General features: G+C 33.3%; 9 protein-coding genes and 1 non-coding gene across 13 annotated transcripts in view; 6 read left to right on the top strand and 4 right to left on the bottom strand.

Annotated features, from left to right (window-relative positions):
- Nucleotides 1-1,171: 1,171 nt before the first annotated feature.
- Nucleotides 1,172-3,500, top strand: LOC103500213 (dof zinc finger protein DOF3.6). The gene is made up of 3 exons (XM_008463443.3): nt 1,172-1,415; nt 1,644-2,560; nt 3,065-3,500. The coding sequence occupies exons 1-3, from the start codon at nt 1,365-1,367 to the stop codon at nt 3,072-3,074; spliced, it is 978 nt and encodes a 325-aa protein (XP_008461665.2). The 5' UTR covers nt 1,172-1,364; the 3' UTR covers nt 3,075-3,500.
- A 4,783-nt stretch (nt 3,501-8,283) lies between these two features.
- On the top strand, nt 8,284-11,288 carry LOC103500212 (actin-97-like). Of its 2 annotated transcripts, none has more exons than XM_008463441.3 (5): nt 8,284-8,366; nt 9,330-9,398; nt 9,509-9,902; nt 10,124-10,737; nt 10,835-11,288. In XM_008463441.3, the coding sequence occupies exons 2-5, from the start codon at nt 9,339-9,341 to the stop codon at nt 10,898-10,900; spliced, it is 1,134 nt and encodes a 377-aa protein (XP_008461663.1). In that variant the 5' UTR covers nt 8,284-8,366; nt 9,330-9,338; the 3' UTR covers nt 10,901-11,288. The 2 variants fall into 2 exon arrangements, with proteins under 2 accessions (XP_008461663.1, XP_008461664.1); XM_008463442.3 differs by having other exon boundaries at nt 8,314-8,453.
- Nucleotides 11,289-11,578: 290 nt separating this feature from the next.
- LOC103500210 (epsin-2-like) lies at nt 11,579-14,569 on the bottom strand. Its single transcript, XM_008463440.3, has 4 exons — nt 13,535-14,569; nt 13,278-13,400; nt 12,973-13,140; nt 11,579-12,260 (listed from the first exon to the last, which is right to left on the bottom strand). Exons 1-4 carry the CDS (start codon nt 13,639-13,641, stop codon nt 11,867-11,869), a joined length of 792 nt encoding a protein of 263 aa, XP_008461662.2. The 5' UTR covers nt 13,642-14,569; the 3' UTR covers nt 11,579-11,866.
- Nucleotides 14,570-14,885: 316 nt separating this feature from the next.
- LOC103500209 (uncharacterized) lies at nt 14,886-19,776 on the bottom strand. The gene is made up of 10 exons (XM_008463439.3): nt 19,608-19,776; nt 19,446-19,494; nt 19,161-19,267; nt 18,630-18,675; nt 17,055-17,189; nt 16,862-16,951; nt 16,637-16,747; nt 16,230-16,313; nt 16,045-16,109; nt 14,886-15,270 (listed from the first exon to the last, which is right to left on the bottom strand). The coding sequence occupies exons 1-10, from the start codon at nt 19,718-19,720 to the stop codon at nt 15,084-15,086; spliced, it is 987 nt and encodes a 328-aa protein (XP_008461661.2). The 5' UTR covers nt 19,721-19,776; the 3' UTR covers nt 14,886-15,083.
- A 78-nt stretch (nt 19,777-19,854) lies between these two features.
- On the top strand, nt 19,855-19,927 carry TRNAK-CUU (transfer RNA lysine (anticodon CUU)). Its single transcript has one exon. It is a non-coding gene; the product is annotated as a tRNA-Lys (tRNA).
- A 2,449-nt stretch (nt 19,928-22,376) lies between these two features.
- Nucleotides 22,377-22,867, top strand: LOC127151311 (CHD3-type chromatin-remodeling factor PICKLE-like). The gene is made up of 2 exons (XM_051090795.1): nt 22,377-22,646; nt 22,770-22,867. Exons 1-2 carry the CDS (start codon nt 22,392-22,394, stop codon nt 22,821-22,823), a joined length of 309 nt encoding a protein of 102 aa, XP_050946752.1. The 5' UTR covers nt 22,377-22,391; the 3' UTR covers nt 22,824-22,867.
- A 5,874-nt stretch (nt 22,868-28,741) lies between these two features.
- On the bottom strand, nt 28,742-29,791 carry LOC103500208 (uncharacterized). Its single transcript, XM_008463438.3, has one exon. The coding sequence runs from the start codon at nt 29,673-29,675 to the stop codon at nt 28,959-28,961; it is 717 nt and encodes a 238-aa protein (XP_008461660.1). The 5' UTR covers nt 29,676-29,791; the 3' UTR covers nt 28,742-28,958.
- A 10,096-nt stretch (nt 29,792-39,887) lies between these two features.
- On the bottom strand, nt 39,888-42,042 carry LOC103500207 (glucan endo-1,3-beta-glucosidase). Its single transcript, XM_008463437.2, has 3 exons — nt 41,487-42,042; nt 40,277-41,141; nt 39,888-40,177 (listed from the first exon to the last, which is right to left on the bottom strand). The coding sequence occupies exons 1-3, from the start codon at nt 41,940-41,942 to the stop codon at nt 40,149-40,151; spliced, it is 1,350 nt and encodes a 449-aa protein (XP_008461659.1). The 5' UTR covers nt 41,943-42,042; the 3' UTR covers nt 39,888-40,148.
- Nucleotides 42,043-49,859: 7,817 nt separating this feature from the next.
- On the top strand, nt 49,860-65,081 carry LOC103500206 (uncharacterized). Its single transcript, XM_008463436.3, has 10 exons — nt 49,860-50,164; nt 50,274-50,349; nt 50,429-50,526; nt 50,661-50,768; nt 50,989-51,075; nt 51,226-51,342; nt 63,484-63,587; nt 63,877-64,016; nt 64,145-64,281; nt 64,370-65,081. The coding sequence occupies exons 1-10, from the start codon at nt 49,958-49,960 to the stop codon at nt 64,544-64,546; spliced, it is 1,251 nt and encodes a 416-aa protein (XP_008461658.2). The 5' UTR covers nt 49,860-49,957; the 3' UTR covers nt 64,547-65,081.
- Nucleotides 65,082-67,497: 2,416 nt separating this feature from the next.
- The window catches only part of LOC103500205 (serine/arginine-rich SC35-like splicing factor SCL30), a 5,320-nt gene continuing 3,024 nt past the window's right edge, over nt 67,498-69,793 (top strand). Inside the window, exons 1-4 of one of the 3 annotated variants that reach the window (XM_051091407.1) lie at nt 67,699-67,845; nt 67,957-68,079; nt 68,160-68,343; nt 68,493-68,570. In XM_051091407.1, the coding sequence (XP_050947364.1) occupies nt 68,168-68,343; nt 68,493-68,570 (254 nt within the window). In that variant the 5' untranslated portion in view covers nt 67,699-67,845; nt 67,957-68,079; nt 68,160-68,167. The other 2 variants (XM_008463433.3, XM_008463435.3) reach the window with 2 other exon arrangements.

Below are 69,793 nucleotides of genomic sequence, written 5' to 3'. Positions count from 1 at the left end.
TCTTTAGCAGATCCACTTTGGATCTTTGATAGTATGAACAGTCTTGGTCTATATAGGGAGAGAGGACTTTTTTCATTCCAAGCTCCTTTCTAAAAGGAAAGGTTTTCACCATTGTTTACTTTTCAATCCATTTGTGCAAGAAACTAGTCTAGGTCTTTTATGATGGATCTCCATGGGGTTTTCAAGCGGCTGTATTTCTCATAAGTGGGAATTTTTTGAATGTAGGATTGGTTGTATTTAGCTAAATTTAAGAGAATTTTGTTTAGAGTAGAATCCTCTCCAAAGACATTTACAAATGAGATAAACTTTTATCGGCCAAGCAACTCTACTTCAATAAATCATAAATGCAATGAGTTAAAAGTTTGATTCGTGAGTGAAAAATGAACTTACTTTTCCTAAAGCGATGGTGACCAATTTATATTAATAGGCTAATTAACTTAGCTTGTCTAAGTAAGATTTAGAATTACTTGAAATAACTCTTTATTTCACTAGATCGAAGGCATGTCTGATCTTCTTTTACATTTGGCCAAGGTCAATCGAGATCGAGTATCATCCTCTTGATTAACTAGGATCTTTGTTTTTATATTATTCGTACTATATATATATATATGGAATTATACCTTGGAACCAAAACACACACCCATGAATAACAAATATGAATGGAACATGAACATTGTTTAGTGGTTGGATATCCGTAAAATCTAGAATTTAGGTTAAAATTAATTAAGAGAAGAAGTTAAAATAATGAAGTGAATATAATAGGAGAATATAATGAAGAAGAAAACAAAACAATGGCAAATAGTGGAAACAAAGGACGCAGAAACAAAGGTACATTCGATTGTGACACTTCCACCCACAGGATTCCCCCCACCATCAAAACCCTCTTTTTTCTTCCTTTTTTTTTTCTTTTTATATATAAAAATTAATTTATTTTAATTTATCACCATTTTAATTTATTTATTTTAATATTATTCCTTCTCTCACCTCAAAGACCCTACCTAAAAGCTTCATTATCTTAGGGTTTTTTTTTTTCTTTGTCTACCTCTCTCTCTAACCCCATGCATGGCCGAACCACTATTAATTTAAACCAACAACAACCAAAAAAAAAAAAAGGAATTATGAAACTTCAAGATTAAGAAATTAGAAATAGGAGAGAGAAAGAAAAAACAAAAAAAAAAAAAAAAAGAAAAGAAAAGAAATGAAAAAGAAAAAGAAAAGAAACCCTACTTCCCTTTATCTCTTTTCCATCATCTTTCTTTCTTTCTCTCATTTCTGAGCAAGTCTCTCCCATTGATGTGATTCTCCACCATCAACGAACTTTTGCACAAAAGAGAAAGCTCTTCACAAGAATTATAACAAATACTATGGTTTTTCCTCCTCTCCCTTCTTATTTGGATCCTCCTAACTGGCAACCGGTAAGTTGCTCGATTCAAACCTACAACTTATAAAGAGAGAAGTATAAAACAAACGCTTTGTTTTTGTTAATTCTATTTACCTTCCTTCTTCTCCAAAAAAAAAAAAAAAAAAAAAAGTTCATATTTATCGGAATATTTTCCGGCTCTTTTTTGATCTCTTCCTGAATATACTCGATATTTAATCTTTCTTTGCAGTTTATTTTTTTGTTTTTGATATTTTTTTTGTAGTTGACGAATCATCAAACGGGAGGAAATGACACTGCAGAGGATTCTGGTCAAGTTTTACTACCTCCGCCACCTGGGGGTGGGGGAGGTGGTGAGAGTGCTGGTGGTGGTAGTACTGGGTCGATTAGGCCGATTTCGATGACTGATCGGGCTCGGTTGGCAAAGATTCCGCAGCCAGAGGCCGGCTTGAAATGCCCTAGATGTGAATCTACAAATACCAAATTTTGTTACTTCAATAACTATAATCTTTCTCAGCCTCGTCACTTTTGTAAGACTTGTCGTCGGTATTGGACACGCGGTGGTGCACTGAGGAATGTTCCGGTTGGTGGTGGCTGCCGTAGGAACAAGAGAACCAAATCTCGGAATCGGTCGAAGTCTCCGGCAGCCAGCGAACGACAATTATTAGTTGGATCAACTAATTCCACTGCTGCAGTTTCACTTTCAACACAACCCCATTTGCCGTTTTTGTCTTCTTTACAAAATTTCTCTACTTACGGCCTCAATTTGGGGATAATTCCGCCTCAAGCTCCTCCAACGAGCGGTGGCTCTGCTGCCGGAGGAGTGGATGTTCATGAATTTCAAGGTGACCATTGGAGATTACAACAACCACAACAATTCCCTCTCTTGGCTAACGATCAACAACCTAATTTGCTTTACACTTTCGAACCACCTGAAGGCGCCATGACTCGGTATAACCTTGGCGGATTCTCGAGATTAGGAATTGAAAACGACATTGGAATGTCAATGGAGGGTGAGGCGGTGAAGGTGGAGGAGAGTAAAGGAATGAACTTGGGGAAGAATTTTCAGTTTTGGGTTGGTGGCGGTGGCGGAAACGATGTAAATGCATGGAGTGGCGGCGGCAGCGGTGGTAGCGAACTTCATGGCTTCTCCTCATCCTCCGCCAGCCACTTATTGAGACAGTAATTTTCTCAATCCTTTTGAACTTCTCTTTTTGTTATTAAAACGTTCACTAGGAAAAGGAAAAAAAAAGTATGACTTGAAACCAATCATATAATTTTAAAGGTTTTCAATGCTGAACTGTGACTCAAAAGAGACCAAAGAAAGTGATGATGAAAATGGAAAAAAAAAAATTGATGGACCAGTCTAGGGCTTCAGGCTTTCTAAGGGTTTTTTTTTTTTTTTTTTTTTTTTTAAATTTAGAAATTTGGATGGTGTTTTGGTTGATTAATTACTATAGGGTTTCTCTTATATATGTATATCATTGGGAAGGTAGTCTTTTGTAAGTGTAGGGGGTGAAAAATATATTTACAAAGATGACCTATATATATATAAACACTATATATATCTATTATGTTTAATTAAATGTTATTATAACCATGAGTATTATGGTTTTTGTACTCGAATTGATGGTTTACTTTTCTTATATTTGAGTTTTTTGTTTTATGCTTGACATTATCCAATAGGGTGTTGTGAGCACAACTACTTGAATTTCATATCTTGGGACTCCTTGAGTTATTGGCAATATACTTTAGGTCCTCCCAATGAGTAAAATGTTCATATAATGCGACGATTTTTACTCAAAATTTTGAGTTTAAAAGCTCATATTCTTTTTTACTTTCATATACTTTTGTTAATAATATGTATTTTCCCGACTACGAGGTCAAGAGATCATATTCAAATCTTCTGTTTCAAATGTAGTGTTAGAACTAAAGAAAAGGAAGAAGAAATAATATTAATTAAGTCTTAAAAGGAGGTGTGTTATCTATTTAGATATTGTATCCTAGAGATATTATTGTATTGTAAAGATACAGATTATGGGGGGACTGTAATTTTCTTATATAAATTTTGCAAGAATGGAGAATGAATTAAAAGGTCTTGGACTGTGTGCCCATACATAGATTCCTTTGCTTTATGTTGTGAAACTTTAATTTCTTTCTCATTGTGTGTTAGAAAAACCCTAAATAGGAGAACATCATATGCATGAAAATTTGATTTTTTTTTTTTGAAGCTACTGTGCTGCCGATAAGTTTTAGTTTTTTTCGAAAAAAAGATACATTGAGTCGATAGGGCTATTAATAAGTTTAAGTGTATATTTGGAGTTCACGATGAAATGGAGAATTTGAACCTCAAACCTTTTAATTGAAGTTACTTACTCTAAGTTAATTAATATTTTTTCAAAGTCACAGAGTATACTACATGTTTGTTGAATTTTATTGTTTGTTTTATCACCATTTCCTTACTATATTAAGGAAACACCTTAAATTCTCATGCTCAAATTTAATTTTTTATATGTTTCCAACATTTGACTTAAATTATTTTTAAAACAAAAAAAAAAAACTTGTCAAATGATGCTTAAGTAGGCCTTAATTTGAGAATGTGTCTATCTAGTGGAATTGTTCGAGTATATCCATGACTCATAGTATCATTTTCCATAAATACGACTTCATTTTCAAAATTACAAAATAGTTATCCTAACCAACCCTAAATCATAAAATCCATGAAGTACATGAATATAAGTTATATAGAAATATGTGCTTTAATTTATCAAACACTATCTTTACATACACCCACACTAACTTTTTACGTAAATAGAAGTTATACACAATTTCAAGATTTAAACTTATTGATTAGAATAATCTAAATAAACATCATACACAAAGTTTACCCCCACATTATTGAAAATAGTGAATCATTGAGGAGCATCCTTTTTTAAAGATGAATTTCTTTCTTATGCAATCAATATAAGGGTATATTATGATTGATGATCTTTTAAGACTTTTTTTTTTTTACTGAAACAATGAGAAAAAAAATTTCAGTTTGAAACCCTAGAGAGGGAAAAGATCAAGAGAGAGTTCAATGATGAAAGTTAGTTACTTTGAATTATGTATGAAAAGAAGCAGAGAGGAAATGATTATGAAATTATAAGAAATTTGACCCAAAAAAAAGAAAGAAGAGAAAAATCAATGGAAGAGAGATTTTTTTTTGTATTTATGTTCTTGCTTTTAAGGTGAAGAGAGAAAAAGAAAGAAAAAAGCAACAAATTTCCACTCAAAACCATGCAAAGAGTACTGAAGTTGAAGTGGGAGTCTTTTGATTATTAGTGAAATATATATATATATATATATATTTGTAAAAATAAATCATCATCACTCAGCTCTCCACATGGTCAAAGCTGACTAAAAAAGCAAAGAAAAAAAATTCCTCGGATTCTGTCTGATCCTTTGTCTCCTTTTTTGTTACTCTCTCTATCTTTACCCTTTTAACTCTAATTTCCATTTAAAATCAACCACAATACAAGGCTTTTGACTCTGCCTTAGAGTTGTCCATAATTTTTATATCTAACCAATCATATTATTTAGGGGCTAAATCTTCTTTTGAAAAGTTATTACTAAAAAGAAAATTGATAGTTTCATCGTTTAACTATTGTTTTGTTTTATTACCATATTTTGATATGTTAGAAGTATATTTATTGTTGGATATTAATAAATGCACGACATGTATACGAAAATTATCTGTTAACAAAATCTATTTCTTACGTGTAGTTTGTATATATTTTGATAATATATGACCCCAATTTTGATTAATCAGCAAAAGGTGGTAGTGATTAGAAGGCTTGCTTAATTAGATTAAAGTCTAAAACAATTGATATTGATTTGGTATGGGAAAAAAGAAAAAATTTCACACGCAATTCATGTATAAAGATAAGACATTAACAATGAACCAAATTAAGTGACTAGTTACAAATAATACAAACAATAATGGAGAAATGAAAACAATTCTATTTTTGAGTCATTAATAATGTAGGGTGACTGAGACAACAGTAAAGACCTAACTCAAGTGGAAGTTCGTCGCAAACCATACACACATGTCAACTTTTTCCCTTAATATATTTCTAATGAATTTTTTTCTTACTTTAAGAGCAATTTCAAAAATTGCTTGTATATATATATATATATATATATATGAAGGTTTCAAATTTCAATATTACGAGCATTTCATAAATATCTTTGTTTTTAAAAAAGAATCATATTCAAACTTTTGAAAGACGAGAAAGTAATGTTTTAAAACGAATAATGAAATTAAGAGTATCTTTTAAAGTGAGACGTATTTTTCATTTTAAAATCACTAGTTCAAGAGCATATAATATCTTCAACCGATACCATACAAACTAAAAATCGGTAACTTTTACAAGTGTGTCATCAAATCATGATTTAGAAAAAACAACAATAAAAAACCTATTTTAAAAACATAACTTAGTGCTGTGTGTGATCTCCATATAATACTATTCATGGTGTAATTGGTGAAGAATTGGGAGGGAATTAAAGAGAATGAAGAAGCAAAAAAGAAATAGAGGAGTGAGAATGAGAGAGAAGTAAATTAAGGAGAGAAATTAGGTAGGGGTGTTTTTGTGAAAAGTTAAAGTAATATGGCAGCTTTCACTTTTCTTTTCTTATGTCATTTCCTTTATGCACTATTTTAATTCTCTATCACTCATCGAAGTCACCATGTTGTTAATTTCCTTTCTACTATTCTATCAAAGCCTAGTTAAATAATATATCTATATGTTGCTATTAAAATATAGCATTACTAGTCAATATATATATATATACGTACCCTAGCTAGCTAGTTTATAGCAATTTCAAACTTTTTAAAGTTGGAATTTTAGTTTAGATATTGTGTTAAACTTCCAATAGTCTATCGTATTTTAAAAAGTTTTCAATTTTGTACGTACCTTTTAAGATTTTGTCACTAAAATGCAACAAGTACTCATCAATATAAACACTATTTATACACATGACTTTAACCCACATTATTTAGCATTATGATTGTTATGAGACATAAAATTGAAGAAGTCCAATATAATTATCTAATGAAAAGTACATCTCTTAGAGACACAATTTTGAAAGTTTGAGAACTAAACTTATAATATAAACAAACAATAGCTTAAGTTGCTTAAGAGTTCCTTAGTATTTAGAGGATATAATGGTTGTGAAGAACAAAGTAAAAGTATAAACTTATGTGTGGAAGGATTCTCGTTCTAAATTAGGGATGAGCAATCAAACTCGAGCATAGTTCACTTTTGAGTGAACATAAAACTTCATTTAAATATCTGATGAAGAATTAAATGGATCTTCATTTGACCCAAACAAACCATGGGATTAGTAAGTGCTTTAATATTCATAAACAGTCACAAATTCATTGTGATAAGTTAATTTGAAAGTGCATCATATAGTTAATGAAGCACATGGCGAAAGTAGCACTCCACAAAGCGCTTTTGCTTTTTGTCTAAAGAAAAGCCCCACTACTCTGGATCATATTGAGTCATTTATTTAACTGAAAAAATAGTTAATTTCTTCCTCCCAATCGTCAAATTAAATCTTTAAAATTAAAATATGTCAAATAATTATTTGGATATGTGAAAGAAAAAATTATTTATGACCAATAGTCTATCTTATAATCATTTTAGTTGAGAATCAGTAGAGAGAAATGTTAAAAATAGTAAAATAAGTGGAGACAAATAAATAAATTATTATTATTATTAATTTAATAAAAAGTTATGGAAAAGTAACTTTAGAAAGATAAACGAAAGATTTAGAGAGAGAAGAATTAAAGGAGAATATAAAAGTTTAGAAATATATTCAAAGAGAATGAGTATGAAGAAAAGAAACCTTCAATATATATACAGGCAGAATTTTAAAAAATATAACAAATCACTAAAATATTTATGATGACATGTATAACAAAATATGTGAAATTAGCCATTATGTTTGTCCTTTCGTTCTTCTTATTCACTTCGTTGCGATTTCTTTCTATCGTCTATCGTCTTTCTTCTTTTTTCTGTTGAAATTTATTTTCATCGTTTTTCTTCTTTTCCATCGTGAAAAAAATAGTCAAATCTAAATGATCGTGTATAAAGAATAAACGATCGTGTAGACAAATCTAAATGGTCGAATATTAAGAAAATTGATAGGAAAATTTATTCATTAGAAAAATTTTAGTAAGAAAAATTAGAAATGAAAGGGTTGAACCAGAAAGAAATAAAAGTAATAGACAAATGAAAATTTTAAATAAAAAGAAATTTGGGATGGGTGCATTTACTATTTAGTCTTGAGTTTTAATTCTTTTATTACTTTACATAAGATGTATTAAATTAAAGAGGTAAGATAGAATTTTTTTTTAAAAAAAACTATCATTAGTAAATTTAACAAAAGTGACATAGCACCATTTTCGTTAAAAGAATAATTGTTTTATGTAGTAAAATTGGTAGAAATATTTTTTAAGTATAGCAAAATATCTTTGTCTTTTTATATCTTTCACTGACAGATAATAATAATTTATTAATATATCATTTATATAGTCCCATTTTCGGTAAATTTTAATATTTGAACATAAAACACTATTTAAAATAATGAAAAAAAAACTTTACAAACTTTTTTATTTTTATTATATTTGTAAATATTTCTAAAAAATTTTACATTTAAAATAATATTTTCAAGGTTAATACAGAAGAAAAAAAAACAAAAAAAGAGGAAAAGGCAATTTAAGAAGAATGACAAGAAAATCGGGAGGTGGTGTGGCTAAGAGGAAGAAGGGACCGGTTCTTCAAGATCCAACGCTCCACATTCAATCTCACTTCCTTCTTCAATTCCGTCTTCTCCGTTTCCTCCTTTATATGCTTCTCTCTTTCCCTCCCTTTCTTTCTCTCCTTCAATCAATCAATCAATCAATCAATCAATCCTCCCATTCCCATTACATTGCCAAAAGGTTCTATTCTCATTCTCTACATCCATTTCCCTTTCTTTCCTTCTTCTTCCTCTGTTTCTTCTTCGTTTCCTTGATTCATTTCTCTTTGTACGTTCCTTCCTTCCTTCTGCATTTTGATTATTTTCTTTTGTTTTACGTCCGGAATTGCAATGTGGTTTATCTTTATTTCTGTTTTTGGACGTCAAGATGCCTGTTGTTTTTAACATTTTGATTTGATTCATCGTTCATGGCGTAATCATGTCTTTTGGAATTGTTTGAAATCCAAGGATCACATTGATTTCACTATTGTTTCATTTGTTCTTTTTTGTTAATTTTGTATAATGAATCGTATAGGGGATCATTTTTCCATTGGTTCTCTTGAAAATCTTTAAGAGTTGCATTATGTATACTAAGTCTCTCTTATGGCGTCTGTTTGAGTGAGAATTGATAAAAGATCCATGGGAGGAAGAAGTTTTCTTTCATGAGGCTTGGTTTTATTCAGCTGTTTCTTCTCGTTGCAATTTGTTGAAGAAGGGACATGGGTATCTTTTACATCAAAGTATAACTAACTATATAATTCAATTTGGTTGATAAAGTAGATACATGTAGGAGTCAACCGATTTGAGTGTATAATAATGTTGTTATGTCCCTTGCAACTTAATGTAGTGCATATTTGGGAGTGATTATAAAATTGTATAAATCATTTTATGTTTAGAATCATCTTGAAACACGTTTTTTAGTATTTAAAAACTAATTTAATATTTAGTTTTGCACTTTTAAATGAAATTTTTGTTTCACTAATATTAGTTTTGATTCATTAAATGCATGCTCCATCGTAATATTAAAAGTAACTAGTGATTTTAACCATTTTATAATCACATGTCTGTGATATAGTGAAGTGTACGGCTGCCTTGTTGAGAATTGTTACCCTTTAGAAGAAACACAGGATGTATTTGATGTTTAACTTGCATTTTCTTCTGGCAGGCTTAGAAAATGGCAGACTCTGAGGACATTCAGCCACTCGTATGTGATAATGGAACGGGAATGGTTAAGGTATTGAGTTGATACATTTCTTAACACGTTATCTGCAACCATTCTTTAATAGGCTGTGAACTATGTTTTCATCTAAGAGGAAATGGTGTTTTTTTTGTGCTACTATCTAGGCTGGGTTTGCTGGAGATGATGCTCCAAGAGCTGTGTTTCCTAGTATTGTAGGTCGTCCTCGCCACACGGGTGTGATGGTTGGGATGGGTCAGAAAGATGCTTATGTTGGTGATGAGGCTCAATCTAAGCGTGGTATTTTGACTTTGAAATATCCAATTGAGCATGGCATTGTTAGCAATTGGGACGACATGGAAAAGATTTGGCATCATACTTTCTATAACGAGCTTCGTGTTGCCCCCGAGGAGCACCCGGTTCTCCTAACTGAGGCTCCTCTTAACCCAAAGGCCAATCGTGAGAAGATGACACAAATCATGTTTGAAACTTTCAATACTCCAGCCATGTATGTTGCCATTCAAGCTGTTCTGTCCTTGTATGCAAGTGGTCGTACAACTGGTAAGGAAGTATCCATTTGAGTCATTTTATTTAGCTTATGGGAGGCTAGTGCTATCATGTGACTTAATTTTTGACAGTGTGCATTTGATCTCATTTGACGTAAATTGCATTTTAGTTTATATTTTTTCCTAAACAATTTGATCCGGGAGAAAGGCAATAGTTTGAGCATCCAAGTTATATATGGTCTTGGCCTAATAGGTTCTCTGTGTTTGTTCATCAAGGTATTGTGTTGGACTCTGGTGATGGTGTCAGTCACACTGTTCCTATATACGAAGGGTATGCCCTCCCACACGCCATCCTTCGTCTCGACCTGGCAGGTCGTGATCTCACAGATAACCTGATGAAAATTCTCACTGAGCGTGGGTACTCTTTCACAACAACTGCTGAGCGTGAAATTGTGAGAGATATGAAAGAAAAGCTGGCATATATCGCTCTTGATTATGAACAAGAGATGGAAACATCCAAGACCAGCTCGTCCGTCGAAAAGAGCTATGAATTGCCTGATGGACAGGTGATTACCATTGGGGCAGAAAGATTCAGATGCCCCGAAGTTCTTTTCCAGCCCTCCATGATCGGAATGGAAGCTGCAGGCATTCATGAGACTACATATAACTCTATCATGAAGTGTGATGTGGATATCAGGAAGGATCTGTACGGTAACATTGTCCTATCTGGTGGTTCAACCATGTTCCCCGGCATTGCTGATAGAATGAGCAAGGAAATCTCAGCCCTCGCCCCTAGCAGCATGAAGATAAAGGTTGTGGCCCCACCGGAGAGAAAGTACAGTGTCTGGATTGGAGGATCCATCTTGGCATCCCTTAGCACCTTCCAACAGGTTGGCCTTTTATAACTCAATGCCAACAATTTACCAACTAAAACTTACCAATTACAAGTAGATTCGTAACTTTTTTTTTACTTTTCTTGAATTGCAGATGTGGATTGCCAAAGCGGAATACGATGAATCTGGACCGTCGATCGTGCACAGGAAATGCTTCTAAAGGAAGAAGAAATAGGAAGAAGATTCATTTGTGGTGGAAGAGATGGAGCAAAAATGGTGAATGAAATTTTGAGATGGTATGGATTTTAATTGATAAAATGGTTCCAAATTCTTTCAATAATATTATGTTATTGAAAAGTCTTTTTTTTCACAATCTGTCATTATTTTTCCGATTATTTTTTCCCTCGAGATTTATCTCTCAATGGGATTGGGCTTTAGAGGGGTTTTAGATTTTTATATGGTTTGTTTTCTTTTACTGATTCAAGAAGTCTACAGAATATTGAAGTTTATGAAGATTTAATTTTTCTGAACCAATTATGTATGTAATATAATTTTATCAAGTAGTACTTGATAAAATATTATTTATGACACTTCCTTCATTCTTTATTCTTTTAAGATCCTCCTCGTATAGAGCATTATGGAATTTGTCGGTTGTTTTGCACTTCTGCAGAGGACGATTATTTCATTCTCTCATTCTTAATAAGTAAATGAAAAAACTTCACTTTTATTTTCATCATCATCATCATCATCATCATCCTACTTCTTATGATTTTCAACAATTTTGTCACTACTTTGAAAAAAAAATATTTTAAGATTTAACAAAATTTTGTACCATGTAATAAATTGATTTTAAATTGTAAGTATTTGTATATAAATTACAAAAGACAAGAATTAAAATGTTTATAAAGGATGAATAAAAACGACACTTCAAAATACAGGTTTAAGCATTCAACATCAATTACACAATCTAAAAATAATATGTTTGCATTATTAAAATTTATATTGAATTATCAAAAACATTCTTAAAAATAAGTAACAATTACACAATCATCATCCCAAAGCATGTCATAGACAATGTGAATTATATATCATATTGAGTCGTAAATATTAATATATGGTATTAATTCTAATTTTATGTAAAAATTAAACATTTCAAAGTATTAATTCTCAACCCTAAATTGGGGTATCAGTTTTGTAGCGGAGGAGGAGAGGAGTGACCGTTATTCTGTAGAAGAGATTGTGAAAGGCGATGATGCTTAATCGGAGAAAACGGATGATCAATCTCCATATTTTCACCATTTTCCTTCAATTTCCCTTTCGCATTCTTTCTAGTTTCCTCTTCCTTCTCATCAATCGCCATTTTCCGATCGTTGGAAGCAGAGTGGAGGTGTTTGTTGTAATTGAGTCTTACGGGTCGTGAATCGGGAAAGGGAAAGGATCGGCGGTTGAGGTTTCCGAATCCATGGATTCCGCGATTAAGGTTTCGAGCTTTAATTCTTTCTTGTTGTAGAAATTCTTGATCCTCCAGAAGCTTTATTACTCTTCCGCTTAATTTCCTCACGCTCTGTCCCCAATCGAATCTGGAATTTCAATTACGCTTTATTACTTTTGTACAACAATAATCAACGATATTACAATTACAAATTTTAGTCATGCCCATTACAAGTTTCCCAAGTTTTGGTGATTCCAAACTTAGCTTTTTTGTAGATTTAGACACAACATTGGAACTAAGTTTCATTTTCTCTGTGATTTTTTGTTATTACGGAAAGCGTTGCCATTTTATTTAGTTTACAATAAATTTGTTTTCCTAATTTCCCAATTTAATTGAAAAAAAAAGTTTTATGTTAAATTTTCAGGGCTCTAATCCCTTCGTAAATGAAGTTTACGAACAAACTTTCTTTCAAGTTGAAAGTTTGATTTTTTATTTTCGCAATTGTTATATTTAAATAAATGTTGAAAAATCAAAATTCGAACTTGTAATTTAAATGAAAATGAATTATGAGTAAATTTTTAGATACCAAACGAAAAAACGCAAATTGCAAATAATGAGAATAGAATTATTTCATGATTTATGTGTCTCAATTTGTGTTTTTGAAATGATTAGATGTTAGAAGGATTTTATTCCTTTGGAATTGATCTTTTTTTTTTTCTTTTTTTTCTTTTTGTAATGAAGATTTTGGTGTACAAACCCATCAATTATTCAAAAATTAAAACTCAGTTCAATAAATTAATTAGCAATAATAATAATAATAATAATAAAAGAAAAGAATAGTTGAAGTATGTTGGACAAACCCTTTGTGATCAACAAAGTGGAAGCCATCCATCTCCATCAAAACTTGTTTGTAATTATCATCTTCAAATTCTTCAACAAAGCTTTTTGGGCCATGAGTTAGAACATGTTCTAACAATATCAATGCATTATAACTTCCTCTCCAATCTTTTCCATCAAATTTCTCCAACCTCAATTAATTCACACAAAAAATACAAACAAGCAAACTTATGTTTCTTCAATAAAACAAATCAATGGGGAAATAAATATACATAGATTCCATACTTGGAAAAAAAAAAAAAAAAAAAAAAAAAAAGAGCCATAAAACCTCTTGTGAAGAATCTCCACAATTCTGAAGAAATCATCAACTTCAAAGGTTGCCCTTGTTATCTCCCTCATGGTGGGTGAATCTGGTGGCCATGGATTCCCACTCGTAGCTTCCTCTGTCAACCTAACATGAGAATTCCAACAATTGACCTTCAATAACTTGAACAATTATGTTTAATCCTCTCAACTCCTACTATGTCTAGAACTCACCATTAAAGTCAACATAAGCACATCATGATTAAATGAAAACAAACTCACAATTGAGCAGGAGTAACATCAGTAAGAGCCAAACGAGCCATTTTGATGTTAGTTTTGAAGAAGAAATAAGCTTGCTTCTTCAATTCACGGAAATAGTTGTCCTCCATTAATTTTTTGCTCTTTTGTTGTCTTCACAAAAAAAGAAAAAAAAAAAAAAAAAAAAAAGATAATTACAATGAATGAACATTGAATAGAGAGAACCATTTAAATCATTTTAGTTGAGGCTTCACTTTAAATGACATAAGAAATTATAACTGTTCCATTACATCTCTCAACTGCTCCACAAAAGTGTGTGTATATATATATTAAACAAAAAGCCAAGTGTTTTGAAGAGATATAAACATAGAAGGTTGTGTTTTTTTTTTTTTTTTTTTGTAACATTATTAAAATTTGTTAAGACATACTCTGATGAAGCCTTCCTTGTTATTATTTTAAATAACTGTTAGAAATAGTTTTGTGTGTGTTTTTTAAGAGCAAAGAGGTAGGCTTATTGTCGGTATCTTTGTTCTCATCTTATTCCTCCAGATCTTATGCTCTTTTTGTTTCTTGAAGTGTTTTTATATGATACGGAGATTTTGCTGGAAATTCTTTCAAAAATTAATCTTTGTGCGTTCATTTTGACGTTCAGTTTAGTTTTCTCACTTTTAGTCTTTTTTTTTCTATATATATGATTAGTTCGTTTAGAGAGAGATTGCTTTAATTGTTTAGTAAAAAGAAATAAATACCGTAAAATAATAAAATTTAAAATTTTAACATTAACAGTAAATTATATATAACAACAACAACTTGTTCAAATCAACCACCCCTGCCGTTATTGTAATACATAAATATTTAACCTACAGAAAAAATTCCTTCCACTCCCTCCTTTATTCTCCATCTAAACAGGAAATGTTCTTCTCCTCTTTGGTCCATCCTCCAAAGAGAATGGGCAATTTTAATTGTGTGTTAAATCTCAGGTGGAACGATTGAGACAAAGTGTTTTATTATAGACCTAATTATAATAGTTTTTGTGTTTAAAATGTAAATTATTTTTGTTTGGATTATAATAATATGTATTTAGATGTACACTACTTTAATTTGAGATGAAAATAGTAAACATCGTAACAAAAAGTAAAAAAAAGTGATTGAACATAAAATAGTGAAGGAAAATTTTTGAATATAGCAAAAAATTGAAACTTTTTACATAATATAACAAAATCTATCAAATTTTTCGTAGTTATATTTTATAAATAATTATTTTTCTTCTTCTACTATCGATAAGGATTAAGTTTTAATTTTCTATGAATTACAACGGGACTAAATATGTAATTTAATCCCAAGAATTGAAACAACTTGGGAAATTAAAGCAATATTTGTTCAGAACTTTGACATCCGATTGATTAGCTGGTGAAGGTAAAGAATAAAAGTAGTAACATCCCAATAATTTTACATAAATGAAAATTGATCGTCACAACTTGTGTGCGTATAAAACTAAATATTTTGTGCTAGTATTTGTTTCCTAAATAAACTCTCTTTATCATCAAGATAATTGTGGTTATCGCCTCGAAGGTTATGTATGAAGTCTCCACATACCTGTCCTATATCCCATAGACATGAGAGCCAGCTCCCAAAGCATGTTGGGTATGCTCAATGGATTTACCTTTGATCCAGGGATTTCGGACCAGTTCACAGATATTTCAACCATTGGAATATGAAATCGCTTGCACAGATAAACAATCTCGACGTCGAAACACCACCTGCAGAAAGTGCACAGGTCAGTTCCCTGAACAACATCGACATATTTTGGTTTATAAAAGCTGAATGTGAAATAAAGGGCAATATATTTTTGTAGAGTGCACTATACATTAAAGCACTATATAAATTCGTGAACATAGTTGAAGTGAAAATATAAAAAATAAAATAAAAAAAAGGACTTTTAAACACAAAATGTAGCATTTAGTCTTCGAGCCTTTTGGCCTAAATAATACTCAAGTCTTTGAGCCTTATTTTATGAGCCTCACTTTTTCAAGGCGATGCGTCAGACTTGTGGCTTGAGCCCAGGCGCATGCCCAAATACTGATTAGCAGTACAGTAATGGAACAAACGGAGGGAAAAAAAGTATTAGAATTAGATGAATGTCGTAGAGAAAGACTAGAGAGAGACTAAATATTAGCATTATTTTTCTGACAATGACTCAATGTGACGGTATGTCTTTTCGCCAAAAATTGAACATCATTTATGTCTTTTCTCTCAAAGCCGAATTGTATGGTTTGATATTCTGTCATAGTTGAGGGATGAAGGACAACACTTTACTTCCTCCCTATAGTATTGAAAAGAGAAAATAACAAAATAACAAAGCACAGAAAGAAAGAGATGACAAAGCACTGAAATGATAGACGTTATCTCAAAATTACCAAGTTACCATAAACAGCCAACACAATCAGAACAATATCAGTTCTCTCAATGCTATTAGAATCTGCTTTTGAAATTGAAAAGTATGGACAAATTAAGTCGTGCAGGATTCATCTTACCTTTTCAAACGAATATTTGTGAAAAGCTTTCTAGCTGCAGATCTGGTAAACATCTTGAAACCACACTGTACAAAATGAACCAATCAATTATCAACTTTTTGTTAGTAATTTCTATTGTAATATATGGTAATCAAATCAAACCAGAATCAGTAAATGATTTATATCGGAGGGGAAGCACACATCACCTGAGTGTCACGGATTCCAGGACCGGCAGTTAAAAGAACCACAAGATGGAAACCCTTCATCAAGAAATTACGGTACACCTTTCTCTGAACAATATGTGAAATGATTCAGATTCAAGCAAAAAAGGGGGATTAATGAGACGGCTCAGCCACGGGTAACGTTATATATACGTGCAGTGTCCCCAAAAAATATGCTAGATGGTTCAAATTAAAGCAAACTGGAAAGAAGATAAGATGGCTCAGCCTGGACAATCCGAAACAAATTCAAAATAATGACATTATGTACGCCATATGTGCAAGTGAAAATGTAAGTATATTGATGAGAAACCAAAGTTTCATTAAGATGAATGAAAGAGAAACAGAACAATGAAAATAATAGTTACTTCCATTTGGCCTAAAAAATACTTAACTGTAGCCAGAGCCTTTTCCTCCAAATGAGCACGAGAACCAAAAGTAGCAACAGGGATATCAGAAACTCTAAAATTAGAGCCAATAGATTCCTTTTTGGCAAAGGCATGGATCTGGAAGGCCATAAAGTAGTTGTCAATAACTATATTTGAAGTCTTGTACGCGGAAGGCAAAACTTTAAAAAAGTTCAGTAAAATTAAACAGGTTAAAATAAGAATGAAGATAACCTGATTTTCCAGTTTTTCTAGGTCGGTAATTTTGGTTGCTCCATCAGCATCCAACATTAAAAGTAATTCACCACGTGAATGCAACATCCCCTGTTTAACAATGCTTCCGCAGAGACTAGAGATTTCAATGGATTGTCACCAGAGAATGTAACATCAGAAACTGTTAAAATTAAGATGTTTAGAATAGACTCACTTTTCTAATAGCTTCTCCCTTTCCATGATTTCTTCCAAGAAGAATAACTCTCACATTGTCAACTGAGAACTTCTTGGAAAATTCCCAACCTACTCTTTTAGTGCCATCAATGCTTCCATCATCAACAATAAGCACCTGATCAAGTGATCCTCAATGTCAAATTTTAAGAACCACAGAATAGACCAACTGTATGCTATATTCAGAAATGATTCTGTCATTTTTTTTCTCCCTATATCTAGAAGTTCCAGACCAGCTTATGCGCATCACAATTAATCTCACAAAACAACCCGCTTAACCCTATGAAACTCGTTGGAAATTAGTTTCTATGTAGGTGGCCACCATGGATTGAACCCATGACGTTTTAGTTAGTTATTGAGGCTATGTTTCCCTTTTTATACTAGGTCAACCCATGATGCTTTATTCCTAAATGATTTTATTAGGTTAGAAAGAACGTGATACATCCTCCGTGTTTGTCTATAAGAGGAGAAAGAAGTCGATAAAACCAGGTAACTGAGCTGAATGTTGGGTGGGGAAAAAAAACAAAAAATGGGGTCTACATTCAGCTATGTATTGAACAGGGTAGCAAAATAATGCTGCGGAAATGAGAGGACATTGTTGGCCAACTTGGGAATTGAGTGGAGATTATTTTTAAGAGAAGAAACATTTCATTGATTAATGAAGTAGGGGAAACCCCAAAAGCCAATAGAAAATTACAACAACAAAAAAAATCCAATTGGAGACCAAATAAGATAAACTGAGATGATTAAAAGGATCTCTTGCATGCTGAAGTTAACTGCACCAAATGATGATGTTAACTGAATGAAAAAGAGATAAGGAGTGAAGAGAGAGTGATCCCCCTTCGTTAAAGATGTTGGATAGAGAGGGTTCAGGGTCTCTTGCATACTATTTGTTACAAATTTAGCATTTTGCCTTTTGCTGGGAAATCAGAGAGTTCTGTCAGGACAATAAGAAATCTCTTTTTCTGAAAAGGTATTGTAATAAACTTATGGTATGGGGATTTGAACCTGGGACCTCTTGTCCTTCGGTGCATACAGGTCTTGGATACATACAGGTCCCAATTGAGCTAAGTTCATGTTGACAACAATAAGAAATCTCATCGATGAAATAATACATACTCTGAAATAAATCTTAATAGATAGACAAGTTAAATGTTCTCTGCCATATTAAACACAGTGACATCATGATACTGCGGAGAAAGAGCATTAACATGAGCCAGACTATCTAATTCTTCATTTTCCCCACATGTATCCTAGACAACAGTTCTAAAATACTGAAATATTTTGTCTTGGAAAACAAATTATTTCCAGTACCATGAGCTACCTAACAGAATGAAGCTCGCTCCTGATACCCAACAAGGACTCCCACCAAACTGGAAGGGGAAAGCTTATGTCTCATGGCACAGAATTAGAAAAACCTCTATGTTAATAGTTTTATAAGTTATAACAACAGTGCTAATGTTCCATAAGACTCAGATTTAACCAATAACTTCTATTCTTCAAGAGGAAACGCACACAACATTGAATCCATGCAAAAGTTTTAAAGGATGATCCGTACCTCATATGAGAATGATTTATCCTTTGTTGCACGTTCTTGAAGATAACTGCAAAACAAGCATAGCAATAGTATTGTGCGTGATGGTGCAACTTCCTCAAGCCTTTCAAAATGACTAATTTACTTCTAACCAATTGCACTTCTCTGAGAAAGTCCCTACCTTATCTACTCATAGTGGCATAATTGAGGTGTACCAAGATTCAATAAGAAGTCGACAATGTGATACAGATATATGAAGACGAATTTTATTCAGAAATGGTTCATAATATTTCTAGTTTTGAAGCACCAATATACAATTTAGCGCCAGAAATTTTGAATGTATTTATAACAAACGTAAAACAGCTTCCAAATCTATTGAAGTTTTGAAAAACTTTCATTGAACTTTCCAACTAAAAGCAAAAGAAATGCCAATAAGTCAAACATGCCTTAATAAGGAAATTAGAATTGTTCTTTCGTGACTATGATCTAAATGGCACAAGTCAGCTAATGTATGGGGTAGGGGGTGAAGTTCACACAAATATCAATTCTACTTACTCAATGGTTTCTTGCAGAGCACCGGGAAGCCTCTGCTCTTCATTATATGCAGGAATAATCAAAGAAATATACTTCTCAGCCGGATCGAAGATGGAAGGACAAGAAACCTACGTAAAACAACAGAAACATCGTACAGGAACACCTCATTCCGAATTTCAATCATACAAACATCATAACAAAGCGCATAGATTATAAAATTTCCTATAAAAGATCTCAAACAAAACATATAGAACGTTAACACATCCGATCGAATAATTACTAATCGGCATCAGAAACTGGAAATACCTGCGTGGACGTAATAGAATCCAGAAAGACCGCAGGAGCTTCAACGTGGCTATAAAATTTCAAATGGAGAAAAATGAAATCAGATAGAGAATCAAGGAATATAACAACGGAAGATCAGATAAATAGACATCAAATTGACGAGGAAGTGGAAATTGAACGTACGAGTGGTTAAGCCTTCTTCTATTAGCTTCGAAGAGGATAAGGGAGAGTAATATAAAAGCTGCAACGAGAAGGAGATAGATGAGAACCTCCATCAAAGGCCATAGAGACGCCATTGGCGATCGCGCTCTCAGAGTCCCCTCCTCGCAAGGGCGTCGTTTGGTGCCTGCCGGTACCGTGCTCCTAAAAATGAATAAAACGGAACGTAATGATGGAATAAATAAAGAAAAATTAGATTATCTAACAACAAGCCCGTCTAGCTCAGTCGGTAGAGCGCAAGGCTCTTAACCTTGTGGTCGTGGGTTCGAGCCCCACGGTGGGCGTATTTTTCTCCTCTAATAAGAAGTTTTGAGTTCAAAATTTTCTACTTCAATTTGTAAAAATCACTTAAACATCTCTAAATGTGACACTTCCTCTCAACAGAGCATAAGTTATTTGTGAAACTCTCTTTTAACATGAAAAGTAAAAATCTATCTTTTTACTTTCAAATGAAAACAATTTTACTTTGAATACTTAAGCTCCCTTGATATACTAAGATTTAGGGGTAAAAAAAACTGACCCGAACCGGTTCGGTTCTGTTTGGGTTAGATCGGTTAGTAACAACAATGTTACCGAACCGAACCAATTTGATTCGGTTCGAGTAGGGTCGGGTTTAAAATAACCGATTAGGTTAAAATTTTAATTCCTCTGCGTCTGCGACTTCATTTCCTCTCCTCTTCGACTCTTCTTCACCTCTTCGTCTGGCGTCGGCATAATCTCTTCGTCTGCATCGGCGTCGGCATCATCTCTTCGTCTTCATCACTTCACCACTCCATCGTCTTCATCACTTAGTAAGATTTAAATAATCATTCAAGATCAGCAATAGTGGACTCTTCACAATCACAAGGATTGACACCATAAAAAGCTTCACAATCACATTGAATATGAGAGTATATAGCTTTCTATATAACTCTTATGGCAAAATGCATGTTTTGGTAATTTGAGGTTCGAAGTTAATGTATATTTAATTTATAGAGTTTCCAAATGAACACTATCGTCCTTAATCAAGTTTGAAAAATATTTCTAAATAATTCCTCAACTAATTTGGTCGTTAGTTGACCAAGAGAAAAAGTGACGTAGTGGGTTGAGTTGACGCTTTTTGAGATGAACGAACAATTTTTATCAACGTCATATAATTCTTATTTGATTTGGTGAATTTTTATATTTATTTTTCTTCTCCCTTCTCTCTCCTTAAATGTGAGAAGCTAAAGTTTTCATTTTCTATCTCAAACCCCAAAAGTTCATTTTGTCGTAACTAAATTAAATACTTGTGTAATACCTACTCGTACTTAACTTATCTATTACTTTGTTTAATTTCTTCAATAGAAGATTAAAATAGATTTCATTCTTTTTTTTAGTATTTCCCTTAAATTTTAAATTTAGTCATTGTTACCATTTTTATTCCTATATTTAGATTTTGTTCATTTTTAATATATTTTCATTAAATCTTACAATTTAGTCATTGTTTTTATTTTATTTATAACAATAAAAAAATTCTCACTATCATTTATTTCATAAATTTTGAAAATATTTCATATAGTGTTTTTTATATTGCATAAAAGTTGTTGAAATTTTTTAAAGTAATTAAAATTTTTCTAGAAAAGTACCACATCACTACAACAAAAGTGACTTTCCATGACACTTCTAAAGAAAAAAAAATTGAGAGGAGAGAAGAAACAATTGTCATAATATGTGAAAATGCATTTTTTTAGCGGGAAAAAATGTTGTTTTCGGATATTGTTTTCCGTGACAGTTATTTGGTGTCATAAAAGGGTATAGGATTTATTAATATAATTTATTAAAATAAAAAAACCCCAATTTTATTAAAAATAACATAAAATCCCTAATTTTTCTTCATCTTCATTTTCGCTCTTCATCTTCTACCCGTCCCTTCCGAAATCCGAACCGTCATCCTTCCATTCTTCCGCCGATGCCCGACCATCCCAGTCTTCGTAGCTACTATTGTCAGCCAATTTTTCCTATGTATTTGCATCTCACAGGTTAGCCCTCTAAGTGATATTGAAAAAATATTGGATTGTGAAATGTGGCCTACTCTTGCCGGAGACAGTGATGCTTCAAAGCAAGTTTTCGTGAAACAATATCTTGTGAAGTGGAAGGGGTTATCTTATCTACATTGCACATGGTAATTTATTTGATATTTTCTTTCTTCTACTTTGTGTTTTTTTTTTTTTTTTGTGTGTGTATGTGTTTGTAGATATTTATATAACTTGTAGTAGTACTACTACTTACTACCTACGTTCTTCCCTAATTCGTGTCATATCTTTTATTCTGTTCCCCTCTATTTCTAATTGTCAAGGTGCCTGAAAAAGACTTTATAAAAGCTTTTAAGACACATCCTCGCTTGAAGACTAAGGTAAACAATTTTCATAAGCAAATGTCATCGAGCAACAATCCTGAGGAAGATTATGTTGCCATTCGACCCGAATGGATCGCGGGCGACAGTGGACCGGATTCTTGCTTGCAGGTTTATTATTTTCTTGGAGTTCTTTGCATAGGTTCCTTTTTTGGAATAATCTTTTGACCTTTAAGTAAAGAAAATATTTTTCTAATTCCCTGCAGGATAAACCATACAGAGTATTGCCTTTTTAGTATCCCTTTATGAAGAGAATCTAGCTCCCCACTTGGTAGTTGCTCCACTTTCAACTCTTCGAAATTGGGAACGTGAATTTGCTGCCTGGGCTCCTCATATGAATGTTATATGTATCTGTTGGTTATTAATTCCTCGTAATGTTTGTTGGGTTGCATTATGCTAATATGCACTTGCTGCAGGTTATGTACGTGGGCACTGCACAAGCCCGTACGGTTATAAGGGAATATGAATTTTACTTTCCAAAGAATCATAAGAAGGTGAAGAAAAAGAAATCTGGCCAAATTGTTAGTGAAAGTAAGCAAGATAGAATCAAGTTTGATGTTCTGCTAACATCATATGAGATGATTAACTTTGATGTAGGAACACTGAAGCCTATAAAATGGCAATCCCTGGTGAGAGTCTGCCATTAGTTTATCTTTACAATGAATTCTTGATTTATCATCGTGTACTACAAACTATGTTCAAGTTTGAGGTATCATAATTGACTTGCTTTCTCATTGCTGATTTCTCTATAGATTGTTGATGAAGGCCACTGGCTTAAGAATAAGGATTCGAAATTATTTTCTTAGTTGAAACAGTTTTCTAGTAGCCTTCGGGTACTCTTGACTGGAACTCCTCTTCAAGTTCGTTCTAGGTTATATTAATGCATTAAAGAGGTCATCTGGTTTTGGCTTTTAGTCGTATTTTATTTGGTTTGAATTTCTTGTTGCTATTGTATATAGCTTTCTTTCTTTCTTTCTTTTGTTTTTTTTTTTTATAGAAATAACAACGTTCATTGAGAAAAATATGAAAGAATGTGCTCTATGTGCTCTATGTTGTTGAAGTGTGTTGTTGATGTGTGTTGTTGATCATGAAGTGTTGTTGAAGTATGTTGTTGATAAAAAAAGTGTTGTTGAAGTGTGTTGTTGATAAAAAAGTGTTGTTGAAGTGTGTTGTTGAGCTTGAAGTGTGTATATAATTTAGCTAAGTATGTGCTCTATGTTGTTGAAGCGTGTTGTTGATGTGTGTTGTTGATCAAGAAGTGTTGTTGAAGTGTGTTGTTGATAAAAAAAAAAAATGTTGTTGAAGTGTGTTGTTGATTATGAAGTGTTGTTAATGTGTTTTGTTGATCATAAAGTGTTGTTGAAGTATGTATGTAATTTATCTTAGTTTGTGGGATGAATTTAGCTAAGCTTAGAAGTTATTGTTCGTCATGAAGTGAATGTAATGTGTTTATTTGGGTGAATGTGTTGTCTTGTTGAATCATTTTTTTTCCTTCTCTTATCTTATTAGGTTTTGCCACAATCCATTGGAGCAATGAAGCCATATTTACGCCAATTCATTGATGTATAGACTTTTTTTATAGGTTTGGTAGGAAATTTTTTTGTTTAAATGTAGTTATTTAAATAGTTTGTTCGTACCAAAACACATTTGTGCCAACAATTAAAGCAATATTACAAAGTGTGTTGGGCCTATAAAAGCGTTCACCGTTTTTCTATATGTGATTGTATTGGTCTATAATAGTATGTGTAATGGCAGGACGACAAGAAATACAGGATTCAAAAAGAAAGAGGGCTGTTGAAAACAGTGACTAAAAACAAAAATATGACGTTTAAATTGAAAAATAAAATTGTCATCGAAAAAGTTTTATTGACATTTAATTAAAGTCATGGTAAGTAAAATGATGACAATTAAAAAATGTCATAAATGATAAATAACGACATTTAATATAAGTCATAGAATCTTAACAATGGCAGTTATTCTCCATCATAAAATGTAAATTATGACAGTTATAAGATGTTATAAAAAATAAACAATGATAGTTATTAACTGTCATCGAAAATGAATAATGACAGTTACACTCTGTCATATAATGTAAACTGTGATAGTTATTAACTGTCATCGAAACTAAATAATGACAGTTATAATCTGTCATAAAATGTTTCATTCGTGATATTTATTAGATGTCATGAAAACCACATTTTGTGACAGTTTTTTACAACTGTCATAAAATACTTCCCATGACTACCGCATCAATGACTCCAAAAAACTATCACGAAAACCTTTAATGACAGCCTTTAATTGTCATTGTAGACTCTTTTTCTACTAGTGACAGCATTTAACTGTCATTGTAGACCATTTTTCTACTAGTCACGAAAACCTTTAATGACAGCATTTATGCATAACCAATTACAAATTTATGATCGTACAATTTGATGGATCGACCGAGATAAATATTATCCGCACCACACCATTGGTCTCCTTTTGTTCATTGTTTGTTCCTAGTTATTGGTAACATTCTTTTTATATAAGAGATACAAAATTAGCTTTTCAATTATCAATCCGCCAACTAAACATTTTCATATATAAAGTAATATTTAGTTGGGAATAGAAAATGAGAAAAAAAAAAAAGAAGAAGGTAAAATTATGTTAACTTCATAAACTTTTAAATAGATTTGGTATAATGGGAAGTGGATTTGTATGTTAATTATAAAAATAATAATGGTAAAGAATTAAAAATAAAAAAAGTGCATGTGAGAATATTCCAAAAGGAAGAATTAAAAATTATGAAAACCGTAAGTTGCGAAGCACGTGGACTCAATCACATATCTCCTCACATTTCAATGTTGTTTTCTTCATTTTTATTTTTTTTCTTTTAGTAACCAACGGGAGATTCCTCATCATTTAGTAAAAGTAATAAATATCCTAAATCTTTTTTATTTAATTTATCTATATTACTAGTGAGAAGTCGAATGGTTCACTTTTGACTTTAAAAAATCAAACTTTGATCAACTTTATATTCAAATTTATTTTGAATTTTAGAAAATTGAACACGCATCATACTCAATTAATGGAAAAATTCAACAAATTCAACATTTTTTTTTTGGACTATCTTACTAACTTCTGGTGGGTTATGTGGTTGCATGAGAAGTTGACACCAAACCTAAGTTCACTATGGGTTAGTACGTGTTAGACTTTAGTGAACTAATTACATGCATTTTGCGTGTAATTAGGTTATTTAAAGGGTGGATTTTCAAATGCACAAAAACTTTTGACTTTTTTGTTATTTTTATTTTTAAAGATTTTATTCTCAACTCTCTTGTAATAATCCTCCAATTTCTATCTTTCTCTCTCTCTCACATATCCTTCGCTCATCGAGTCCCACAACCTCATTCTAAGTCTGGAGAATAATAGATCATTATTGGCAGTGGCCTTTTTCAAGTTTGTGCGAATATTACGAATTGGAGCTACAAAGGTATGATCTCTAAAATCGTAGTTTCTTTTACTAAATTAGGCCCATACATGTTACTTTATAATTTGATTAGAAGCAATTAGAGTTTAATTGATTCGTTCTGTGCAGATTGTTTCCACCAAAGAGATAATTGCATTGATTTGTTAAATTTCATTTTTTTTTTATTATATTCTATTCTATATGTGAAAAATGTGATAAGGAGATAATTTTTCTATATTTTTTTCCCTTTATTTTTAGCAAATTTCTATGTTACACTTTGATAGACCTTTTTTGAGCGTATGTATCCGTCGTGACTTTCCTATTTTTTAATCACAAAATAAATTTATATGTTTAAAAATTAAAGTAAAATATGTGCAATTGATATCAATAAGATGCAATTCTTTGAAAATATGTGTTTGATGAGCATCCATTGATGAAAATGATACATAGAATAATGTGATTATTCAGAGGGTGGTGGTTACACATCAAACCCGTACTTCTTCTCATGTGGGCATGAGATGCATAAATAAACTAAATAAAATATTAGAGTATTTGATTATAGTCTTAATTTTTTTAAAAAAAACCCCTATAGATTACGCAAAAAGATACCAAACTTTTAAAAATACAAGTTTGAAGGTAAGCGAAGTAAATTTATATATATATATATATATATATATATATATATATATATATATATATATATATATATATATATATATATATATATATATATATATATATATATATATAGTATTGTGTTGGTTTTGAAAAGTTAACATATAATCTTATTTTTTAAAAAAAAAAAATTGTATTGCCCCTATGAAACTTTTTCATTTTTTTAATTAAAACAAATTTAAAAAAATTATACAAGATGATCCTAAGAAAAACGAATTAAGTATGTAGTTATTAATTAATTTTTAATTATTTTCCTAAAATCCTCTTTTATCATTCTTTTCAAGAGTTATAATTAATAAAATTTATTTGATACTTTAGGATATAGAATAATTTGATGACATAGAAAATGACAACATTAAAATAAAAATGGTTACATTTTCTTAATACAATGTTTTAGGAGTCTTTTAATGTATAGCAACATGATCAACTTCTTAATCGATGTATAGGCAATTAAAAAAGAAAAAAGACATTTATTACAAACTAAAAATATCACATGCATAGGCACGTGCCTCATATAATTAGTACCTTGAAATATTGGCATAATTGATATAATATAAATGTGTAATTCTCAAACATAGCAACTTCAAAATTAAGGTATAAAATAATCAATTCTCGAATTAACGATCCATTTTAAATAATCATATAAAAACTTCATTAAACCTAGAGTTTAACAATATTGCATTATTGGTGAAAAGAAAGGTCTGAATGAAGTATATATTATTTTACTTTATATTGTGTGAAAAAAATATTTTTTTTTTAATAAACTTCTCTTTAAAAAAAATATGTTCTCACAATAAGAAAAGATTAGAAATATCCTAAACTTTGTCTCCATCATTTTATCCCTATTTGAATATTCTGACCAATTTACCTTTCCTGCACGTCCTCAATATTAACTTATGAAAATTGTATTTAAGAATCTGGACTGTGATTTTATATTTATTGAGTTCAACGTATATGTATTTGGTCAAGGATCTGAATTCTATTTTTGAAAACTGTTTTAATTAAGATTATGCGATATAAGTAGTGCAAATTCTGAAAAACAACTTTTTTGCGTTTTCATTGTATCAAGAATTTGAGTTTTACATCTTAAAATGTCATGTTATAAACTCAACTTTTTTTTTTTTTTTAATATAATATGTATTATGTAATGTATCGTAAATTATATAATGATATAAAAGTAATAACTATATAAATTTTTAGGTTAAATTATAAATTTGGTCCTTTGGATTTAAAATAATAGAATTTAGTTTTTATGGTTTATATATAGAATTTAGTAGCCTTTTGGTTTGATAAAATCATAAAAAATATTCTCGCTTATTGGGACTATTTATGAATATTGTTAAATTATAAGGACTATATACGAAACTCTAACTTTATTTAAACAATAAAGGCTAATATTGCAGTTTAATCAATTTTTAAAACATAAATTAAATTCATAAATAAATTAATAATAAATGTTAATAGATAAGTAAGGTTAGTTTTATGATTTATAAATATATATTAGGAAACACAGTTAAATATTTTCCAAAACTAGAATCCAATTTTTAGATCTGCTATCAAACACATACGTGTGAAAACATAAAATACAACTTTGTTTTCATTGAATCTCTTATTTTTAAATTTTTGTTTTCAGATTCTCTACTAAACAGATCCTTGACATTTCATTTTTGTGGTTATTGTACTTATCTAATACTAAATACATTTATTTGTCTAAGATGAACATAATTAGGTTGTAATTCAAGATTTTACCGCTTATTAAAGTATAGAAAGTATAAACGCCATAACTAGCCATAATTTTATTCCATACAACATTAAGAAAACTCTTTTAAATGACATAAATTTGAAAAGCTATTGTTACATTTATTTCAACTTTGATCCTCGTTCGGAAAACTTATTTGAAAATTTAGAAATTCATACAATTTTGCGAAAGATAAATTTACTCAAAATTTAAAAAGACTCAGAAACAATCAATCCATATGTTAGAAAAAATAGGTAAAAAGAAATGGTAAAATCTTGAATAAATAGGCTATGTCTAACCATTTATCCTGAGAATAATAAAATTTGAAAAATACATATACTCTTTAAAACTCCTAACTAAATGTTTTCCAGAAGAATTAATGTCACTTATTCATTCTTCCAAATTTTGAAAACAAAAAGACATTCAGGTTCTTTCTAATTCAAAAACAAAAAAGAAAAAGAAAACATTAGATATAAGATTCAACCACTTGACTCGTGTTGAGAAATGCTATCCAAATGAATAAAAAGAATAACTTTTTGAAGGTCACACCTCATCCAGTAGAGTTCCTTTAAATTCACTTGAGAGAAAAATGTTTTAAAAAACAATATACAAAGTTGATGGATAATGATAAATTTATTTAATATTGACAACTCCTAAGGTAGAAAGAGAAAAGAAAGGTTGAGTATGTGGTCAAACCTAAACATAACTCAACTATAAATCTTAATTAATATATTCAATTCAATGAACACTAAAAATGAAGATGAACAAAATATGAAATTAAGTAGAAAAAAAAAAAAAAAAAGCTTCGTGAACTCTCCCCTTTATTAGATTATCTAATTACATACGAAAATTACAACTACAAATTGTTAAACCGATCGATTTTTCTGATATAAGATTTAATAATCCAATCTAATGATTCAAACGGAAGGAGAAAAGATAAAAGTTGCAACGATCAATCAATCAATCAAAGCTCAAACAACAAAATTTCTTTTTTCAAAGAAGAAGAAGAAGAAGAAGAAGAAGATCATGATGATGAGAACAGAGATCAATTTTAAGGAGAAGAAACAGAGGTTTAAAGATTCAATGAACAACGGCGACCGGCGCTGTCGTAAAGCTGCTTCCGCCGCCGTAAGTAATATTTCTCTGATTAGGTAAGGCGAGCATGGCGGTATGATCCAAAAAATCATTGAGCGAAACTACCGCCTGCAAAATCGTTTTCAGATCATCGGCGGCGGAGAATCCGAAGCACCCCTTTTCACGGACCGCATAGATGTAAAAGGTTAAACATCCTTTTCTAAATTTAAACCTAGCCATTTCGCAGCCGCTTAATCCTCGAATCAGCCGTCGATTCACATCGCCGAGTGCAATTTCCGCCGGCCACACACGACCAGCGGCGGCCTTCAGAGCTTCTGTCGCGAACACGAACAGAATCGCTTTTGATTTCTTTGTGCCAAGGCCGAGCGTTAACGTGTGCCAAGCGTGATGCGCTAAAATCGTGAAATTCGTCGGAACGAACGCCACCGTGGAATTGAATGGAAGTCGTTTGTTGCCGCCGTCGTCGTCGTGGATACCGCCGTCGTAGCGCGGTGGGAGAGAAAGGAGTTGGAGAAATTCGAGAGGCCAGGCTCGGCGGATTGTGAAGGATTTGACGACGAATTGTCCGCCGAATCGTAGGCCTTTGACGGCGGTGGAAGGTTTGAAGGAGTAATCGGAAAGGGATGGATTGGGAGTGGCGGCGCCGGATTGGTGGTGGTGTTTTTGCTTTTTGTTATTGTTTTTCTTCTCCGGAATTTCCATTTCTTTTTTCTTTTTTTGGTTTTCCGATTTGAATTTGTCGGTGGGATTTGAGTTTTTGATTATTTTGAGGTCAAAACAAAACAAAACAACACAAAACCGCCCCTCTTTCTATCGGCGTATCAAATTATTATTATTATTATTATTTTACACATTATTTAAAATCAGAGAGTTTTTAAACTAAATATATATATTTTTTAGATTTCCATAAATAAATACGTTTTTCAATTTTTAAATATATCAAATGACAGAGAAATGTCAGTTTTTCAGTTTTTTTTTCTAAGCTGTCATTTTTAATTTTGGTCTTCTTCTTTTTCTTTTTTTTTTTTTTTACTTTTGAAATTTCTTTTTTATTTTCTACTTATGCATATCATTGTTTAATTATAAAAAATCTAACTAAGAATGTGAAATAATAATAATAAAAAATCTAAATTCTTTTATCGTAGTGAACTATCCCATAACGGTAGATGCATGTGATGTGAAATATTGTATACTTATATTTTAAGCAAAAGATAATATTAGAAGTACTTACAAATAGTACTAAATTTAAATGAGGTTTTCTATTGTTTCTTTATTAGTGATAGACACTGATAAAATATCATTAATCTCTATCGATGATAAATTTTTATTAATTTCTAATAGTTATAAATTTTTATCATGTCTATCATTGATAAAAGAAAAATTATACAATTTATATCATTGTTAGAATTCTATCCCACTATAACTTTTGTTTAAGTTTATTTCAATATAACTTTTGTTGCTTGCAAAAAGAACCTGAGGAAGAGAGTGGCAATGATATAATTTATTCTTAAATTATAGATATTGATATAGTAGCCTTAATATCTATAGTAGCCTATCATTCTATCACTTGGGTATATTATTTGACCTTTATAAAAATTGGAAAGAAAAAAATGTTAGAAGCCAAAAACAATCAAGATGCAGATTTGAAAAGAAGAAGAAGATCTGTTAGAACTTTGGGTGTTGGAAGAAGCTGAAAAATCTTAGTTGGTGATTAATGAGCTTTGGGTGTTTTTGTGTATCTGTATTTGGGGGCCAATATAGAAAATAGGAATATAAATTATTATTTTTGTTGCTATTTTTCACAAATGACTAAGCTCATTTTCTATTTTGAAAAGTCCTCTACTTTTAATTAATTTTAAATTATGTATTCAATATAATATGAGTATGTTTACAACTTCAAATAAAAATTATAATTATTTAATTAAATTAGATCATAAATTGATGTAATCGTTTATTAAATAATTTAGTATTATTTATTGTTTAGTTTAATTAATTAATCAATTCAAATTCAAATAAAATAGTTTAATTTTCATTTATTGCTTATAAATGAAATCTTATTAAGAAATCATTGAAAACTAAGAAAAATTAGTTATTTTTTTCTCTAATAAAAGAAAAAAAAAGTGATGAATTACGTTTTTCTTAAATACAATAATTGAACTCTAGGTCAAATATTAAAAATAAAATATTTAAAATTAGCTTCTTGGTTTTTAAATTTTAACTTAATTATTTAATGTATCAGTATAATAAATGAACAAAGTTAAAGGTGGAAGTAATGTTTATAGACTTGTTTTTAAAAGTAATAATAATAGTAAAATGATTACACAACCAAACTTAAATAGTGACGTAAATATTTTGAGTTAAAATAGTTCCATTGCGTTTAGTATTCCTAATTTTCTTGACATGATAGAAGAAAAAGAAAAATTGATGGAGGCTAAGTAATTATCTCATGAAAGCCAAATTGGTTTAAATTTTCATTGTGATTCAAACCATTGACTTTATAATATATGTGTGTGTTTTGTTTTAGTAAGTTTCACCCCCCCCCCCCCCCATAATTATGTTACACTAAATTCGGATATGCATTGTAATTTACACAATGTTTAGCTTCTCTATATGCACAAACTAAACTAAGTGCACAAACTACACTAAGTAACCATGAAATAGGATTTACCAAAACTATAAATCTTAAATTAGAAAAAAAAAACCTCAAATGTGATTTTTCTTGGAATTTTTGTATCAAACATGTATTTTATTATTTATTGAATTTATATAACAATATTAATTACTAAACAATCTTTAAAAAAATAACTAAACATGTTTTCGTCTAAGTTTAAGGTTAAAGAAGGCTTCTTATTATATAGAATAGAACAAATTTCGATACCTAAAAATAAACTCTCCAAAATATAGTATATTGTTCATTTAAATCAAAAGATTAGAAACCTTAATTAATTCTCCAATTTTAAAAAATGTTGCTAGCTAGTTTTTTTTTTTTTTTTTTCTTTAAAGAAGAACGAAACTAAAACAACTAAATAATCATGTCAAGAAAAACAAGTGAACCAAACTGCTTAAGGATAAGGAGAAAAAGAAAAAGAAGAGAAGACATTTCCTCATCTAAAACCTTTGTGGACAAGGAGTGAGTCAAAACATTATTACAATGATAAACATGAACAAAAGAAGAGAATGTGTTGTTGGTTCTCTTATCTATTAACTATATGTATGTATATTGATTTTGTGACATATGAGAGAATCTAAAAAACCTATCCATTTGAGGATCAAAAGGTGGACATGGCATGTTATCAAGATATATATAGGGTTTATGTAGATATTGTAAAGTTGTGGTCTCCATGGGATAGGTATTTTTAGATTCCAAAAAGAAATAAAAGCCTTTAAATGTTGGAGGAATGGACAGCACAAAAATATTCGACTTTGGAATTTGATGTATTTATTTCACAAAAGTATAAACCAAGAGTGCATTTTTCTTTTTTTCCCTGTTCTTGTTTATCTTGGTTTGTGGGCAATTGAGATCCTATTTTCATGTATGGATAGAGGTTTTGAATTCAACATCAAGCATAAAAGATGTAATCAAATAATTAGGATAATTGAAACTTTGAGCGTAAAAACCCTATCTCATACTAAATAACTTGGATCCAAACTAAAAACAATTTCTTGTAACCTACGATATAAAATAGTTAAACTAATATAATCGATCTACACTTCAAACACAAGTTATTAGAACTCACATACTATAATAACTAAACTTATCGCGTTCTAACTTAAGTAAAGATTAAGGTTTGAGTCTTCATGGTATTTAAGAAACTCTTGACCAAGTTAATACATGTACCTTCGACCGAAGGGTGAAATTAGAATACGTACTTATTCTTTGACACTCCACCTCTTGTAACTCGAGTAAATAAATAATTTGTTGCATGACAAAAATTGGTTGAACAATTTGGCGAGATGCATATGCTCCAGATGCATCTAAGTATTTTTTTTTAACTGGCTTTATTCCTTTGTATGTTTTTCTTTTAAATTTTTTTATTATTATTATTGGTTTAGGTACTACTTTGGTTCGGGTAGTTTTTTTGTGTTGGTTCGTTTTAGTTCATGTACTTTTAAAACGTTCATTTTGATCTCTGTAAATTTCAACTTTCGTTCATTTTGGACCTTATATACTTTCAAAATGTTTATTTTAGTCCTTGTACTTTCAACTTTGATTTATTATGGTTCTTAATATTTAAGGGTGCGTTTGGGGGAAGGGTTTAGAAATGTAGTTTTATGATAATATGTGTTTGGGGAAAAGGTTAGGTGGGTAGATTTATGTGAAATTTATAATAAAATTTATTTGAGGAAAGTGTTATATGGGTTGGGTTAATAAATTTTTTTATATAGTATAATATTTTTTAAATGAGATTGTAAATATGATAAAAAAAACATATTCTAATTGCATACTTTTTTACGAAAGCGTCAAACCCGTCTTCTTGCAAATAATTTATTGTATGTGTAATGTTATTAAATTAGTAAAGACAATCGTTCAATTTGGAATTAATTTCTGAACATATTGTGAAAAATTTATTAAAATTCATTTTTTAGAAAGACAAATTAATTATTTCCTATTTGTAATTGGCGATAGCGATGTCCCCTTATTTTGAACATATATAATTACCTGTTATAACGCTTGGGTGAAATTGTGATTATTTTCCTTAATTTTAAATAAACATTATGAAGGAAAAAAATAAATGTCTACAATAGAAAAAGCATAAACAGTCAACATCATACAAAAAAAAAAGTAAGCAAATAAAAAGCAACCCAGGTCAGTACAAACATAAACTATCTCATGATGTCTCGTAGGAGGACTCTACAAAATCCCTCCCTCTCATCCTCAAGCATGAGTACGAAACCCCGAAGGTCGTCCATATGAGACAAAAGATGCCTTTGCAATAGCGCTCTATCCAAACTCCTTAGTTCTGGCATCTCACGCAATATGCGAAAGAATTCCGTGCGCACATGGTTGTCATTGGCAAGAGTGCGTGCAGGCCACTCTGCAATCATCCTGAGTTGCTCGTTTGTTTGGTCGAGCACCAGATGTATGCCTTCAACATCCACCTCTCACTGACTTCCCCTCTTCCTCTTAGATCCACTCGATTCGGTCCTACCCTCTGAAGCGCGAGAAGGTTGTGATGCGCGTACATCGTCCTAGATAGGTCAATCCCCTGGCTGTACACGGGCGAAAACTCCTCGTTTCCATCCCCCATATCAAATTCGTCATACCCGCCAGGCTCGTTAGACCCCACGTCGGCGAATGTCTCAATGAATCGACCCGTCGTCCTATCGCGACTGAAAACATATGTAAGTTCGTCGTAATATGGAAACAATTTGTTCATGAGTCCCTTCGCTGCAGGATGCGACTGCGGGGAAAAAAAAGATCACTTATGAGTATTGATAGAAAAATTGCTAAGTAAATGTACATTGCGAACGTTGTGTGACATTTATATTATTTTCCTTACCCAAACCCAATTATCAAATAATGCTTTCTCCGCAATGATACATTTATATTCATCGTTCCACCCAATGATACATTGCTACCATTTCCTCAATGTCGACAATCTCGGTGGACGAAAGACCAGATACAGTCCGAAGTAAATGACATAGAATTGCGAATGTTCGCTTGTCCATTCGCGTGCTTTGGCGACACACAAGATCTGACTCATGTATCATGTGAAAGTATGCAAGCTGCCTTATTCTATGGCGTGTATCGGACGGTGTATGCGTGATACGCCTATTGTAATTCATTAGTAGCTCTAACGTTAGTAAGATCTGACGTTGGGCCAGCGTGAACACAGTTAGGACGCCAAGGAGTGTTTGTTGGTTCATTACAAACTATGTAAAGTTTCCTAAAAAATATGTACTAAGTGAATTAGTACAATATCCATATACATTGTGAATAATCCCTAATTAAAGCTTATTATGCACTTACTAATACCCTAAACTTAGTAATTTGTTAAACCCCCCTATTTAATATGCGATACATGACATGTATGAAATGTTTACATCTTATGTACAAAAAGTTGTAACTTTACTTAAAACTTACGTACAAAATACAAATAACATATGTACAAATGTTTCAGTCTTACTTCATTTGTGTAACATAAAACAAATAACTTGTTTTGAACGTTATTTTAAAATACGGGTTGCATTCTAAAGGCCGTATGAAAATTGTAAGTACAACGTGTTATAGGTATTAGAAAAATCATATGTGAGAAAAGAACGTTATGATAATAATATTATTTTCAAACTTTTTTTTTGGTATGTAAGAGAAGAACGTCTTTGGTTTGTAAGTAGTATGAGAGTAAGTTAATTGCTTTATTTGAGTTACTTAGAAGGATTATTAAAACATTGGAAACTTTTTTCATAAAAAAATTGTCAACTTATAACTATATTATGATGTTAAGTTAATTGCTTTATTTGTTTTACTTACAAGGATCGTTAAAACTTTGAAAACTTTTTTCATAAAAAAATTGGTATGTTAATTTGTTAAGTTATTTGTTTTATTTCTCTTAGTTATAAACATTGGTATGAAAATTTGTTCAAAGGTTGTTTGTTGGCAGTGAAAGTTTAAGTTAAACAGATATTTAAAACATACAATGGAAAGAAAAATAATATTATTGAATGTATATAAATGAAAATGTCCATCAAAATAAATTATTACAAAACAAATAGTCTGTAAAAATACGTACATACATAATTTATAATGTAATGAAATGAAGAAATAGAACATGGAAGTTTAATGTACATATGCCTAAACCATAATACCTCTTATAAGTGTGGGATAACCGAGGACGTTCTGAAAAAAAAAAAGAACAAGTTAGTATACAAACATAGGCATACAAACCGTGAGAGAACAAGACATACAAACATAGTGGACATACAAAAGAAGAAGAATATGAAGGAAAGAGCCATTTACCTATGAAAGAAGAAGAAGAATATGAAGGAAAGAGCCGAGCAATGAGAAATGGAAGTGGTAAATCACAAGCCGAAAAGAAGGTTTATATAGAAAGGATATAAGGATTAAATATGCAAATAAATGACCCAACCAAGAAAAGGTAAGGGAATCTCTGCAAAAGTAGGCTACAAGATAAGTCAAACAACAGTCAAAAATAGATTTACCAAGCTTTTCTGCAAGCTATTCTTGAACCAAGTACACATGAAGATAAGACAAACAAAACCGACACAAACAAAACCTATCTAACAAGTAAACCAAAGTAGATATTGAAAGCTATTCTGCAACCAAGTAGACATGAAAAGATAAGACAAAGAATTGAAGGGACATCGTGTAGATAGAGATTCGGCTACACGAAATCCTCCCCAATCGGTGAAATGACACCGTGTAAAATAACAAAAATATCTCGTCAATAATGCACTTAATATATTTGGTAACACGATATGGTACACGATCGTTTAATTACTTGGTACACGATCGTTTAGATTTTCCTACACGATCGTTTACATTTGGCTACCCCAAATCTAAACCATTTTTTTTTTCAAAATTTGGTATACGATCGTTCACATTTGGCTACACGATCGTTTAGATTTGGGGTTCCAAATCTAAAATTTGTTTTTTCAAAATTTGGTATATGATCATTTAGATTTGGCTACACGATCGTTCACATTTGGCTACACGATCGTATAGATTTCGAGTTCCAAATCTAAACGGTTTTTTTTTCAAAATTTGGCTAGAAGATTCTTGTCTATAAAGTGATGGAAGAGAACCAATATGATACATGTTTTCTTAGATTATACATGTTTTGTTTATTCAATATACCTCATTCAATCCCATTTTCCATTTATCTATTTAGAATTGGTTTTGTATCTGTATTTCATTATATTTGTAGCCACTCTATATTGTTTTTTCTATATATGACAAACTTTTTAACTTTTTAATACGATGTCAAATCGTAACTATAATCAATCTATATATCCTTTTATCGGTTTGAACTTTTCATAATATTTATATAGAGTGTGTGACAAGCACTAAATTGAGGCGTAGGTTTTCTCTTTTGTAAACCACACGTTCTTTCTTTGTTAAAAAAAAATTCATTTCTTTCTCTGTTAAAAAAAATTAATTCCTTGTACTGTCATGTATGCGTTTTCTTTGCTCAACTTTTGGCGTCGAATTTAGTGTCTCCTGGTGGATTTGGAAGAAAGTTGTATAATCGTAAACCTACAAACCTTACAAATATGAATAAAAGGGAGGAGGAAAGGAAAGGATCTAATCAAGTCTGCCACCGACGGAGGACTCGAGAACAAATACCTCGAATGAGTTATTATCTGACTCGACTAACTACGAATCTACCAATAAGCAAAACCCTTCTTATGCAGTGGTGCATCTGAAGCATTAATACATGGTCAATGCTAGAGGGAAATAAAAGTTCCTTTGGATAAGTATACGTGGGAGAAACAAAGTCTTATATATGTATTGGATTTTATGCCTAAACTAAACATGTTATTTTATCTTAATGTCTTCAATTTAATTTGCATATAACTATATCCAATAAATTAAAATCTAAAGCTATTTGCATGTGTAGAAAAAATGGTGAGTATGGACTTGGGTGTAGCATAAACTAAACTAAACTAAACTAAACTCAAGTATATTGCTCTTATGATTTAATAATTAGATGAAATGTGAATAGTTAATTACCTTTTAAAAGCTAATAAATAAATTATTTTGAAAATGTATGAATAGTGATATATGGATAATTTGTTTTATTAAAAATGTAGCTTGTAATTTCAAATGGATCCTAAATCCTTTGCGGACATTTTCGAACATAGATTTGGCTACACGATCGTTTAGATTTTGAAAAAAAAAATCTAAATGATCTTCTAACCAAATCTAAATGATCGTATACCAAATTTTGAAAAAAAATTGTTTAGATTTGGGCTTCCAAACCTAAACGATCTTCTAGCCAAATCTAAACGATCGTATACCAAATTTTGAAAAAAAAATCGTTTAGATTTGGGGTTCCCAAATCTAAACGATCGTGTAGCCAACAAACGATCGCGTACCAAATTTAATAATTATTTTAATTTATATTTGATGGAATTTCATGAGGGAAGACGAAACACGGGTTGAAGACGACGATTAAGGGGAAGACGAAACACGCGTTGAAGACGAAACGTACGCTGGGTAGGGGAGAAGGAAACCGCGTTTAGGAAACCCTAAAACTAGGGTTTCAATAAACCGTCGACCAAACGGAGGTTAGGGTTGGGTTAACCAAGTCCACAGTACTAACCCTTTCCCCAAACAGTCCCTAAAAGATGACCATTTTGATTCTTTAAAAGTGAAGTAAAAATGAAAATCAAGAAACCAAAAGGGTCATTTGCTTGTTTAAAGGTCTAAAAAATAAATCAAAGTTATTCGTCTATACGAACCAAAATATACATCTTTAGAGCATAATAACCAAAATAAACCAAACTTAAAAGTAAAGAAATCAAAATATAAAAAGAAGAAAAAACATATATCTTTTGGGACCTTTTTTTTTACTTCTCATTATTTGTTCTTTTATAATCAATTACTTGTTTGAGTCTAATTTGTAACGTGTGATTTTGAGATATAATTTAATTTATTCCTCAATTATCTATATATATCATATAAATTTTCGATATATATATATATATATATATATATATATATGATATTATTTATAACACCATTCACATAAATTGACACAACCAATATAAAAGTTGGATTATGTAAATGATTATAACAATAAGAAATTTTGGTCAATTAAATTGCACCACGTTATTACAGCAAATTTGTGATGATTATAATTTGATTGGATTTGGGCAGTTAAGTTTTCTCATATCCAACCTAGTTCAAGCCCTTAATGAAAAATTGAACCAAAAAAATAATACGCTTGAACCCGCCAAACAAGTGGACTCGAGCCCATCAAACAAATGAACCAAAGCCCAAGTTTGCCAAAAAAATGGGTCCAAGCCCAAGTTGCCACGTAAATGGGCTCAAGCCCAAGCCTAACTAGCAAATGGGTCTAAGGCCTTTGAGATCTGGGATTGGAGAAAGAATTGATCGAAGTTATGAAGAATTGAAGTTTCAAATTTCTAAAAGCTCTCAAGACGGACAAGTTTTTATCAACCTCGGAATCATCATCTTCTGAAAGATTGAAGACTTGGAAGATTAAATTTTCTTGAATTCCAAAAGATTGAAGCTTAAATAGGCTTGCAACCATAACTTCTTGAATATGGAAGATCAAAAAGTTCTAAATTTTAATTTGTATTTGAGAGAAAGCATAAAAAAAAATAAATATTTAAGATTGTATCCACAACCCCATATAAATCAATATTCCAAATTCAATTCCACTAATTACATTTCTTTAAAAATCTCGCGTGAACAATATATTCTAAACTAGAGTAAATGGTATCAATTACCTTCATATTGTATATAACTGTAGCTAAAACAAACAACCATTTAGATGACATACAAATGAGTTATTATCCTTAAAGCCTATTATTCAAAGCCCTCCTTGGTCTTGTTGTACTTTTTTTCTTTTTTTGTATAATTATAAATCCGATTACATTTTACTATTTTACACACAATATGGCTGAAAATTTTCATTTTTTTAAAGAAATATATATCTACTTTTCATATTATTATAACCAAAACGCAAGTTCATATCATCCAAACCTACCTCAAGGTCAAGAGATATATTAAGTAAAATTGAATTAAATTAATCCAACCTACTTACCATACTTCTTTAGTGTACGTTCGAATTGGGTTTAATACATTATTAAACACTTTAAAAGTGATTGTTATTGTTATGAATTAAAGTGCAGAGTTTAAGAAAACAGCAGTGGTAAAAAGAATTATGGAAGTAAAAAGAAGAAGAAGAAGAAGAAGAAGAAGAATGGAGTATAATGTTTGAATAATTAAAGGAACCCCTTCGGAATCTCCAAATCCCACTTTTGTAAAATGAGAGGGGAGATTTTTCTAGAAGAATCCAATTTATTTACATCAAAAATAAAAACAATCATTATATAAAAAGAAAAATGAAAAAAGTGCTTCAGCTTCTCTATTGATCAGCAAGCGGTATGAGGTCTCATGGTTTCCTCCCCTGTACCCCCCCCGTACGTAGCCAAAACCATCCCTCGCCTCCGCTGCTCAATCTCTCAAGACACGTATACACAACCGCCGTGACCTGCATTAGATAACCCCCAGTCAGACGGTGGTCATTTCACAAAATCTCCAATCTATTCAGTAATTTAATCGGAAGAAACAAAAAAGAGGAGTAATTTACTTGGATTGACGGTGGTTAGAACTCCGGTTTGACCAAAATCGCAGTTGTAATCGTGGCGGCCGGAGGTTTGATAATATGCATTCATGACGTAAGCGGCGTGGGATCGGACATCGTTAGGTAGAAAACACGCGCCGCCGGCTTGGATCGGACGGCAGTCGACTTTCGAGCTGCAAACGTAGTCAATGTTCTTCTGTAAAGCTTCAACGGCCGCACCGGATCTCGGAACGCACCATTTCTTCGCCGACGGAGCTATCGGTGTAGGCGACGGCCTCCTCCCGCGACGTCCTCGACCGCCGAGCATGATGTTAGGAAGATTATAAACCGGAGTAAAATCGGGTTGAAACAAACCCCAATTGCGCTCGGCGGTCGGACCTGGTTTAAGATTTTCATTAAACAAACCGAACAAATACGTTTCAAATTTCCGGTTCGGCATCAATGGCGTTCCTTTCCCAGAATTGACATGCCATACCAAGTTCCTATTAAAAGTAGCAGCATTGTCAGGGCTACAAGCAATGTAGTCGCAATTTGTGGGCCATCCAGTTTCGCCGATGACGATTTTAATGTCGGCGTAGCCTAGTTTTTTCATGGCAGAGTAGATGGCGTCCATCATGCTATCGAACATGTTGGTGTAGGTGATTCTGGTGTACTTGTCGTAAATGCCACGATTGGGTTTGAATAAGACATAATTAGCCATTTTTGGTGAGTAGCCAAAGTAAGGATATGGGTTCACCATGAATGGGGCCTTGGTTTCTCGTAGGAATTGAAGCATTGGACCGAATATGGCTCGATCGTACCCACGCCTGAACCGTCCCATGCTTGGTGGCTCTGAGATCGAGAGGATGCCTAAAGAATGTGGGGATGTGACCTGAAAAATGAAAGCCACGTTGTGATAAGAGTAATGCAACTTTTGGCTTTAAGATCACTAACATATATGAATATATGTTCATGTTGGGGAAAAATTCTTGCGAATAACATTTGATCGAGACCTACCTAAATTTAAAAAATAAAAGTTACATAATGTTAAGATTTGGAAATGGTTCATGTTTTCTTTATGAATAAGAGATCTTTATAATAAATGTAGATGGTTTCATCATTAATTTAAAGATCACTCGGAAGAATTAATCATTACAACCCAACAACAGCTTTAAAACGGGCTTTTTTCATGAACGGCTAAAAAAGAAAACGAAGAGCAACAAATCAGCATAGTTACCTTAATGTCCCAGATTCCGGCGAGAACCAGAGCTCGGTGGAGCGATCTCATGGCCGGAACAAGACGGGCGATCAGAGGCTTATCATTAGAATGTATGATTTCATTTCCCACAGCAATATAATGAATCCGCGTCTGAGGGTGAAACGGCGCGATATGTTCAGCTACCCATGCCCGAGCGAATGCCAGATTCCCTAGAGCAGGGATCTCGCCGTTGCCGACCGTCACCGTCACCAGGATTCCGCTGCCGGCGAAGGCTCTTAGTATATCCGGATTTGTATCGAAGATCTTGACGCGGTCGATTTTGGTTTTAGTTTTGAGGAAGTTCACGACCTCCGCCGGCGGCCGGAGGTTGTTTCCTAGGGTGCCGTAGTTGACGCCGATGGCGAAGACGGTGGTGGAAATTTGAAGAAGGAGGAAAATCGCCGCGGAGAGACGGGGGAGCGTGGCGGCGGACATGGTTGGGGGCGGTAGAGAAAGGGAAGAAAGGACCACGGGGAGGTGGATTGGGAAACACAGGAAAGTGGGGAATATTTATATAGTGATAGGAACACGGAAAAAAAAAAAGTGAAAGCATTGCGAAGGTGGTGGTGATGCCCTGCGGCTGTCAGGTTTGACGAGACGAACCAATGGGATATTGCCAGGTCACTAAATCTGAGGTGGAAAATCGACGGCGTGTAAGTAAAAAACGATGTTCGCGGGTGAGGATAAGATCGGAAGACGACAGCCTAAACATTTTTTTTTTTGTTGTTGTTGTTGTTGTGGCTGAGCTGAAATTTGGGAGAGATTAGTATTGGTCTTTGGATGTAGTAAGAAATAAGGATTAAATTGTTATTTAAAAATAGAAAATTGAAATCCCAACAATAAAATGATAATTTTAATTTAGATATTTGCTGTTTCCAATGGATTGAGTTTTGGGTCGACTTTTATTATTATTTCTTTATTTTGTTGTTCTTTTATATGTAAATAAGTCTAGTTTAATAGTAACTTATATGTTTTTTATATTTTCTAGTTTTATAATTGTTCTACTACTAATATATTTATTTGAGACGTTAAGTATGTGTCCTCACTCTTTGGCTTCAAAGATGTTCATGAGCATTTGTCTTCTTTTCTTTTTTCTTCTTATCCTGCCTTGTTTGAGTATTTTGTTTCTTCTAATGTGAATCTGCAGTTAAAACTTAAAAGTCTTTTACGAACAATTTTAAAGTTTTGGAGAACAATAAAAATGAGGGAATGATCTTTAAATTTGAGTTGTTTAAACATTTTTTAGTATGCATGGTTGACTAAGAAAACGTAGACATATATGATTTTAAGAGAAGTAATCAATTTCGATTAAAGTTCATGCTTAAATGGAGTATTAACCCATAAATATGTTAAACTGTATATATAAAGTTTTATCACCACCGAGTATTAGTTTTTATTATGAAATAAATTCATTTTATAATTTATATATTACATAATAAAAACTAATATTTGATTTTGATAAAACTTATGGTGATAGATTATTTAATTTTTAAAATTTAAATCTCAAACTTCAATGACTAAATTTAATTTATAAATTAAAATGTATAGAAAATTACAATAGTTTAGCCTAATTTTTATATTTTTAGAATTTATTTTTTCTATCTCCATTTTTTTTAGAATAGGACTATTTAGTCCATAAATTCTCAAAATATACTATTATATGTGGTTCATACTTTTGAAAACAAGTACATTTATTATCATCATTTTAAACAATTACCTGATATGTTAAATTGAAAATAATCTGTTCACTAAAATAAAGTAATTTATAATTTAAAAGATCACATAATTAGGGATGTAGACTAAAAAACACCATCTTTGAATTTAGAGAGGTAAGTATTTGTAAAAATATGAAGGTTAGAAAACGTAAATTAACTTAAATTGAATGACGAAGTCTGAAGAGTTGAAAAGATGTGGGGTCCGGTAGAGAGGGTGAGGGGAGTCTTTGGGCGGCCCGGAAGGAATGAGTTGGTTTTACAGATTTACCCCCTCGTAAGAGCGTGTTAAACAAGTGTGTCGTCGTCTTTTCTTGACTCAGAGTTTAAGAAGAGCAAAAAGAGGAGTAAAAGAACAGCTAATGTTGCGCCGTAATTGCCGCTCAATCGGATTCCGGAAGGGCAGGTTAGACTTTTCAACATTCATTATTACATGAAAAACCAAAACAAAACCATTCATTCAAATGGTAACTGGTATACTATTTTTATTAGGGTTGTACTCAGGTGTCCAACGACCAAGTTTAATCCATTGCTTTTACGGACAACGTTCTTACATCCATAAATTCTAGATTCTTTTATCATATTTATGATGAAAATTCAAATAATTAAACTTTGGATTAATTAAAAATTGTACCTATGTTGGCAAATCCTAATGACATCACGTTTGAATCAAGTTAATTATTTTTATTAATTTAAATATCATTTATTTGGATTAAAGTTGAGTTAAGGCTAAGGATAAGCTTAATGTAGCCTAAATACTAAATAATGCTCAGATTTATATGGTTGGGTCTGGGTTTTAGATTTATGGATCAATCAAGTCCAAACTTATAAAGCATATTAGAGAACTTTATAAATATGAGAGTTAAAAGGTCGTCAATTTTTACTTAAAAAGGCCTAAATAATTCTCCCTAATTCTTTTTTTCGATACTCCAATTTCAAGAGCATTACAATATACATTTTTAATATTAAAAAAAAAAATAAAAAGATTCCTCAAATCAAGTATACACCTTTCAATCGAAAAAGAATACTAGATATTGAACCACATTTTTTTCAAATCAATGCAAATACAAATCCAAACTCCAAAACTTGCGTGAATAAACAAATCTAACCAATATCCAATAGAAAAGCAAAATTAATGGATTAGTTTTATTTGGGTCAGTTTACTTCTTTACTTTTAACATTTTGTTTCCCTAAAATTTTGTTTTTGTTGACACATTACTTTAAATGAGTCATTTTTTTAGTAAATTAAAATTAAAATTTTGTCTATTTATTATATATACTAAAAATTGACACTTATTGTGTTGTCACTTTTTTAAAATAAAAACCATGCATGTTCTACGATCACTTTGTTCTAAACAACAAAGGAAGCATAATAATTAAAAATAGCAAGTAATTGACGGGGTTCAGTTTGGTTTTGATTCATTTTTATCGAATCGGTTTGGTTTTTTTGTTTTTTTTTTTTTTTTTTTTTTGTTGCATTCCCACAATTCATTTAATTATTTTATTTGTCGTTACTTTAGATTTGTATATATGTTATCATGTGAAAAAAAAATTTGAGAATTACTTCTAGTTTTTAAACTTCATATTAATACAATCTACTTCTTCATTTTTAGATGGTAGCTAATCTTTTAAATATGTTATTTTTCATTAAAATGTGGAATTATATTGAAAACAAATTAAAGCATTAAGAAATACATGTATATATTGACAATATGTGAGATGAGATATTTCATTTACGTGAGTTACAATATATATACGATGATCATTTGTTTACCATAAATGTAGTACGTCATGTTATATGATACTAAGGGGTCGTTTGGGGCGTTGGGTTGATACAATATGTCTGGAGTTCATGTATTTAAAAAGTTTATATGTCTAAAGAGTTTATATGTGAGTTTGGGGTGAACAGTTGACATTACAAGTTTTATATATACAATAATCATTTTTTTTACCCTAAGTGTAGTACATCATGTTATATGATAGTTAGGGATTGTTTGGGATAGGAGTCGATACAATATGTATGAAGTCCATAAGTCTGTGTTTGAGCGTTTGCGTAAGTTTATATGTTTATGTTTGGATGCAATAGTTAAGTTCATATGGCATAGACATTTAAGTTTTTTTTTTTTTTTTTAACTCTTCATAATCTATTTTTTAGATTAATACTTTTGTTTTCAATAATTCTACTAATCTTTGTTTGAATAAATATGAATTGCAAATTTTTAAAAATATTTCTTTTGATTTTTTTTAATAATGAACAAGAATAACAATTAACCAACTACATGTTCTCATGTGAATATAGTTAAATAAGATGGGAAGGCAGAGAGAAATCAAAAGTTTTGATTAAAAAATTATCCACGAATTTCTTCATCACATTTTCTTTTTTTCTCTTTGGTTGCTCTGTATTTTTCATCAATCATTACTTTTTTTTAAATGGAATCTCCCCTCATCTTATCAATCAATGGAATATCACCCCATTTTTTTTTTCAACAATTACACTTTTATTTCCCCAAATTTGAAAAATTATCAAAGAGCAAATGAAGAATGCTCTAGAAAACAAGTCTCTATTTTATGATTTTTTTTGTTATTTGTTATTTTTGTTTGCTTTTTCTTAATTTTTTGTTCTACCATTTACTACGTACATACTTTTTCAAATTCTCAACACTCGTTTGATATGTGAATTCATTTTTTTAATATATAATCATTGCACTTGAAGTAGACAAGATGTAATTACATATATAATCAACAACTATACAATACACTATAACTATCATATAATGCTTGAGTTCTGTGCGCACACAAAAATTAGAGATTGAAAATGATCTTTAAAGTTGGTCTCATAAAAGTGATAGCCGAAAAACTGAAATTGGTTGTCGGAATTGTCGTCAAAGTGATTATCGAATCTCAAAATTGGTTGCTAGAGCTTATAATCGAAATGATTGTTTAAGCCCATAATTAGTCACTAGAATTGTCGTCGAAGTTGTCATCGGAGCCTGGAGTTGATTGTGGGAGTTGGACATATGAAAGTGATCATCGAAGTTGGTTTTGGGAGTGTACAACGATACTTGTTTGTAGTCACAATGAATGGAGTATTGAAAACATTGAAACAAGGGAGAGTTGGTAAATATAATTCTCAACTCCCCTAACATTTAATGTTGGTGGGACAAACAACAAGTTTGTATATCATATTAACTTAACTCAACTCATGTTGGGCAAACAAACCCTAAGAAATAATAATTACACAGATTGTAACATAAAACATTTCCATAAATTAATCCATGGCACTTTATATTAAAGGCTAATGGTCTTAAATGACAAATTTGTCGGAAATATTTTTAAATATAAAAAATGTCACTGCTTTTTATAGACATCTATCGTTATATGTAGTACACAGTTCGACATTTTGTCGTATTTATTAATAAGTAGATTCAATTTTTTATATTTAAAAATATTTAATGGATAACTACAACTAATTTAACTATTCATAAATATTCGCATTGAATAATATATTTCCAACCATGGTGTAATTTAGAATTTAATTTTTTAATCTCTAGCCAAATACATAAAAAAAAAACGTGAAATATAGCCTTTTGCAATCCAATTTTGTTTGTTTAGAACATTTTATTAAAAAATAAATTATAAATTCAAACTCTAAAATTTTTAATTTTTCTAATGAATTTTTGAATTTTTTAAATTGCCACTTGTGAACTAGGTCATTCAACAAAAAAGCAAATTCAAATATGTCATCTAAATTTTGAGAAAAAATATGTATACATATGTGTGTATGTGTATATGCATATACATATACATATGTATCTATGTACGTATATGTGTATATGTATCTATGTACATAGATATGTATAAGTATGTGTATGTGTATATATATATGTGTATATGTATATATATATGTGTAATGTTGTCCATTGCTAATAGTATACCTAACAAAAATCTCAAATCATTGTGACAACAAAAAATAGTCCACCAACACTAAAACAAAGGCTTACATGCATGACCACCCAAATATGCTATAACCTTACAAACCACACTACAAGAAATTCATTATTCAATGACAAAGTTTTAGTGACGCAAGTAATTTTTGTCGATAAATGTTGATTTTTAGCGTCGCAAAAAAAAAAAAAAAAAAAAGAATATTATTAACAATACGCTTTTAATCCGTGCCACTAAAAGAATTAGTAACACGTCACTAAAAATTAATAGTTCGGTAGAGTCCGAGCCACGTTAAGTGTCACGACACATCACCTTTTTAACCCGAGCTAGAGCGTTCGAACGTCTCCCTTTGCGCGTCGGTTCTCCTCATGCTTCGCACTCCACGTCAAGTTGGTCGTTTGTCATCTCCATCTCTAATCGTCGTGCCCATCGTTTAATTCGTCGGTTTCCTCTGTTCAAGTTGCAAGCTGCAGTCCGTGCGAAGTCGAGCCACTAGCTAGTTTTCTGCCTTTCTTGCAACTGTTTGAGTTATTTGGGATATGTTATTGATGGGTTTTGATTGAGTTTTGGTATACCCCATCAAACCTTAATTTTTGGTCTCTAAATAAAATTTATTTTGGATTTATTTGAAGTTTTCTCTTCAAGGGTCAATTGGCAAAAGGTTAATTTGTGAAATTTTTTCTAATCAATATCGAATTGGTTTTTGGGTAAGTTGATTTGAAAGAATTTTTTGAGACAATAGCCAATTAATTTTATTAACTAAGTCACCGATTTTTTTTTACTGTTTAAAACCTATTCATTGAAAAATATTTTGGCTGTCAAGTACAAATTTATTTGTTTTAGCTAATTTCGAGGTAAGAGATTTTATTACTGTACATTTGAATGAATTAAATTTAAAAGTTGCACGTATTTTGTAATTACGCATTAATAGTAGCTGAAAGTGCATAATGAGATGTTGTCGTTGACTGATGTTACATGATGATTAAGCATGCTTTATGTATTGTTATGCTTTGTGAACTGTCATGACTGATGATTCATGCCATGTCATGTTGATTGTTACATGCTTTTAGTCTGTTAGGCTTTTTACCCCACTTGTATCGTGTTCCTGTCTATGGGATCACTCGCACGACTAAGCACTAATAAGGGTGTACCTATATCACATGCATGGTTAGGGGTTAGTTATACTATGTTCATACGGGGTCACTCGCATGACTTAGGGTGTTCTAACGGGACCACTCACACAATTAGGGGTATACCTAGGTATCACAGACATGTTTATGGAGTGTGTAATTACGCTCACCTGCATAACTAGGGGTGCTTGTACGGTCTCACTCGTCCATGTGTGCTCCATTGGACACACGACATTATGTCTATATTCCTAACGAGAAGTTAACAAATCATCTAGTGAGACCAGTACTGGATCCCTTATTGGGTATATGCTCACTTGTTTCTATGTTTAATATTTCAGGCAAAGGTAGAAGATCTGGAAAGCCGACGAGCGACAGGAACGGTCCATGGCATGCCATATGGGGACTCAGTTTTGCTTATGCGTCTATTTATCAATTTTATAGTATTTGGTTTTAGACATTTTAATTTAATTTTTATCCTATTTATTTAATTTTGTTTTAATTAAAAATTGTTAGAATCCGTGGTCACGTTTTCAAATTATTTTTATTGGTTTTGTTGATTATATGTCTTTCAAACATTGATTTGAGATTAATTTTATAAGAAATTTAGTTTTCTCTTCTTTCAAGAAAGTGTCAATTTGTTAATTATTTTTTGAGTAAGGACTTTAACTTAGTTTAAAAATTCGGATCGTTATATTATTGTTTTAATATGTTTTAAGGACAATTTTTTATTTTGGACTTTCGTGAGATTTTGCGAAATTTTATGTTTTAACCATAATATTGATTTGATGGCAAAATCGAAGTCTAAATTTTAAGAAATTTTGATTTCAATGAATATTTCTAGAAAAATTATAAAAACACAAAATTTAAATTAGTAAATAGATATTTTGTTATTTTCAAATAATTAAACATGTCTAATATTTATATTAGTTCATTTTGATGTTTATTTTTTGTGATTCGTGGACTTTTCTACAATGTAATGAAATGTTGATTCACCTTTTCTATCCATATTTAACCCGTGAAAATGTGAAAATATCAATAGAAATATGGATATATTGATGTAAACTCAAACTATGGTTTTAACTTTAAATGTTTATTTTTATTTTAAGTGCTAAGAAAATTTAGTGTAAAAGTTGATTAACGAGAGTATTTTGTAAGTTCTTTTAAAGTTTAATGTATTTATGAAAAATTTTTCAATAGTTGAGAGGTATTTTTGAAACAAAACTTTAACCGTTTCTATCCAAAATTAACTATAATAATATTTCTGACACATTTTTTAAAGTTTAAAAACATTCTTGAAACTTTTGATAGTTTATAAATATTTTTGACATGAATCACAAAATTGAGAGACATTTTTATAATTTAATATTTAATTATCAAAACAATAATTGGGAGAGATAATAATCAAAACTTTATAACTTCAAAAGAAGAAGAGTAAATGTAAATATTTTGGGAAATATTCTCCCAATAGAAAATGTCTACAAATTTTAAAACGTAAATATTTTGTTAGAAGTTTTTCCATTTAGAATGACTTTTCTTTACTAACCGATTAAAAAAGAAAAAAAAAAGGAAGACGTTATCTTGTGGAGGCCAAATTGAAGTGCGAAACAAAGCCCTCCGCGGGGAAAAAAAGAAAAGAGAACAGTTCTCACTCTGCTTCTCAACGATGATTGCCATTTCAACGGCCCTCATTCACCAAGTTTGCTCGCCGTCCGTCGCGCGTGCATTACGCTCTCGCTGCGTGGCTGCCGTTCCCTCTCGGAACCTCTCCACCTCCATATCCTCTTCCGCTGAGCCCTCTCCTGAAGCTCCCAAAGTGCTCATTGGCTTGTCGGACCAGGAGCTACAACAGCTCGCCCTCGACTTCGGTCAGGTAACAAACAACAATCACTTTCTTATACTCTAAAACGTTTTTCGGATTGCTAGCATTTGATGGAGGTTCTTGGTTACGTATCGTTAAATTATCTGTTGAAATGGATTAGGAGAAGTATAGAGGGAAGCTACTCCATCAGCTTATTTACAAGAGGAAGGTCAAGGAAATTGAAGAATTTACCAATTGTCTGTCTTCTTTCTTCTTCTTAACTTAATTTCGCTGGTTTGTTCATTATCTTCTCATACTGATTGGGGTTGATTCCAGTGCCACTGAAATTCAGGAATGATCTTCAAGAAGCTGGATGGAGAGTCGGCCGTTCGCCTGTTTACCAGTCTGTTACTGCAGCTGATGGGACCGTGAAGGTAGTTTGATACAAAGAATTTTTCGATTACATTATTGTTGAATTGTTAAGATGTTATCAGGAAATGTAAATGGTTTGATGGTTTTATTACGATTTTGTTTGACTTTGAGGCATCAATGCGTTAAAATTTTGCAGTTATTGCTTAAGTTGGATGACAATAGGCTGATTGAAACAGTTGGCATACCTGTGGAAGACAAAAACAATAAAGGTTCAGTTCGTCTCACTGCTTGCATCTCATCACAGGTATTATTCACATTTGATCATTCAAAGACTTGAATTTTGTGATATCTTATATGATTTGGGCAAAATCTTTAACACCATGTCAACTCAAAAAGTAAACAAATTGCCTTGCAAGCACTTGTAATGGTTTCTAAACCCTTGGGACACTAGACATGGTATTATCTGCAACTCGTTATGGTATCATGACTTAAAGTGAAATTTCTATTGAATTTCAAACATTAAGGTTGGCTGCCCTCTGCGCTGTTCTTTTTGTGCCACTGGAAAAGGAGGATTTTCTAGGAATCTTCAGAGACATGAAATTGTTGAGCAGGTATTTTGTCTCTCTCACACGCTGTTTTCATGTTCCATTAGAACTTGTACTTTCTGATATCTAGTTGTTTCAGAAATTTGAAAATTTTTGAGAACATGTCAAATATAATTAATCCTCCTCATTGTGATTAGTTGTATCATATGTACACAGGTATTTGCAATTGAGGATATTTTCAACCATAGGGTCACAAATGTAGTATTCATGGGAATGGGTGAACCAATGTTAAATATGAAATCAGTGCTTGAAGCGCATCAATGCTTGAACAAGGTTTACTTTTCTAGACTAATCTTGTCCTAGTACTTTGTGGGATAATTTTTTGTTTAATATTTGATTCCCCTTGACTTTCTGTTTCCCTGTATTTTCTCTTTACCCCATTAAATGTATTGCAAGAGAGGACTTGGAGAGGTAAAACTGGTATTAGGGCGTTTTAATGGTCCTGACTTGTAGGCCTTAGTCTTCACACTTTGGCACAGACTTTCATTGAGTGAAATATACAGAGGAAATCCCTCCAGGCCACCCTGGATTAGTAAGAAACCTCTCAAATTGTTTAAAGTCATATATAAGTATGAGAAACCTCATGAGAGAACTCTTTTGAAGCTATAGTTCGTTTGATTATGACATGGTGTAAATGCTCTCCCCCCTATTTTATTACTATAGCTTTTCTTCCATCCTCTCTAATCGGAGAATTTTTTTTGTAAATCTTCCATATGGGGTCATTCTTTTGTAATTGCACATCATCAATAAAATTGTTTCTTATCCAGAAAAAAGACGACAAACCTTATGATAGAACTTTGAGAGGAGAGAAAAACAACAATCTTCGAGAACTGCCCTGATAATATACTCACCAGGCGCCTTATGAAACAATTTTCTATTCCTTTTCAACCACTGTCTCATAAAATTCTAGTAGCATCAAGGCATAGGATACTAAATTTTCTTTGTAATGGGTGATCGTGCTTCACACATTGGGAAGTGACCAATTGAAAGAGCTAAAGGACACAACAAAAGTATGGGTTTTTTGAAATTTAATTCTTAGATTCAATTGGATTGCAAGATACAGGTATTCTGTTTGGGTCATCCTTGTTTATGCCAAAAGAAGGCATTCAGGAGATTAAGGAGACATTAGGAGGAGAAATCAAATGTAAACCCATCTTTACTTTGTGTATCCATACTTCCGAAGCTTCTGGTTTGGTGCATATTAGTATAATACTATCTTTTTGATCATTCCCAAATTTTGAGGATCCGTCAGTGTCATTCATGAACTCTGAGATTTTGATTTCTTGTGCCATTTTTTTTCTCTAAATTATAAAATTTTATCACATCCAACCCTTCTGGGAGGAACTTTGGGAAGGCTGGCTTTAAAGTTCCACCAGGTTTATTAAATGCTAGCTTTACGTTACTGAATGTGCAATTTTGTTAGACCTCCAATTCTTCAGATTTGTAAGAGAAGGGGCAAGAAGGGAAATTCACAAAAGAATTCATCTCCGGAGCTCATTGGAGAGGAAGGAACTACCTGAGTGCCCACTTGGTTGTCAGTACAAATAAGGAATGTTTCGGGATTGTTGAATTAGGTATTTTTTAGTAGAATCTGCTGTGAGCTTTTGGGAAGTAGCGGCCAGCCTTCTCGAAGGAGCTGGATTGTTCTCTATTTCCATTGTGTTTTTCCGTGTTCTTTTACTCTATATTGTCCTCTGGATTATTACTTGGCTTGTGAGACTTTTGGTATTACCTTTTCAATATATATATCATTCCAGAGAGTTGTTCTATTTTGCTTGTTGGGATCTTACTGAGTCTCAGGTGCAATAGTGTTGACAAATTGGTATCAGAGCCTCAACATCCTGGGGCGAACACGATCCATGGCTCAAAAACAACTAAAAGAGAAAATGTAGTTGAGCGAAAGGGAGATCATGAACTTGAAAGAGATAATTCTGGGATGAAGAAGAGTGTGGATAAATTGGCAGAAGATGTAAAGGATAGCAGGAGAAAAGAGGAATCAGGGGCTTATGATGCTTTGATGCTCAAAATGAACGGGAAAAATTGTTGAAACTGAATCAGAGTTGGAGTCCAGGCAGGGATTGATGGGCAAGAGCAGATACAAGAAACTAGAAATGCTGATCTTTGCGGGTGTGAATCCAGAATCGTGGGTCTATAGGGCCAAACATTTTTTTCAAGATTAATGACTTAGCAGATGCAATGGTTAGTTTTGATCAAGATGAAGTTAATTGGTTTCGATGGAGCAACAATCGAAAGAAAGTGATGTCATGGGAAGATTTAAAACCGAGGATGTTCGAACACTTTCAACCCATGGGAAAAAGAACCTTAGGGGTGGTTGACAAGGATCAAACAAGATGGAACTTATGAGGAATACCTGAAGAAATTTTTGAACTACTAAGCACCTTTGTTGGAGATGGCTGTGAACGTATTGATGGATGTGTTCGTGACAGGACTGGAGCAAAAGTTGTAGGTGGAAGTGGTAAGCCGTCACTTGAAGACTTTGGACTGTTGAATGAAAGAAGCCCAATTGGTCAATGATTGAAATGTTGCCTTAAAATTGGCTTTGCATGAATTTGGGAGCCCATGGGCCAGGAAAGAAGGAAGCCCAACCCACCAAAGCAAATCAATTAAACCCAAAAAAAGGTTGGTCAAAAAGGGAATGAAGTCCAAATTCGACAGATATCTATACCACTTCAGGGGAATTATGCAAAATGGGAGCTACCGTCAAGAGGTAGTTTGATAGTGAGTTCTGAGCGCGTCTCAACAAGGGTCTATGCTTTGAGATGTAGCAAAAAATACTCACATAGTTACTGTTGTAAAATTAGGGAGAACGGAGAGTTGATGCTCTTTATCTTGAACGAAGAAGAGGAACCTAAAGGAGGAGTAGAGTTCGAATAAAATAATACCGAAACGGTGGAATTAAAAACAATGGAAGTCATGGAAAGAAGAGAAATTGTCCTAGTACCATCCACGGATTTTGAGAAGACACCATGAAGTTGAGAGGTAAGGTCAAGGGAAGAGAAGTGATTGTGTTGATTGACTGTGGCACGGCTCATAATCTTACCCATAAGAAAATGGTCGACGAACTGAATCTACCGGTTACAGATGAAACAAGATTTTGGAGTTACCATAGGGGACGAATAAATAGTTGAAGGACGAGGAATGTGCAAGAGGGTCGAAGTGAGGCTTCCAGAATTGATCGTTCGGGCCGATCTTCTAACAATTGATTTGGGGAAAATGGATGAAATATTGGGTATGCTGTGGTTGTGTTCTACCGGATTTATGGCTGTGCATTGGCCAAAGACTATAACCTTTTTGACAGGAAACAAACCAATTATTCTCAAGGGTATCTGATTAACTACAGCGAAATGCTCTTTGAAGACGCTTACTAAAACGTGGGAGGAGGAGGACTAAGGCTTCTAGATTGAGTTGCAAAGTTTCGAGATTGGAGAGGAGAAGGAATCTGAAAGTGAGGCTGGTTGGGAGGGGTGATGGAGGACTACCAATGATTCAGGCACTACTAAATCAATATGAAGACTGGAAATTTGTCCCCAAAGAGAGCGAGAGACCATCGACTTCTAACGGTGAGGGGCAGAAGCCCATCAATCTAAGACTGTATAAATATGGTTATGTACAAAGAGAAGAGATAGAAAAGCTTGTGACAGAAACGATGTAAGTGGGGATAATTCGACCAAGTAGAAGCCCATATTCGAGTTCGGTAAATTAGTGATGTTAATTAAGAAAAAGGGTGGTGGGTGGCGTTGAACCAAGTAACAGTGGTTGATAAATTCCCTATTCCTATGATTGAAGAATTACTTGATGAACTACACGGTGCAACTGTCTTCTCCAGATTAGACATTCGATTGAGGTACCATCAAATTAGATTGAGGGAAGAGGATATTGAAAAGATGGTGTTCCGTACACATGAGGGCCATTGTGAACTTCTAGTTATGCCCTTCGATCTAACAAATGCTCCGACCACTTTTCAGTCACTCATGAATCAAGTGTTTCGACCATTTCTCTGACGTTTCATGTTGGTATTCTTTGATGACATACTAGTTTTTAGCACAAACATCACTGCACATGGGAGACATTTGGGAGTAGTATTAAATATATTGAGAGATAATGAGTTATTTGCCAACTAAAAGAAATGTGTTATTGGCCACTCGAGAATACAATACTTGGGGCATTGGATTTTGAGCAAAGGGGTGGAGGGCAATGGGGAAAAAATCAAGGCAATGGTGAACTACCCGCACCTAAGGATGCCTAAAAACTTAGGGGATTCCGTTGATCGGTTATTACAGGTGTTTTTTTAGAAAATATGGAGACATTGTAGCCCCCTTCACTAAACTCCTCCAGAAAAATGCCTTTAGTTGGAATGATGAAGCTACCACAACATTTGAAGAACTCAAACAAGCCTTGATGTCGTTACCCGTGTTGGCCCTTCCAGACTTCTCACTACCTTTTGTCATTGAAACAGATGCATCTGAATTTGGTTTGGGAGTTTTGTTATCCTAGAACTCGAGGTTCATCGCTTATTTTAGTCAAAAACTATCTCCTCAGGCTCAAACCAAGTCTATCTATAAGAAGGTTTTGATGGTTGTGGTGATGGAAATCTTGAAGTGGAGACATCATTTGTTGGGAAGGAAATTCACTATAATTTTAGATCAAAAAACTTTAAAATTCTTGGTTGAGCCTTAGAGGTACAACCTCAGTTTCAGAAATGGTTAACAAAGCTGTTTGAGATATGACTTATAGATTTTGAATCAACTTGGCCACCAAAATAAAGCAGCAGATGCTCTATCATGAATAAACCACCCAGTGGAGTTGCTAGTTATGATCGCACCTGGTTTAGTGGATGTGGAAGTAGTTATGAAGGAGGTCAAGGAGGACGAAGAATTACAGAAAATTATAGCCATTTTGAAGACAAACCCAGAGGGAAAATCGAGAAATCATGGACTAATAACCAGTTGCTATAAAGAAAGACTATGTTAGACCTCCAATCATTTACACCTATAAAAGGAAGAAATCAGGGAAGGGTTTGATGGGAATTACACAGAAGACCAAGGGTGGGGAGGTTCTTTGGGGGACCCACCCCTGATGAGGTATATAAGAATGTTTTGGGGATTAGCAAATTAGGTAAAGGGTGCTGAAGCTTTTGAGGAGAAGATTCCAGCCTTCTCGAAGGAGCTGGAGAATAACCTTTGGATTTATTTTTGTTTTTTCTTTCTTATTTTATTGTGCTGTCCTTTAGCGTACTTTGTGGATATTTTGTGAACTCATCTGGATTTATCAACAATAGGATCATAGCAGAGTACTGTCTCCGTTTCTCTATTTTTGTTGGGATTTTACTGAGTTTCAGGGAAGGAATCCTAACATACTAGTCCTACCACGTACTTCATCTCTCATACCTTTCTTGTTACACACTTGTTCACAATTCCATACTAGGAGAGCACTCTGGATTCTTAAGAACATATTAATGAATCAACGGGGTGCTTTATTGGGTGGGAATGAAAACAGATGTGAAAAAGTATGTTGATGTGAATTATGTTAGAGGAATAAGTCTGAATCTCTCTCACCAGCCGGTCTTCTATGACCTTTGCCATTGCCAAGTTGATTTTGAAAGATTGGACCATAGACATCATTGAAGGATGCCCAAAGCGGGAGGTTATGACTCTATCATGGTGGTGGTAGACCAATTGGGCAAATTTCTCACCTCATTGTTCCCAAACATCTTTTCACCCCCAAACAAGTAGTTGAAGTGTTCATCGAAAGGGTGGTGTATAAACGTGGAATTCCAAAATCTATTATCAGAAACCGTGATAAGATTTTCCTAAGTAACTTTCGAAAAGAATTGTTTACTGCTGTGGGAACCGTTTTAAAAGGAAGCTGATAGACCTCTTATTAAACAAGTTTACAGCAGAAGGAAGAAGAGGCTGTGTTAGTATGTAGCACGTGTAGAGTATATTAGATAAATAAACACGTGATGTTAAATAGAGTTAGTGCGCAGGTTTTAGTGGGGAAGGACAGCTGTATTTGGGCGGGAAAAGCTGTTAAATAGAGTTAGCGTGAGAGGGAAGGGACATGTTTTGTTTGTTGGAGAAATTAGTGTGTGATTGTTCTGCTTTTCTGGTTGAGAGAAAAACAGAGATCAGATTGTAACCTAGGATTGATAACTCATCAATCCTAATTGTGTAAAGCAATAAAGGAAATTGATTCCAAATTGTGTTGGAGTTCCAACATTTTGGTATCAGAGCGGTGTTCCGGGAAGGATGGTGCAGACCCGCATTGAAGAACGGCTGGAATACATCGACCAGGAGATTGCCGGAATGAAGAAGGAGTTGAGTAAAATGCCGGCGATTGAGGGAGGATTAGCTGAAATCGCGAAGAGCATCGACCTGATGCGTCTTCAATCGGAAAAACAGCAGCAGCTCTTGTTCACGATCATTGAGACGAGTTCGAAGGAGAGATCAACGATGAGTGGGCAAGCGACAGAACCCGCCGTGAAGGATTTTGAAAAAGCGAAAGGGAAAGATAGCGACGCGTCCTCCAGCAGAATGTATGAAACGGATCGGAATCACAGAAACGAAGGAGGAGAACGGAGAACCGACAGCGACGATGGATACTCTGACCGAAACAAATTCAAAAAGATCGAGATGCCCGTTTTCACTGGAGAGGATCCCGATTCTTGGCTGTTCCGAGCAGAGAGGTACTTTCAAATTCATAGATTAACAGAGTCTGAGAAAATGTTAGTGTCAACCATTAGTTTCGATGGTCCAGCACTGAATTGGTATAGATCTCAAGAGGAGAGAAATAAATTTGTTAGTTGGTCGAATATGAAAGAGAGGTTGTTAATACGTTTTCGGTCCAGTAAAGATGGTACTATTGGTGGGCAATTTCTGAGAATTAAACAAGAGGGATCTGTAGAGGAGTATATCAATTTGTTTGATAAAATGGTAGCTCCAGTTAATGATTTGCCGGAATGGGTGATCGAAGATACGTTTATGAATGGCTTGTTGCCGTGGGTTAGATCGGAAGTAGTCTTCTGTCGACCGAAAGGTTTGGCAGAGATGATGGAAGCAGCACAGATGGTTGAAAACAGGGAATTAGTAAGAATGGAGGCGAAAATGAGTGGGTACTCAGGGGGAAAGTTGACTAGTCAGACTGCTAGCAATGGGAGAATAAATCCGGGAGGAGTAGCAGGAGACATTAAAGGAAATTCTTCTTTTTCTACACGAACCATTACCTTGAGAAGTCAGGCCTCCAATGAAAATCGAAGGGAGGGAACATATAAACGGTTACCTGATGCAGAATTCCAGGCTCGGAAAGAGAAGGGCTTATGTTTTCGTTGCAATGAGAAGTATTCTGCAGACCATAAGTGTAGATTGAAGGAACAACGTGAGTTGAGGATGTTTGTAATAACCGAAGGGAAAGATGAATATGAAATAGTTGAGGAAGAGAAAGAGGAAAAAGATTTTGGCCGCCTAGAAGTCAATGGGGAGTTAACCACAGTGGTTGAATTATCAATCAACTCTGTGGTTGGTCTAAATGATCCTGGAACTATGAAGGTGAGAGGTAAATTGCTTGGAGAAGAAGTGGTTGTATTGATCGACTGCGGGGCAACACATAATTTTGTATCAGAAAAACTAGTGAAGAAGTTGATTTTACCAGTCAAAGAAACTTCACACTATGGCGTAATCTTAGGATCTGGAGCAGCTGTCCAGGGTAAAGGAATTTGTGAAAAACTAGAAGTACAGTTGAGTGGTTGGAGGATCGTGGAGGATTTTCTTCCTTTAGAACTTGGAGGAGTAGATGTCATTTTGGGAATGCAATGGTTGTACTCATTGGGGGTAACTATAGTAGATTGGAAGAACCTGTCTCTATCTTTTGTGGCTGAAGGAAAAGAAGTGAAGATCAAAGGGGATCCTAGCTTGACTAAGGCAAGGATCAGCCTTAAAAATATGATGAAACACTGGGAAGAAAAGGATAGTGGATTCTTGATTGAGTGTAGATCCTTGCAAGTGAGGACAGTAGGAGATGAAGAGCATTGTTTGTTAAACACAGAAGCAGTAAGCAAGGGACTGATTAGTTCAGTGATCAAACAGTACCAAGATGTCTTTGATTGGCCAGAAAAATTACCTCCACGGAGAGAGATAGAGCATCATATACATTTGAAAGATGGGACTGATCCAATTAATGTGCGACCATATCGATATGGATTTCAGCAGAAGGGGGAAATGGAGAAGTTAGTTCAAGAAATGTTGAATTCAGGGGTGATAAGGCCGAGTACAAGTCCATATTCCAGTCCTGTACTGTTGGTTAAGAAAAAAGATGGGAGTTGGTGATTTTGTGTCGATTATAGAGCAGTAAACAATGCCACGATTCCCGATAAGTTTCCCATACCAGTAGTGGAGGAACTGTTTGATGAGCTATGTGGAGCAATTCTATTTTCCAAGATCGACTTGAAATCGGGGTATCATCAAATTAGAATGGCTGATGATGATATAGAGAAGACGGCTTTTAGAACATGAGGGTCATTATGAATTTTTAGTCATGCCATTTGGGCTGACCAATGCTCCGGCTACCTTTCAAGCCTTGATGAATACGCTTTTCAAGCCATTTCTCAGAAGGTTTGTGCTAGTTTTTTTTGATGACATATTAGTTTATAGTAGAAATGAGAAGGAGCATGCTTTACACTTGGAAATGGTGTTGAAAGTGCTGCGGCAACATGAACTGTATGCTAACCAGAAGAAATGTCAATTTGCTCAAGAGAAAATTGAGTATTTGGGACATGTGATTTCGGGAGAAGGTGTGGCAGTGGATCCGGAGAAAATTAAAGCAATTTGTGACTGGCCTCGTCCAACAAATGTCAAGGAAACTAGAGGATTCCTTGGATTGACAGGATATTACCGGCGTTTTGTGCGCAATTACGGTACTATAGCTGCACCACTGACTCAGTTATTAAAGAAAGGAGGATTCAGTTGGACTGAGGAAGCTACTCAGGCTTTTGACCGGTTGAAGTCTGCAATGGTATCCTTACCAGTGTTAGCTTTACCGGACTTCAATAAGCAATTTGAAATCGAGGCTGATGCTTCTGGATATGGAGTTGGAGCTGTATTGATTCAAGACAGAAGACCAGTAGCGTATTTCAGCCACACATTAGCATTGAGAGACAGGGGTCGACCAGTGTATGAAAGGGAACTTATGGCTATTGTGTTAGCAGTCCAAAGATGGCGACCGTATTTGCTGATTGGGAAGTTTAGAGTCAAAACTGATCAGAAGGCGCTTAAATTTTTATTAGATCAAAGAATTATACAGCCTCAGTATCAGAAGTGGATAGCTAAATTGTTGGGCTACTCGTTTGAAGTAGTTTATAAACCGGGAGTGGAAAACCGAGCAGCTGATGCTCTTTCACGGAAACCAGAAGAAGTACAGTTGTTTGGGTTGTCTATACCTGTCACTGTTGATTTGGATGTGATTAAAAGGGAGGTGTCTCAAGATTCTAAATATAAAGAGATAGTGAGACAGCTTGAGCATGGAGAAGAGTTGCAAGTAGACGGCTATTCTTTGCAGAAGGGAATGTTGATGTATAAGAGTCGATTGGTAATTGTTCAGCAATCTTCTTTGAAACCAGTAATTCTAGAAACTTTTCATAATTCAGCAGTTGGTGGACATTCTGGGTTTCTGAGAACTTATAAAAGAATAGCAGCAGAGTTGTACTGGAAAGGGATGAAGGCAGAGATTAAAAAACACTGTGAAGAGTGCCTAACTTGTCAAAGAAATAAGACAATGGCTTTATCACCTGCTGGTTTACTGGTTCCATTGGAGATACCTCAGGTTATATGGAGTGAGATATCTATGGATTTTGTGGAAGGACTTCCAAAATCAAATGGGTATGAAGTAATTCTGGTTGTGGTGGACAGATTGAGCAAATATGGGCATTTCTTACCATTGAAGCATCCGTTTACTGCTAAAGTTGTGGCTGAGTTGTTTGTTAAGGAGATAGTAAGATTGCACGGGTTTCCTATATCCATTGTGTCGGATAGAGACAAGGTATTCCTTAGCCAATTCTGGACTGAATTGTTTCGTTTGTCGGGCACCAAGTTAAATAAAAGTACAGCTTATCATCCTCAATCAGATGGCCAAACGGAGGTTGTGAACAGAGGGGTGGAAACATATTTGAGATGTTTTTGTAATGAGAAACCTAAGGAGTGGATTAAATGGCTGCCATGGACAGAATATTGGTATAATACGACTTATCAACGTTCAATTGGTATGACTCCATTCCAAGTTGTTTATGGCAGACAACCTCCTACTATTGTATCGTATGGAAGTTCTCCATCTAAGAATTCTACTGTTGAGGAGATGCTGCAGGAAAGAGATATTGTTCTGGTCTCTTTACGAGAGCATTTGCGCTTGGCACAAGAGCAAATGAAGTCATATGCGGATCGAAAAAGGAGAGATGTGGAATTTTCTGTAGGGGAATACGTGTTATTACGCATTCGCCCTTATCGACAGATTACGGTGAGAAGTAGGAGGAATGAAAAGCTTGCTCCTCGTTTCTTCGGGCCATATGAAATTATTGAGAAAATTGGACCCGTTGCCTATCGTTTACAGCTGCCAGACAATTCCAGAATTCATCCGGTATTCCATGTATCTCAGTTGAGGAAACTGGTGGGACAGCATGAAAATATTCAACCTACTATTCAGTTTGTTGATGAGAATTATACATGGAAGTCTGAACCAGAAGAAGTTGTTGAATACCGAAAAACAGGGGCTGAACAGTGGGAAGTTTTGGTGTGTTGGAAAGGGTTGCCTAAGCATGAAGCTTCTTGGGAATCCTATGAAGAAATGAAAGAAAAATTTCCAACTCTTCACCTTGAGGACAAGGTGAATTTAAAAGGGGGAAGTAATGATAGACCTCTTATTAAACAAGTTTACAGCAGAAGGAAGAAGAGGCTGTGTTAGTATGTAGCACGTGTAGAGTATATTAGATAAATAAACACGTGATGTTAAATAGAGTTAGTGCGCAGGTTTTAGTGGGGAAGGACAGCTGTATTTGGGCGGGAAAAGCTGTTAAATAGAGTTAGCGTGAGAGGGAAGGGACATGTTTTGTTTGTTGGAGAAATTAGTGTGTGATTGTTCTGCTTTTCTGGTTGAGAGAAAAACAGAGATCAGATTGTAACCTAGGATTGATAACTCATCAATCCTAATTGTGTAAAGCAATAAAGGAAATTGATTCCAAATTGTGTTGGAGTTCCAACAGAAGCACGACCTTCCATCCTCAAATTGATGGGCAGATGGAGAGAGTAAACCGATGCTTAGAGACATTCTTAAGACTTTTCTGCAGTGAACAACTGGCCAAATGGAACAATTACATACCATGGGCAGAAGTGTGGTATAATACAACCTAGAAGTGTGGGTTTGTCTTCAAAAACAACTCCATATCAAGTAGTGTATGGAAGGCCACCACCTCGGCCGATATTTTACAGTGATAGGAAGACAACGAATAACAATGTTGATCAATTTTTGAAAGATAGAGATATCACAATCAATGCTTTGAAGGAGAACTTGGTCGTTGCCCAAAACCGAATGAAAAAACAAGCTAACTTATATCAGTGAGAGTTAAATTTTCAGGTGGGAGACGAAGTGTATTTGAAGATTAACCCTATCAACAACAGGAAAGTGGGTCATAACCTCGTTAGCTAGAAAAAGAAGTGAGAAGCCATCACCTAAGTTTTATGGACCTTATCGAATTACTGAAAATATAGGAGAAGTGGCCTATCGCCTTGAGTTACCACCAAAGGTATCATCCACAATGTATTTCATGTATCTTAGTTGAAACTGAAATTGGGTCAAACTCAGCGGGTACAGCACATTCCTCCAGCATTGATTGAAGAGTTTGAATTACAATTAAGGTCAGAATCAGTACTCGGAGTGAGACGGAATGGAGAAATTGGAGCAAATGAGTGGCTAGTGAAATGGAAAGGGCTACTGGACAGCTGAGGCCATGTGGGAATCAGTTTGCCTCGTGAACCAACAGTTTTCCTTTTTCCACCTTAAAGACAAGGTGCAGTTCGATCCCAGTGGTAATGTTAGAACTCCAACTCTTGAGACTTATAAAAGAAGGGGCAAGAAGAGAAATTCACAAAAGCTGCTGAGGGTCCACTTGGTTGTTGGTATAAATAAGAACGTTTCGGGATTGTTTACTATTTCCTTTGTATTTTTCTGTGTTCTTTTACCCTATATTGTCTTCTGAATTATTACTTGGCTTGTGAGACTTTTTCATTTATTCCTTCAATTATATATATATATATCGTTCCAGAGTGTTGTTCTACTTTGCTTGTTGGATTTTTACTCAGTTTGAGGTGCAAGAGTCTTGACAAACTTCTTATGAATTCGTCATATTTTCTCAAGGATGTTCAAATTGGACAAAGAATGATTACAATTTCTACTGTGGGCGTTCCTAACACAATTAAAAGGTTGGCTTCTCACAAGCTTCAGTCAACATTGGCCGTCAGGTAACATGTATCCTACTGGAAACTCTCTCTCTCTAAAAAAAGAAGTATATATATGCCATAATTGGTGTGAATCAAAAATCAAAGCCTTAGAATGACCTGATTGAAGAGTTTTATCTATCATCTCAAAGTTTTCCTCTCCCAACCATAAGATCAAAATTTTAATAGTTTTTATCCATGAACTGTTAGGTTGTTTTGAAAAGATGATCCATGGACATTTGTCGGACGAGGTCCTTACATTTCTGCTCTTTTTTATTTTACTTCGATTAACTCTTCATTTTATGTTCATCAGCTTACATGCACCAAACCAGAAGCTTCGGGAGACTATTGTACCCAGTGCAAAAGCATATCCTCTCGAAGCACTCATGAAAGACTGTCACGATTATTTCCTCCAAACTAGTCGGAGAGTATCGTTCGAGTATGCACTTTTAGGTATTGGCATCACTTCAGCCATACAATCCTCATCTCTTCTTTCATTATTGTTCCTCATTGTAAATTCAGACATTCTACATTTGACGAATTGTTTCCCCCCATTTTCCGGTTGCTTATCATTTGAGCAGCTGGAGTCAATGATGCAGTAGAGCATGCTGTAGAACTAGCGAAGCTTCTTCATGAATGGGGAGGTGGCTATCACGTGAACCTGATACCTTTCAATCCCATAGAAGGCTCTGAGTATCAGCGTCCATACAAGAAAGCTGTATGTTCTCAACAGATGTGCTAACGTTTCATATTATAAACGTATATTCTTGTCTTCACTGACCCATCATCTTTTCTTCAATTTTTAGGTGATGGCATTTGTAGCTGCTCTAGAGTCCCATAAAATCACTGTAAGCGTTCGTCGAACAAGAGGCCTGGATGCAAATGCAGCTTGTGGTCAGCTAAGGAACCAATTTCAAAAGAACCCTTTGCTTGTTGATTCCGACATCAGTCAGTCTGAAGCAGCTGAAGCTGTGGCATGTTGATGCAAAAAGTTCCTTATTATTTGATATTCTACCGACTTCATTGTGTTGCATCCATCTGGAGGCTTGAAGAGCTAATTTCTTTTGTGGGGTCAGAGGCGCGTCAAGGAAGCTTGATAGATATGGATCTAAAGAATGGAGGGGCAACCAGCACATCCAGGTCTGTTCTATACTCTATATTCACAGGCCGTTGTACAAACGGTGGAGCAATTGAGGAGGGATCGAATTGTGCATTTATCGACGTATTGGTATACCAATGGTCTGTTGGTTGACCCTTAAATCTAAATCATTGGTTTCTTAGAGGGAGAGGAAATCTGAAAGAGGCTTATTTTTTACTGCTTATCCACTAGCTGAATTTCTGCTTGGTAATTATGTGATTTCATTGGATATTTCCCTTTTGAACTCAAGGCTATCTATCCAACAGAACATGTGGTTCAAATTTTCAATAGGATGCCAATTTAGAGCTGTTCTTTCCCCTATGTACTGATGCTCACTTTAGGATGATTTGTTCGATAATAAATTTGTCTTTACCTATAAATTTAAGTTTTTTGGTTAATTGATGATTTTACAGGATATCAAAGTAGGTGTTCTAGAAAGTCGATAATATAATATTAAATTTGACTTCACTCATAAGCTTAAATTTTTTGATCAATCAATGATTCAGTAGTTACTATTGTTGGTTGCATTGATCAGCCTTGCTTAAGAGATTCTTTATGATTATTATTTGTACACACAACATATATGTATCATGTATATTTAACTCCTTACTTCAGGTTCAATTGTTGTCTACAACATTTTTACATCTACTTTATTTTCCCCTTATTTTTGCATTCTTTATAAGTAATATTGATACTCAATAGCAGTTTATGGAATCATCATCGGTTGAGAGTGGTAATAGGAGGGCATGACTTTGATAAAAGACTAAGAGATCATGAGTTTAATTACCTATTAGGACTAAATATCCTATATATATGAGTTTTCTTTGACACCTAAAAGTTGTAGAGTCGGGTGGGTAGTCCCACGATATTAGTTGAAGATAAGTTGGTCTAGATAGTCTAGACAATAGTTTATGGTTTGTTTGGTTTTTTCTATTTTAAAAAGATTTGATGTATACCTTTTAGCTTTTCTAATGGTTCAAACTAGCTATATTTTGACTAAGAGTGAGCTTTTCATTAATGTATGAGTTAATTTTATTAAATATACTATAAAAAATCAATATGACTTGTATAAGTTTTGGACAATAAACTTTCAACTTTATCAAATTCAGGATTATTCTGATAATAAACTAATTTTGTATTATTTTAGTCAGTAAATTTTTGTTATTTTTTCATCTCAAAAACATCTCACATCTGATTTTGTGTTATTTTTTTCTTCATTCTTCTCACTCATCCACATGTGTCATGAGTTTCTTCTCCATGTACGTGTTACATAAAGATTTTTCTTTTTGTGGATTTTCGATCTTTTTGTCATAGAAGACCAGTTTGCATGAAATGAAGGAGACAAATACCGGAATGAGAGACTCGATCTATGTGAGTGAGATTTTATGGCGCTAGCAAAACATATAAAAAAATTAATTTCAAAAGGTAATCAAAGGAAAATTTTATTTTTCTTCCAAATTTTAGTTCATCATCCAAACCCGAAAAATTTAACAAAATGACATAATAATCAAAAACTTTTCAGGGCCGTTTCCCTTCATATCTTCATCGTTCTCTTCATTATCGATCCTATCTCTTCTTCTCTCGCTGTCTCTCTTCTTCAACCTTTTTCTCTTTTAGTTTCCCAACTTTTTTGCCACCACTTCATTGCTTGTTTCTACAAACTTTCCATCGTTTTCATGTTCCGAAATGTATGTTGCTCTTATCCTTGAATGAATATTGATTTTTTTTTTGTTCTGTCAGCATAGTCTTTTGTGTTTGTATAGTCCATTGAAGTGTATTGCCTAACTTTTTTTGAATGATCACCAAACTGTTATTAAATTATTGTCATATTTTATTAAGTAATCTCTCTTATTTTACTATGCAATCTCCCACATTTTACAACAAAATCTTCTATAGTTTACTGAGCCTCCTTCGATAGTTGTCCAATTTCTTAAACAATCATTAATATACATCTTTGTACAATTTGGTAGGAAATGAGGTCAGTTCTGAAGCAATTATGTTGGAGGCCATATGAAAGGTTTGAAGGTCATAAATGATATAATATGTAGTGAATTAGTAAATATTATGCTCCAACGACTAAATATTGACTCAAACATGTTTGACATTCAAGAAAACATGCAGACTAACACTTGCACAAGTTCATCTAGGTCACATGATGTGTATTGGAAAAACCTAGGAGATTGTATAGTCAAATGCGAGAGGTCGCTGAGTTGTGGGAGATCACTAGTAAACTATGGAGAATGAGTAGTAAATATGGGAGACTGTTTAATAAAATATGGACGGTTGTTTAATAACTATTGGGTGATCTTCTAGAAAAAAAGTTAGGCGATGCACTTTAACGAACTAAACGAGCCCTGGACCCATTGTCAACGGAATGGAAAAATCAATGAGCATTAGAGAATAAGAGCAACCTAACTTTCAAGTATGAATTTCGATCTAGAGGGAACTGGGAGACAGACTTACCACTAAGCTAACTTATGGAATTTATACACATATTATATATAAATAAATAAAGCATAAAGTTGAGGCATGAATGAACCGCCTATGCTAAATCTGTCTGCACTTTCAAGACACGAGAGCAATTGTTTTGATAAGATATTCATAAATTGAATTGTAATTTAAACTATTGTAGTTTCCCATTAAATATTAATAGAGAACGAATTTTTAATAATCATGTTTTATATTTAAAAAATATAAAATAATTATTTGATAATATTATGCTATAATTTAGATTTTGTGGTTATAATTAATATTGAGTCTCATTAATTTGATAAAATTGTATCTTTATATGAAATTTTAAACTTTAATTTTTAAAACACGACCAAACAAACGTTATAAAAATCCAAACCCTATATTTGCATCGCAGTCTTCGAGAGTTCCCAAAAATCAGATCAAAGGAAGAGTCTTTCTACGCATTTTCTCCTCTTCATTCTCTTACCTTCAGGTAATTATGAACTTACGATACCTGGATTCACTATTTCGTTTATAGATGTTTATCTAGATTATTCTTGGTCGAACCCTAAACCCATAGTTGTTTACCGCTACTTTCTTTGTTTCGATCATTCCGAATTAGCTGTTTCCCTTCACTCTTAGTTTGAATCATCTCTTTGCGTTTCTTTAGGTCAAGAATTGGGAAAAGAATAGGTGATAAGAGGACCCTTTTTGTCGAACCCTCTTGATTCCCTTTTAATATATATATGGATGTATCTTGTGTGGGTTTATAATCTTCAACATTTTTAACATTTATCGTAGCAGGCAATTGAGAGTTTCAGTGAGACCTGAGCCTATGAAGTGTAGCTTAGGGTTTTAACAGTCAGAACCCCTTTTCAGTTTAGGATCATAAGTGGGTGTCATTGGATTAACTACTATTCTATTTAGGTAGTAATTAGTTTGAATTGGTAGGAAGTTGACAATATGCATCTTAATTGCTGACCTCACCTGATCATTGTTGTGGACAGGTTGAAACATGAGAAGATACAGTCCACCATACCATAGTCCACCAAGAAGAGGGTATGGTGGTCGTGGAAGAAGCCCCCCGGGTAGGGGTTATGGTGGTGGCGGTGGCGGTGGCGGTGGGTATGGAAGGCGAAGGGAACAGCCTCATGGTAGCCTTTTGGTTAGAAATATTCCTATGGATTGCAGGTCAGGATTTCACCACTTTTTTTCAGCTACCTTATTGCTTTGTCCAATTTAGGTTTCAGTACTAACTACTACTTTTCTAATTAATGAATTTATTGTTTTCTTTCACTGCATTTAAAGAACTTGACTTTTGGTTGTAATGGTACATTTAGGCCGGAGGAGCTTAGAGCGCCGTTTGAGAGGTTTGGACTTGTTCGTGATGTGTATATTCCAAAGGACTATTACACAGGGTGAGCATCTTGTGTTTATTTTTCTTATTTGTTATTCATTCCACTCAATCCATGGTATGTGTTGGATTTATCGAGCTGTTATTCTACCTGATTTGCGAACGTGTACTTCTACTTTCCTTGTACTTTCCTTGTGAGTTAGTTTGGTAATGACACATCATTAAGATTTGATCAAATGAACCTCATGCAGGGTTCGGGTGGTAATTTTAGGTTTACTTGTTAAGCATTACGCCAAGCCTTTTGAGTTAGAACTTGTTACTTTCTCTTGTTTGATGCTCTCAGTCGTGTGCTAAGCTTCATATATAGGTCAATCATGATCATATTCATAATATATAGAGCACATTTAAAGCTTTTCTAATTTGCATTTCAAGATTCTATTGTCAGAAAAATGCCTGATTTTCTTTTTCTTCTTTCTGGAAAGAACTCTCAAGTGCCTACATACGCAAGATGAAATAAACTCTTAAGCAACTGTTGGGGGACTCTTTTACAACTACCTTTTAACTTGATCAATTCTTGAGGGTGTAATATGTGCACTGAACTGAGTTCTAATTTTTTTAGACAATTTTTTTAGATTGTATGGAACATCCAGTTGAGTTTGTTATTCATAGTCAGGGAATGAAGAGGATGAACAATGTCAAATGAAATTTCACCGGACCTTATTTTTTCTGGATGGATCTTATTCCCATTTCATAGTGTGTTTTGAACTGCTTTGTCAGGGGGCATATTGGTTAGAACTTTGAAGTTAAAACAAGCCCAAGCCCCTTTTAATGAGGGTCTACTACCTTCCACCGCCTAACATATAGCTCATCAAGAATGAAAAGAATAATATCGAAATGAGGGTGTCTCTCTCTGAGGAGACATTAGATAACCACACCCATCAATAGAAGTTGATAAGGAAGAGGGTTGATTCTTGAGCAATTGAAGCCAACAAGTTGAAGGTTTCATAGTTGTGGAATCTTTGTTCAAGTGCTTCATTTCCAAGCGTTTGAAGAATAGTCACAAATTTTTGGTTTCAAGTAATTATATCAAGAAATGTGAAGTTTATGAGGAGGAAGGTATATTCTTGAGCAATTGAAGCCAACAAGGTGAAGGTTTTAAGGTTGTGGAATGTTTGTTCAAGTGCTTCATGTGTTCCAAGTGTGTGAAGAATTTTCAACTCATGAATTGTTGGTTTACTTATATCAAGAAATATGAAGATTTGTCAAGTCAAGTTACGTTGAATTGAA

Source organism: Cucumis melo, chromosome 10, assembly GCF_025177605.1.
Source record: "Cucumis melo cultivar AY chromosome 10, USDA_Cmelo_AY_1.0, whole genome shotgun sequence".
Lineage (NCBI taxonomy): Eukaryota > Viridiplantae > Streptophyta > Magnoliopsida > Cucurbitales > Cucurbitaceae > Cucumis > Cucumis melo.
The sequence above is the reverse complement of the archived record's forward strand: the minus strand, read 5'-3'. Positions and strand labels throughout refer to the sequence as shown.

What these genes read in the sequence shown, in the direction of transcription:
- LOC103500213 (XM_008463443.3), top strand. Translation starts at nt 1,365, where the DNA reads ATGGTTTTTCCTCCTCTCCCTTCTTATTTGGATCCTCCTAACTGGCAA. An exon ending in ATCCTCCTAACTGGCAACCG is followed by an intron (nt 1,416 to 1,643) that starts GTAAGTTGCTCG and finishes TTTTTTTTGTAG; the next exon opens with TTGACGAATCATCAAACGGG.
- LOC103500207 (XM_008463437.2), bottom strand. Translation starts at nt 41,942, where the DNA reads ATGTCCGCCGCCACGCTCCCCCGTCTCTCCGCGGCGATTTTCCTCCTT. An exon ending in CCGGAATCTGGGACATTAAG is followed by an intron (nt 41,142 to 41,486) that starts GTAACTATGCTG and finishes TTCATTTTTCAG; the next exon opens with GTCACATCCCCACATTCTTT. An exon ending in TCTAACCACCGTCAATCCAA is followed by an intron (nt 40,178 to 40,276) that starts GTAAATTACTCC and finishes TATCTAATGCAG; the next exon opens with GTCACGGCGGTTGTGTATAC.
- LOC103500206 (XM_008463436.3), top strand. Translation starts at nt 49,958, where the DNA reads ATGATTGCCATTTCAACGGCCCTCATTCACCAAGTTTGCTCGCCGTCC. An exon ending in TCGCCCTCGACTTCGGTCAG is followed by an intron (nt 50,165 to 50,273) that starts GTAACAAACAAC and finishes GAAATGGATTAG; the next exon opens with GAGAAGTATAGAGGGAAGCT. An exon ending in GACATGAAATTGTTGAGCAG is followed by an intron (nt 51,076 to 51,225) that starts GTATTTTGTCTC and finishes ATATGTACACAG; the next exon opens with GTATTTGCAATTGAGGATAT.
- LOC103500209 (XM_008463439.3), bottom strand. Translation starts at nt 19,720, where the DNA reads ATGGCGTCTCTATGGCCTTTGATGGAGGTTCTCATCTATCTCCTTCTC. An exon ending in AGAAGAAGGCTTAACCACTC is followed by an intron (nt 19,495 to 19,607) that starts GTACGTTCAATT and finishes GAAATTTTATAG; the next exon opens with CCACGTTGAAGCTCCTGCGG. An exon ending in ATTCTATTACGTCCACGCAG is followed by an intron (nt 19,268 to 19,445) that starts GTATTTCCAGTT and finishes TGTTTTACGTAG; the next exon opens with GTTTCTTGTCCTTCCATCTT.
- LOC103500212 (XM_008463441.3), top strand. Translation starts at nt 9,339, where the DNA reads ATGGCAGACTCTGAGGACATTCAGCCACTCGTATGTGATAATGGAACG. An exon ending in ATGGAACGGGAATGGTTAAG is followed by an intron (nt 9,399 to 9,508) that starts GTATTGAGTTGA and finishes GCTACTATCTAG; the next exon opens with GCTGGGTTTGCTGGAGATGA. An exon ending in CCCTTAGCACCTTCCAACAG is followed by an intron (nt 10,738 to 10,834) that starts GTTGGCCTTTTA and finishes CTTGAATTGCAG; the next exon opens with ATGTGGATTGCCAAAGCGGA.
- LOC127151311 (XM_051090795.1), top strand. Translation starts at nt 22,392, where the DNA reads ATGTTTGTTGGGTTGCATTATGCTAATATGCACTTGCTGCAGGTTATG. An exon ending in CTATAAAATGGCAATCCCTG is followed by an intron (nt 22,647 to 22,769) that starts GTGAGAGTCTGC and finishes ATTTCTCTATAG; the next exon opens with ATTGTTGATGAAGGCCACTG.
- LOC103500208 (XM_008463438.3), bottom strand. Translation starts at nt 29,675, where the DNA reads ATGGAAATTCCGGAGAAGAAAAACAATAACAAAAAGCAAAAACACCAC.
- LOC103500210 (XM_008463440.3), bottom strand. Translation starts at nt 13,641, where the DNA reads ATGGAGGACAACTATTTCCGTGAATTGAAGAAGCAAGCTTATTTCTTC. An exon ending in GATGTTACTCCTGCTCAATT is followed by an intron (nt 13,401 to 13,534) that starts GTGAGTTTGTTT and finishes TTCTCATGTTAG; the next exon opens with GTTGACAGAGGAAGCTACGA. An exon ending in CACTTTGTTGATCACAAAGG is followed by an intron (nt 12,261 to 12,972) that starts GTTTGTCCAACA and finishes TTGAAATTCCAG; the next exon opens with ATTCGATTGGGGACAGAGCG.